At 43.2% G+C, this 72,089-nt stretch overlaps 1 long non-coding RNA gene across 1 annotated transcript; it reads right to left on the reverse strand.

Annotated features, from left to right (window-relative positions):
- Window positions 1-14,435: 14,435 nt before the first annotated feature.
- LOC132805811 (uncharacterized) lies at window positions 14,436-57,973 on the reverse strand. The gene is made up of 3 exons (XR_009640957.1): window positions 57,895-57,973; window positions 57,605-57,759; window positions 14,436-14,501 (listed from the first exon to the last, which is right to left on the reverse strand). It is a non-coding gene; the product is annotated as an uncharacterized LOC132805811 (long non-coding RNA).
- Window positions 57,974-72,089: the final 14,116 nt, after the last annotated feature.

Consider the following 72,089-nt stretch of genomic DNA (forward strand, 5'->3'; position numbering starts at 1 on the left):
GGAACTGTATTCCTTATTCTGTTACCGTACACTGGTTTCCTCTGAAGCTCTGTTATAATATTTATCCCTGCAAGCACAGGTTGGATCGCCAGAGGGGCTGCATGTTCCATGGCATCCACCGCTAGTCATTTGAACACCTCTGTTGCTATGAAAGAAGTTCAACAAATTCAGGAAATCATCATCAGTGAAGACTGACAAAGCTAGGCTCGTTCCCCCTTGCAGAAGAAAAGGTTGAGAGGAGATTTGATTGAGGTGTTCAATATCATGAAGGGTCTGGACAGAGTGGAGAAACTATTCCCATAGTTGGACAGTTTGACAACCAGAGGACGCTGCTTTAAGGTGATTGGAAAATGAAGCAATGGCAACACAAGGAAAGGCTTCTTTTTATGAAGTGGGTGGTTAGGATCTTGAGTTCTTGTCTTAGATAATTCTTTAAAGAGCAAAATAGTTTGAAATTCCACACTGTCTTCCTCAGAAGACAGAATTTTTCAAGTTTTGTGTCATTTGCAAACTTTGAAATTGTCCCCTGCACACCAAGCTCCAGACCCAGTATCGAGGTCTGGGGATCTCCACTACAAACTTTCCTCCAGCCCAAATAGTATCCATTGACCATTACACTCTGTTTCCTATCACTCAGTTAATTTTCCATCCATGTTGCTCCTGTCCCTTTAATAATTTTCCTCACAAGTCTGTTGTCTGGCACTCTATCAAACCACTTCTGGAAATCCACATCAATAGCATTACCCTTATCACCCTTTTCTGTTACCTCTTCAAAACATTTCTGGCAAATTAGTTAAACACAATTTTCCCTTTAGAATTCCATGCTGATTCTTCCTAATCAATTCACTTTCGTCCATGTGATTGCTAATTCTATCCCAAATAATTGCTTCTAGAAGTTTCACCACCACCAAAGTTAAACTGACTGGTCTGTAATTGCTGCAATTATCTTAACAATCTTTCTTGACCATGCCTGTAATGTTTACAATTCTCCAGTCTTCTGGCACCTCCCCTGAGACCAGGGAAGGCTGAAAGGTTATGGCCAGTGTCCTCACAATTTCTTCCCTCATTTTACACAAACTCTTGGATGCATCTCATCCGATCTCGATGCTTTGTCAACTGGAAGTGCCAACAATCTATCCAAGACTTCCTTCCTAATAAAGTTTGAATTTTCTCATGACAAGCTTCCTATTCTGTCTGTGTGGCCTTTTTAAAACAAATTATTCAGGGGTGAGAGCGTCACTGTCTAGGTCAGCATTTATTGCCCATCCCTAATTGCCCAGAGAGCAGTTAAGAGTCAATCACATAGCTATGGGTCTGGAGTCACATGTAGGCCCGACCAGGTAAGGATGGCAGTTTCCTTCCCTAACAGACATTAGTGAATCAGATGGGTTTTCCTCCAATCAACAATGAATTCATAATCATCATTGGACTCTTTATTTCCGGATCTTTACTGAATTCAAATTTCACCAACTGCTGTGGCAGGATTTGAACCCGAGTCCCCAGACATTACTTGGCTCTTTGGATATGCAGTCCGAGATAATACCACAAAGCTGTTGTCTAGGCAGCAGCCTCCTCTTTTGTAAAGATGGAAGCAAAGTATTAATTTAACACCTCAATCATGCCCTCTGCATCCACGTGGTCTGTGATCAGCCTTACTCCTCCTGTGACTGCTCTCTTACTGTTTAGATGTCTACAGAAGACTTTGGAATTTCCCTTTGTGTTTTCTGCTAGTCTTTCCTCATAGTTCCTCTTAGGTTCTCTTATTTGCATTTTCACCTCCTGCTAAATCTTTAGTATTAATGTTAATTCTCAGCATCAGCTGTGGCTCAAGTTGGTAGCTAATTTACAGTCAAGAGGCATACAGCATGGAAACAGACCCTTCAGTCTAACTAGTCCATGCCAACCATGTTCCCAAACTAAACTGGTCCCACCTGCCAGCATTTGGCCCATTTCCCTCCAAACTTTTCCCATTCATGTACTTATCCAAATGTCTTTTAAATATTCTAACTGTACCTGCATCCACCACTTTCTCTGGCAGTTCCTTCCACACACGAACCACTCTGTGTAAATAATGTTGTCTCTCATGTCCTTTTTTACAACTTTCTCCTCTCACCTTAAAAATATTTCCCCGAGTTTTGAAGTGACCCACCTGAGGGCAAAGATGCTTGCTATTCAACTTATCTTGATTTTGTAAGCTCTCACGATTTTATAAACTTCGAGAAGGTCACCCCCTCAACCTTGTGCGCTTCAGTGAAAGATGTCCCCGCCTATCTAACCAAGTTTTATATTTCAAGCCCTCCATTCCTGGCAATGTCCTGGTCAATCGTTTCTAAACCCTCACCAATTTAATAATATCCTTCCTATAGCAGGGTCAATCTTCTTTCAAGCTCTCTGATTTTACAAGATGGAAAATATAAATCATTGTGTACTGTGTATTCTTAGTCTTTTATATTATTATCCTTTGAGCGATTTTTTTTGTATTTTTTTACATGATAAACATCTCAAAATTATTTGGAAATGTATGACCACCAAACAAGGGGTTCCAGTTTGTAACTCTACATAAATGGGTTTTGAGTGAGTTAAAATCTCATCCTTTGTTGTAACCCATTTTAAAATAATACGGCCAATTTCTTTTGTTTATGAGACAAAAGGTCCTGAACGGTACATATTATTTGAAAACGTTGTGATGAATAAGAAGTGGAGTGTTCATTTCTGTTCATTAAACATTAGCACTGGGGCGGCCACAGTGGTGCGCAAGACTCCAAAAGTGTCAATGTGCTTCAACCTTTCATCTTCAAATTAAAGCCAGGCATTTCAAGATGATGTCAGAAAGGATTGTACATGGAAGGGAAGTGGAAGTCAGGAGCGTTTTCCTTCCAAAAAGCTGATGAGGCTGAAGGTCAATAGAAAATGAGATCAAGAGATTTTTGTTGAATAAAGGATTTCAGCGAAATGCAGTCAAGCCAGGTAGCTGGAGTTCAGATACTGATCAGCCATTGTCTCATTGAATGATGGAATCAGCTTGAAAGGTTTCCTCCTGTTCTTATGATTAGATGATCTGACAGAAAACTGCGCTCTTGCCCCCATTGCTGATGTATATTCTCCTTTTTCAATACATAATGTGCAGTCCAGTTGTGCAAGTTAAGAGGTCACATCTGGTCTTAAAATAAGTTTTTGTGCCAGATGTGCTTTGAGTGGGATTCTCTGTCTACTGCAGCAGGCACTCGCTAGATCTGGCATTGTAATAGTTCCAAAAGTGGGCATTGTAATAGTTCCAAAAGTGCACAGAAAATTGAGAATGCAATTACTCTTCTACCTTTGTGATCCCTCATTATTGGTCTCTTTGTCTTGCGGAGCGGTTAGCTGCACAAGTGGCATTATGCTAAACAACAATGTCTTTACATAACACCTTTAATATACTAACATGGACGAAACGGAAGGGGTTTCAGGGTGTAGAATTGAGAAGGTTCAATTCTTGCCCACAAAGTAAGTGATGCCAGATGAAGAGTTCTTACAGGAAACTGGTTTACAAGGATTATAGGACTTGGGTAGCAACCTCTAGAAGGGATTTGGAATGTGATAAATATGAATGTAGTTGGAACATATGGCCTTGAAGATAGATGAACATGCAGAAAACTGAGCTATTAGCTGAGGGACCATTAGGTAGCTGGTGTCTGTGGATCTCCAGTTCTGAAGGTGATTGCAGACCTCAATTATTCATGTTATTTATTAACGGCTTGAATAATGGTATAGAAAGTCATATAGTATATCCAAATTTGCTAATGACACAAAGTTAGTGACATCATAGACAGTGTAGATGATAGCATAAAATTACAAAATTACAAAGAGATATTCATGGACGAAATGAATGAGCAAAACTGTGACATATGGAATTCAATGTAAGCAAATGTGAGGTTATTCATTTTGGACCAAGAATGGACAGATTGGGGTACTTCTTAGATGGGCTGAAGTTAACTGACATGGATGTCCAAAGAGACTTGAGGTTCAGACACATAGATCTTTAAAAGGTCATGAACAAGTACAGAAAATAATCAAGAAAGCTATTGGCCTTTATATCGAGGGGGTGGAGTACATTATGCAGCAGATATACAAAACTCTGGTTAGACTTCACTTAGGCTACTGAGAGCAGATCTGAGCACCACACCTTTGAAAGGATATACTGGCTTTGGAGGGAGTACAACATAGGTTTACAAAAATGATACCTGACTTCAAATTATGAGGAGAGATAATACAAAGTAGATCTGTTTTCTCTAGAATTTAGAAGGTTATGGGGTGATCTGATCAAACTCTTTAAAATATTAATAGGAAAAGACGGGGTTATGAAAGATAAACTATTTCCACTGGTTGGGGATTCTAGCACTAAAGGGCCTACTCTGAGATTAAGCAAAGCTATGAAAGGTTAGGCCACAGATCAACCATGACCTCACTGAATGATAGAGCAGGCTTGTGGGGCTGAATGGCCAACTCCTGTTCCTATGTTAGAAACTTGTGATTTTCCATCATGGTTGCGAACCCATTTCCTTAGGAGTCTTATTATAAGTTGAACCCGGAGGGACCTTTATGTCTCGGCACAATGGCAAACTGGTGTCAAACAATGTGGACAGATGGTCACTGTTCCATTTGGAATTTCCACAAACTCTGCATTAAAGTAGGTAATGCATCTCAGCCAGCTGACCTCGTCTTTCCTTTTGTCTAAGTCTGTTTAGCCATATAGCCTTGTAAAGGCTTTATTGTAGTACAAGGCCATTATTCCAAATGTGGTCTTTTACTAAAGTATATGAATGTGTAAAAGATTAGGCATTCACTGTATTTTGCTGCCTCTGAATGAAATTAGGCAGCAGTTTGACAGCACTTGGTGTGCTGTGCAGTGAAAACCATTAACTTGAAATGATTTATGCCTGAGTCAGGAATAGCATGGTTACAGGAATTCTATATAATGAGGAAGTACACGATGAGCGAGGGAAGGTTTTATACATGCATTCACTGTGCTTGCACAAGATGTTCATTTATTCAGAATTTATAGCAGACAATGATGCAATACTATTGAAATATTTTTCATTGTTTTGATTCAGACCATCTCCTAGCTCTATTTGTGTTCACCAGTAGATTACAGTTTAATAATTCACTTTCCCCACAATTTACGATTTAAAGCATGGTTGAGCTTGTGTAGCATGCTCAGGGTTTGCAATATACCTTGTATTATTTTATTTTGCACCATGGGGGTAATTTTAACCTAACTCACTTGATTCGAAATTCACAGGAGTATGTGGAACACCACATTTACACTCCACACAATATGACCCTTTAAATTATTTGTGATGCAGAATGAAGCCTTGCATTTATCAAACTCATATTCCTTAAGTTTGGGACCAAAATAATACAACATCTCCTTGATGTAAAAACATTAAGATTGATGTATAACTTTAAGTTGAATTTAGACTTTATATTTTGCATGTTAAGAAGGGGAAGACGTGCAGTTTCGTTCTGTGAGTGGTGCCTGCTTTATGAGGTTTTACGACCTAGAAGTGATGAGCTGAGTTTGAATAGTTCTGCAGAGTATTAAACAAACTTTTGTTTTGTCTTGTGTAATATAGTTCATCTTCTTCTGATTTAATAAGCATTTTATGCTTTGTGCTCAAAGTACATTGGCAGCCTCTTGTGAATATGTTCAGTAACTGACCTCCATACCAAAAAAAAAATTTATTATCTAACAAGCCAGGTGGGCGGCACGGTGGCACAGTGATTAGCACTGCTGCCTCACAGCGCCTGAGACCCGGGTTCAGTTCCCGACTCAGGCGACTGACTGTGTGGAGTTTGCACGTTCTCCCCGTGTCTGCGTGGGTTTCCTCCGGGTGCTCCGGTTTCCTCCCACAGTCCATAGATGTGCGGGTCAGGTGAATTGGCCATGCTAAATTGCCCATAGTGTTAGGTAAGGGGTAAATGTAGGGGTATGGGTGGGTTGCGCTTCAGCGGGTCAGTGTGGACTTGTTGGGCCGAAGGGCCTGTTTCCACACTGTAAGTAATCTAATCTAATCTAATTTCACTCTGGGATCTGATGTGTCCAATATTAACATCAGCTGGGATCATAACAACAGAAAATATTGGAAACACTCTGAACAGGTCAGGTTGCATTGGTGGCAAGAGAAAAGTTAACATTTCAAGTTGATGACAAGTACAGAGGCAGGGAACGCGAAGGGACAGGATAAGGTGGAAAGCAGGAGAGAATAAATGACACATGAGTTGATAGCTATCTGTTATATTTGTGACTTATTCCAGCTTTATCAAGAAAAACTAAAACCAAGTGGGTTGTAAAAGCAGCATTGTCTCTGATTACATCACTATCCCAATGAATAGGTTTGGTTAAAATTGCCTGCAATGTGTCGAAGTGCCCTTATTTTAGAGGAACACAGTCGATGGCTTACACCAAGGATTCTCACCATTGGTTATACTCTTCAGGGTAGCCAATGTGACATGGGATAAATGAACGGTATGACATATCTATTGTAAGGAATCAGATATCTGTTTTTGCCTTGAATAAAAATGTGAGACAGAACCTTGTTGAGTCAGTCATAGCTCTCAAGGGTGGTGCGCTGTAAATTAAGCCCCACTGTTCCTGGAGTTGTCACAAAAGTTAAGGATTTTAAACTACATAGAATTCCCCAATCTAGTTGTCTTTCAGATCCAAGTTGACAGAAAGCACAGACCAGGTTACTGTACCTAACAAGAATGAGTATTTATTACTAGTAAATAGACTCTGGTGAAACAATTATGAACCGTTGACATTTAAGTCCATTGGTTAGAACTCTAATGCCCTTGTAAGCTCCCTGTCACCACATGCAGGGGAAAAAGAAGGATGTTATGGGTAGAGGTAAATCTGGGAAAGCTGTTCAGCAGTCCCCATTCACAGGATCTGCTGAGATAATTCTTGTCCTAAGAAGAATGCTGTTTCTCAGTCTTCCTTCTCTGGATGCTTCCACTAGTTTACAGGATTCACAGAATGACTGGTTCATTGATAATAAGTCAGAGACTCTTTTAACTAAAAGCCACTACTTGCAGCAACTACTGAAGGAAAAATAAACTGATTTCTTCAGGTTCAAAGTGACTTTTTCTGTGGAGAACAACAATAGCTCCTGAGCTTGCATAGCTCCGATCTAGTTCACAGTCCCAGGCTGTTCAACTACCTGAGAACCTAATAGATTAGTTGTTGGCAGGTGGAGGGCCTTTGTCGTCAATAACTGGTCACTAGTCCACGAACTAATCAGCTACTAGTTGGAGGCTACATCTCCATTTATGCAAAGTCAGTAGTCACACAACACCAGGTTATTGTCCAACAAGTTTATTTGAAATCGCAAGCTTTCAGCGCGCTGCTCCTTTGTCACCTGTGCAAACTCCAGGCAGACAGTTGTCCAAGGCTGGAATTGTGTCTGGGTCCCTTGGCCCTGTGAGGCAGTATTACTAACCACTGAGCCACCGTGCTGCCCAGAGAAATAAAAAGACATGGTCGTTATGGTGTCAGAGGTCTTGTTTGCCAACTGGAGAGCTAGTGAGCGACCCCTTACCACCTTTTCCAGGGAAGGTCCATCTGGGCCTGCCCTGTGAGAGCTGCTGACATCTGACAAGAACTGTGCTCAACAGCGCCACTGAGGCTGCTGCTGGAAGAGCCACTCCAGAAGGACCAAGATTCTGAAGGGTCCAAGACAAAGGTAAATGATGGAGCATCGTGATTCTTATGTCAGGGATTGCAGGGGAATGTGGGGTAGGGGATGATTCACAGAGGGGAACCGCTGACTGAAGTCCAGTTTCTCGTTCAGGCACTGGTCGTATTTGTTTGAGCAAGCACCCTTCCTCCCCGAGTCTGCAAGGTCGCAGCTATTGTGAATGAAGCATGTCAACAGGCTTATTTGTAGCTGGATTAATTCCAGTGGTGGCAGGGGGCTGAGACCCTTAAACTAAGAGAGGTAGTGGTAATGTCACTGAACTGATAATCCAGAACCTCCAAGCTAATTTTCTGGGAACAGAATCTCATCCTGGCAGATGGTGAAATCTGATTTCAATAAAATCTGGAATTAAAGACGAGGCTAATGATGAATGTCTAGCCAGAATTAGAATCTCTATAGTGTGGAAACAGGCCCTTCATCCCAACAAGTCAATATTGACCCTCCGAAGAGTAACCCACCCAGACCCATATCCACCCCTGACTAATGCACCTAACGTACACATCCCTGAACACTGTGGGCAATCCACCCTAACCTGCACACCTTTGAGTTGTGGGGGGAAACCAGAGCACCCAGAGCAAACCCATGCAGACACAGGGAGAACCTGCAAGCTCCACACAGACAGTTACCCGAGGCTGGAATCAAACCCAGGTCCCTGGCACTGTGAAGCAGCAGTGCTAACCACTGAATCACCATGCTGCCCATAACAGGAGGTCTTGCTAGTTATAACTGCATCATAGAATCCCTACAGTGTGGAAACAGGCCATTTGGCCCATCAAGTCCATACGAACCTCCGAAGAGTAACCCACCCAGACCCATTTCCCTACCCTATTGCTTTACATTTCCTCTGATTAACACACCCAACCTACACATCCCTGAACACTATGGGCAATTCACCTGACCTGCACATCTTTGGAATGTGGGAGGAAACCGCAGCACCCAGAGGAAACCCACACAGACACGGGGAGAATGTGCAAACTCCACACAGACAGTCACCCGAGGCTGGGATCGAATCCAGGTCCCTGGTGCTGTGAGGTAGCAGTGCTAACCACTGAGCCTCCATGCCATCCCATTGTCATGTATTGTATAAAAAAATCTTCCATTTCACTCTGATCCACTCCAGACCGATGGAAATGCAACATTGTGGCCAGGCCCTCTGTAATGGTCTAATAAGCTTCTCAGTTCTATCAAACTGCTACAAGGCCTCGAGAAAGGAATGGGGAGCCCAACAATGCAAAAGATAAGGCTGAAGCATTTTCATCCATCTTCAAGCAGAAGTACCAAGTAGATGATCCATCTCAGCCATCTCCTGGTCACAGATGCCAATATTCAAGCAATTTGATTCACTCTGTGTGATATCAAGAAATGGCTGATGAGGCTGCACAGGCTACAGGCCCTGACAATGTTCCAGACATAATACTGAAGACATGTGCTCCAGAACATGCTGCATCTCCAGTTCCAGTACAGTTGCAACATTGACAATTTTCCATATTGTCAAGTAGATGCCAATGGCACCCTATTTGAAGATAGCATCCCTTCCTTCCCCTGCCCCTGCTCTGAAAAATACCCTTTGCTAAGTTTTCCAAATCCTCCTAAACCCAAAACCCCAGACATACCTCCCAGCAGAATCCATGCTCTCTATTCCTGAGATGCTGCCTAACCTGCTGTGCTTTGACCAGCAACACATTTGCAGCTGTCTTATTTTGTGGGCCTGCCTGCAGTACCAGCAGCGCCTGGTACCAAGTTCTGGTGTTGCTGGAGCTGCCAATCAATCAGGGTGGGATCACCTCCCCAGGGAGGAGTGAAGTTCTCTGATTGGGGAATTTAGCCTGCCCTTTTGCGCACTATGGCTGTGGGGTAGGCCTCTTTCGTGTCCATTAGCCTGCTGGACTCTTTCTTTCTGGGCTGGGGGGGGGGGGGGGGGGTATGAGGCAATTGGATGGGTATATGAATAGGAAGGGTTTGGAGGGATATGGGCCGGGTGCTGGCAGGTGGGACTAGATTGGGTTGGCATATCTGGTTGGCATGGACGGATTGGACCGAAGGGTCTGTTTCCATGCTGTACATCTCTATGACTCTATGAACAGCCCTTTCCCCTGAAAAAGACTCCTTTGGCTTCCCCAACACTGCATTTTAGCTGTTGCTTCGGCAATCACTTAAGAATTATAACTGTTTTACAGCCTGTAATTCTATATGGCTTGTGTAGCACAGTGGTAGTGTCCCCACCCCTGAGCCAGGAAGCTTCGGTTCAAGTCTCGCCTGTTGCAGAGGTGTATCGGTGTACTCCTGAACAGGTTGATTTTAAAAAAAACCTATAAAAATATCACCTGATGGTGTAGGTTTTTCACTCTCTGTTGATATGCACTCTTCAAAAAGGCAAGGCCTTCCATGCTGGACCATACCCAGTGTTTCACCCTGAAGCTTATACTTCTCTTACTTCATGCTGGGAATGTGGGATGTGGGCATTGCCAGCAAGGATAGTCTCTGGTGCCCCTCCTGATGCTCATTGAAAAGATGGTGATGGGCTTCGTTCTGCACTGAGGCTCAAGTGCCCAGCTGTTGGCAGAAATATTCAGAGTCTTCTCTTGCTGCCCCTGGTTCTGTGGATTATAAATGGTTTGGGTACCATGGCAACCATCAGTCCCAGTGCATGACAGCGTGCTTTCGCATGAAATGCTTCTGCAATATAAAGGAGTCACTGACACACTGACAAGAACACTGCGGTAACATTATTGAGTCCATTCAGGCCTAATCAGGGAAATAATGGAACAATTAAATGCTAGAAGGCACAGTTTCTCTCCTATGAATGAGTCATGAATTGTGGGAAATGATGCTTAGTCAGTGGCTAAACCGTAGCTTTAAAATGCGATCAGTCTTTAAAAAGGCACTGTGTTTGTAATTTTGAGATATTGCAAGTCAGTATTCCAACGTGCCTTGTGCCTGTATGAATGTCTGTGATTATTTAATCAGGTTATTTTTGTTGTGTTGGTCTTTTCATGTATTTATTGTAATCCAGTCACTGAAGTGGCACCAGCCAACTCAGATATTATACAAGAATCAATGGTCAGGTGAGTGTTGAATATGGGAATTAGTCCCATGCAAGCAGTATTCAATTTTTTTGTTTGGTTGTTACAGAATTGTTCAGATAGGGCAAATGAAAAAGTTCCTTTACCATTTAGAGTCATTGAAAAAATGTGATTGACGTATACGTTACGAGCTTGACATTTTGGGGCCTTCAGCTCCAGGCGGTACCTGATAAATGGGTGCTGTGCAACATTTGAATGTACAACACAGGTTTTCTGGCTGTTGTATGGGCACCTGAGGCCTCAAAATGATGACTCACCAGTGCATGCATATGACAAGCCATTAGGAGAATAGTCAGAAATTCTTTACCCACACTTCGGATTGTTTGCATTAGGTGTGGGGCCGAAAGCCTTCTGGAGTCGTTTCTCCAAGATTAGCTAACTCATAGAAAACCAATCTGACAAATTGGTTACAACAAAGATGCTAAGTTACTTATCTCTCCACATGATGCTGGAGTGCTCCTTCTCCACATTGAAGTATCCTCCCAATTGCCACCACTTCCAGGTCAAACCCTTTGGCTGGGTTAATAGCTTGTGGTGGGTTTATTATTTGTAACAATAGCAGGGGAGTTCATCCTGGTGTCTTGGCTAAAATGTATTCATCAATCTGCATCATGAAACCATTACTTGGTTAACTCATCCTCTGTTGTTGGTAGGCCCTTGTAAAATGTCCACCTTGCCAGCTTAATGGGACTGCTCATGGGTGGCCAGATATGACACGTTTTAATATGTAATTTGGCATCCTCTTACATCCAATAGGACCCCAGTTGCCATTTTAGGGTTTTGCAGGGCTGAATGTGCAAGCTCTCACTGTGGAGGCACCAACCAGTAAGTTTGTGCAAGGCTGGGAAGAACAGAAGTAAAACCATCCCAGACCGCTGCTATTTTGTGTTGGCCCATCTCATCCCTATGGAACAACTCATTTCCAGCCTGGAGGCTGGTTAGGCTGCTTGATATTGTGGCAACCCAGAGGCGGTTGACTTCACCCTGGGTGTATGCATTTCCCACGTGGAGTTAGCCCCACCCCAGGGCCTTTGAAACTGACTGGGTATCCTGCTAGGATTATTAGGTGCCCTCCACTTGGAGACAAGTGATTTTCATTTTATTGTCACGTTTATTTAACAGGAAGGATACAGTGAAAAGCTTTCATTTGTCAACTCAAAACGGCACCATTTTGAATAATTTAAGAATAAGGAGAAAAACAAAATATAGCTTGAAGAGAGTCCATCAGTCTTCAAGTGGTGGTTGAGCAGAAACATTTAATGTTTCTGCTCAATCTCAATGGCTACTTCAGTTTTCCAAAGCATCTATACATTGGTGTGTGCAGAACGACGCAGTGTCAAAATGAGCAAGTGCTATATCGAGGACGGGAAAAGCATATCCCATGTCAGGTGGGAAGTAATTTATTGCAACAGAGATCATTTCCATTTTAAAATTTACCCAAGTAATTTCTGCAGTATCTAAATACGTGGCCTCATTGAACTCATCCTCTCCAGTGAAGAGGGAAGGAAAAGAACTCTATGGGCCAAAGATGTGGCGCAGCTGTTGAAGAGGGACTGAAAGTACCAAGAGATGCTAGATGGGGTGGAATAAGCCACGAATGTGGTTTGGATGTTCATCGGCTGGAATGGATTAAAAGATTGACTTATAGCTAGAGAGTTCAAAAATGTGTTTTCAAGGTTACAATTAGAATTGACTGAGATGCTGCAATGTGGAGATATTGTGAGACAAAAGGGCTTTTATTCTGTTTAAATGTCTTGGGAAATGACTATGAATAGGAAAGGCTTTGGTATTTGGAATTTTATAGTAATACAGATTAATTATGGTAATAAATAGGCTCTGTTTTCTATGCTAATTTGAACTGGGAGGTGAAATACTGTATTTATTAGATAATAATGAGTGACGTAGCTAGTCGGCTGGAGAAACCTTGTAAACTAGAAGTCAAGAGAGCTGATAATTTGCCATGAATTAACTTCAATTCCTTTCTGTTAAATAGTGTGAAAACCAAAATGTAATATCTGTAAACTGTAAATATCGGAATAAATTGTCATGCCTTCACAGACAAATTGGAACGTTCCCTCTCTGCATAGAACCCATGTGGTTTTATGTGGTAACCTCAACAATAAAGCAATGTAAAGCACTCAACATTTCCTTCACTGCTCCATTATCTCTGATGCAGCACACATTTTGTGAAAGTGTTGGGTGCAAGTCGGAAAATAATACGACATGTATTCAGCTTATATACTGGTGTAAGTGGAATGCTTTTTGGGGGCTCTGTTGATGGCAGTCCAAACAAAAAGTGGATCTTCCCTGAAGATTGGATCTAGTGAATTCAACCTCCACTATCTTACTACTACAAAGAAAACCTCCTGCCCTGGAAGCCAGCAGTGGCTCTTCCCCAGTGCTGATACACAAGGGCTTATTTTGAAACGTATAATGTTAAAACATCTGAAAATACTTCATAAACAGCATCAAAAACAATGCAAGGATTACTTGGGGTTTTTGCATCTTCTCCCAGTAGCACACACACATCAGGGTTTAACGTGGTTTTTAACCCTTATTCTTGTCTATTCTTGAAAGGGGAAAACACAAACATGTCTTCCACCCAGACTGCTCTCTTTGCTCTCATGTTATGTTTGGGTCTATTTGACCCTATTGAAAGTCATTCTCTTTCCTTGACACCTGTCAGGTGTGACATTCCAGTGTCTCCCATGAGGCTGAGGATACTCCACACAGGCCTTCCAGACAGTCATTGAATTACATTGCTCATAATTTACATTATCAGTCATTCTTTTTAGCTGTAGGTCTCCTTTTGACAAAACACATTGTCCTTAAAAGTTCAACATGCTCATAGGTGATCCAGGGTTGTGATCCTTCATCATAATGTAGGCTGTCTTAGTGATGTAGGCTGTCTTAGTGATGTAGGCTGTCTTAGTGATGAGCCAAAATTCATCGAGAGGTCAAGTATGTCACCAAAATTGTGGAATTTGGTTTCAGATTGTGGCAGGGATAGAGTAAGTAGCTAGGGAGTGTAATTTGGAGCAGGTACAGAAAAGAATGACAGCCTTTCAGTTATTCACTGAAGATAAAAACAATGACAGCAGATGCTGGAAACCAGAGTTTAGATTAGAGTGGTGTTGGAAAAGCACAGCAGTTCCTCGGATGCTGCCTGAACTGCAGTTATTCACTGAAGTTTGCTTTGAGTGTAGTGTGACATAACCAAATGTAGTTAAAGTTTGTATAAGTATTTTAACATTTAATTGTTGACTACATTACAACAGTGACTACATTTTTCAAGTATTTCAATGATTGCAAAGCACTTTGGGTTATATCTGGTGGTGAAAGGCACCTATATAAATACAAAGTATCTTTTCAGAATTGTGTTGCAAGGTGGCATCAAGTCTCTTCTAGCCAATGACAACATAACACCTCAACTGACGTGGAGAGGAATTACTTTCATCACTGGGTTTCAAACAGCATTCCCTCTAAGCTGCACTCTGAGGGTCCGCACGTGGCATGTGAAGTGCCAACGCCAATTGAGGTGGTGACTTTCAGTCCTGGACTTCACTGCCATGCAGGGACCTTGGAGTTCCATGTAGCTGTAAACAAAGTTAGAGGCCATGTTGGTTTTGATGTCACCAGCTGCTCTCACACCAATTTCTTCACCCAGAGGATGGGCAACCTGTGGGATTTGTGATAACAGAAGGAGGCCGGGTCACCAACTATATTCAAAAAAGACATTGATAATATTTTAGATACCACAGGCACAAGGCATCTGGAGAGAAATTGGGAGTATGATGCTGAGTTGGATGATCAGCTGTGATGGCGGAACAAGATTGAAGGGCCAAATGGTCTCCTCCTGCTCCTATTTTCTATTTTTCTATCACCTTGTTTAGAAGTCATCACTGTTATACAAATGCAATATTAATAGGCACAATAAGACAGCGGCAGTAGTTTCTTTGCCAAGAAGATGCTGCCAGGTTTCCGCTTCATAACCTTTGAAATTTTGATATTGTCCAATGATGAAGATGTTTTCACATTCAGGATTTACTTGCTTTGCTGAATCCCCCTCGGTTGAAAGGAGGTAGCGTTTAATTATTAAAGGCTTTTCAGGAAGCAGCAGCTGATGCGGTGCACCTCTGCTTCATTCATATTCATGAGTTTGCCTTAATTCCTGCCTCACATGCAAATGTTAAGCAATGCGGCAGCCTGAATCCAATTCCTACTTCAATGTTGCCTTAACCCTGACTGACTTCGTACAGGAGTCGATCTCACTCCACCCTGTCCCCAGTATTATTACCAAACTTGCACGAGCTCGCTGGTGATTTATTACAGAAATCAGCCGAAAACAGTGAGAAAAGAGTAACTTCAAATCTTGCTGTGTTTCAAACGCATTAGCTTTCATCGGAGGGTTCGAATAGAATTGGTCAATTGTAATGGACTAATGCTTTTAATTGTAAAGATTCTGTTCTCCAGCAATTCTGAATAACCAACAGAGGAGGAGTGCAGGGAGTGTGCAAATAATTCAAAGCAACATTCTCAATTCACCATTGGAACATTAATTGAGGCAATTATTAATCAATTAAAGTTCCTTCTAATTAAAAGTAGTTTTTTTTTTCTTGTCTCTGTATGTCTAATAAAAACAACATCCAGGTAATAATGAGCATTTATTTATACAGTGTAGTGTATGAGACAGCGTGCGTAATTACACATGTCCAGCAAGGATACCAAGCCCTGGAGGTATCGTCAGGATGATGTCAAATTATGTGGACCCTGGGTCTGATGGGTTCTGGAGATGTCCTGCCTTACCATCTTCTGTACGTAGTTTTACTTAATAAAGGTTGTTGATGTTCAGAAGTGGAGGCAAGCCCAAAGAGGAGCCCAACAGTGACAGGAAGCTGTGGGTGAAGCAGGAACCCCAACAAACTGGAAAGATCAATTGCCCACAGTGAATAAGAGATTACTGCAATTTTAAAGTCTTTCAGGAAATGGCAAATATAAAGGCACACGTAAAGTCCAACAGCAAAGTTTTGGAAGAAACAAGGTGTGGTTGATGCCTTCAAGGGACCCCCATCAGCGAGAGCTCTGCCCAGCCAGTATAACAGAGGGTCAGGAGTGCCAAGAGAGATCATGAGATGGATCAGCAACACAAAAAGTTAAAAACAGACCACAACAATTTGTATGTGTCTGTGCATTAGAGGATAATGAGGAACAGGAAGCGTTCTCGCTGGGGCGTATAACAGGCTGACCGTAGGATTTCAAGTCCCCTGATTGTACAGACCCAAAAGGTGAATTCTGATGTGCAAGTATCATAGTTAATGGCTAGAAAACTAATTTTAAATTGGATCCAGTGTCAAGTGTTGTCAGAATTAGCAATGCAGACTCCTTTAAGGTTGAAACAGGTTAGCATTTTCCACAGTTGATTGAGAATAGGTAGTGCTCATTGGACTTCAGCATCTCTGGATATAAGAAATAAAGAGAGAAAATAAAGAACTTAAAAAAATCAAAAGAGGAAGGGCTCTTGTGGTGTAGCGGTCATGTCCCTAGCTGTGACCCAGGACGCTCGGGTTCAAGTCCCACCCGTCCCGAGGTGTGTAGTAACATCTCTGAATAGTTTTTTTAAAAGACAAATGGATATAAGAAACATAAAGAGTACAAGGAGAGCAAAAATAAAGTTAAAAAGGGAAGGGGTTCTTATGTAGTGGTAGTGTCCCTACTTCAGAGCCAAGAGACCTAGGGTCAGGGAAAAAAAAAGTGATGGGTTATTCTCACATCCTGAATCACCCCATGATTATGCCTGCTTTGTCCTGCCGTCTGGCATGGTTCATGTTTCACCAGATTGGGTTGGGATATCCGGTTGGCGTGGACAGGTTGGACCGAAGGGTCTGTTTCCGTGCTGTACATCTCTATGACTATGACTCTATGACTTGGGTGAGGGAAGTGAATGGGCTATTGCCAAGTTTGCAGATGTCACACAATGTAAATGAGAAGTCAGTGATAATGATGATACAGAATCTCCAGAGAGATACAGACAGGTTAAGTGAGTGGGCAAAATCTTGGCAGCTGGAATATAATGTGGGAAAATGTGAGGTGATGCATTTGGCAGAAGAATAGAGGAACTGAATGCAATTTAAACTGAGAAGGATTGTAGGAAGTTGCAGCAGAGAGGGTTTCGGGGCTTCCTTTGCATGCATCACAGATATCTAGCAGGTAATAGGGAAGACAAATGTACTGTTCGCCTTTCTCAAAAAGGGAATGGAGTATAAAAATAGTGACGTCTTGCTAAAAGTATACAAGGCTCCAGTTAAGCCATTCTGAGAATATTGTGAATTGGATTTGCTCCCCTTATCTAAGAAAAGATAAACTGACACTGGAGGCAGTCCGGAGAATGTTCACTCGGCTGCCCCTGGGTGCGCAGGGGAAGTTGAGTAGAATGAGAGGCAATCTTGTTCGACATATAAGCTTGTTAGGAGGCTTGAGTAGGTAGATGCTAAAAGGCTGTTTCCCTTGTGGGAGCATCGAGAACCAAAGGGCATAATTTCCAAGTAAGGGCTCCCTCAGTTAAGGCAGTGATGACGAATTTATTCTCCCAGAGTGTAGTGAATCTGTGGAATTCCTTACCAAAGAAGATTGTCAAGACTGCGTCATTAGGAATATTTAAGGCTGAGATAGATTCAAGGGAATCAAGAGTTATGGGGGAAAGGTGGGAAAGTGGAGTTGAGGATTATCAGATCAGCCACAATGATTCAATGAACTGAATGGTTTTCTTTGACTCCTATGCCTTATGTTCAAGGTAGATAGTGTTACCCATCTCATTAGCAGAAATCAACTGTATGCAGCATAATCTTTGCACATTGTTGCATGTATATCAAGATGAGGTAGCCCACCAAAATATATTTCAACAATTGCAAGCAACCAATGAATATCTATCCATGGAAAGTAAAATGCTGAAGTCCAAATTGGATTGAGGCAATATTGAATGTTCAAAGATTGTTAATCGGCATAAGTGACAGCTGAAGTCTGCAACTGAATCTCATCAATACCCTGTGGGAGTACTCCAGTTTTCTTTGACTGAAACAGCAAAGGTACAAACTCGAACTTCTCGAGTTGAAGAAAACTTTTGGGAAGCTTAAAGCTGAGTGTCAATTGGAGCTTGAACTTATTAAAATTACAGAAGTCTCAATACTTAAAAGAGCTGCTGAACTAAAAGTCTAGGTCTTAACAGTCACACAGGAAGCCATGCAGAGAGATTTACAGATTAGAAATGGTCTCACAAATGGAAGTACTCCTGTTGCAGTATTAGACTGCACAAAAACCATCCTGCGTTAAAGAGATTCCAAGAGCATCAGATGGAATTGTTGGCTATGCAGCAACTCTCTGAAGACATTCTGCCTCCAGCTACCCTTCAAATTGCTGGTGAGGCTTTTGTGAAGGAAATACATGACCCTTATGTTGAACTATTGTTTAGGTCTGCAGATCAGAATATTTTGCAGGAATATCCTATGGATACAAGCCACCATGTATGTGTCCAAGAGCATCAATTACTTTTAATCTTCAAATTCATTCTATTATTAATGATGGTGCGCTCCTACTTTCTGATGATGATGATCCCAAGATGTCATTGTCTACAGAGGAGCAAGTTTGGAAGAGATATCACCACCTGTGGGTAGAGAATTTCCTGCCTCCTCAGGGAGGGAAATCCTTATTTTCTTGTCTCCCGAATTGTCTTCACAATCATCTTTGCTGCCTTGGAAGACTCAATTATGAAATTCTTTACTGGAGCTAGAAGTGCATCATGGTTTTCCCAGTGTGTATCTCAGAAGAAGTGTGAGAATTTCAGTGTGAGGCCTTCCTAGACAAGGGGTTGTGACATTGGTATGGACTAGCTTCTGTTAACATCCCAGACCTTATCTTGCTACAATATGGTTGTTGCTGGTTTATGCTTTCAGTGTCAGAATAATTGAATTAGAAAGGAAAATCGAATCAATAAAAGGAATTTAAAAATAAAGTGAAGTATTTGCACTAATGTATTAAAGAACCTGAAGAATAACGTATTGGTGAGAGACAGCAGGAAATATCCTTCAGACAAGTGAACCTAATGTCAGTCTTAAAATGAAATTGAGGCATAAAAGTGAAAGGGAAACTTTTTAAAATCTATTCAAAGATTTTGCGATCTTGTTGGGAAGCCCAGCATTTATAAGCCTTCTCTAATTGATCTGAAGCAAATGCCAACTGAGAGAGAGTCATCCTACCCAGCTGGTTAACCAGTACAGGTGGGCTGTCAGTTGTTCTTGGAGGTGAGGGGCATGTTTCTCAGTCTACACTAATCCAAGCGCGACCAAGGGACTGGCCATACAGCACGGAGTTGCTCACTGAAGTCAATACCCAGCCAGTTCCTGATCAAGTGCCTACATTATGATCCACTGAGGTAGTGATAGTAGAAATCAAGTCCCACTATTCCTGGAGTTGTGACAAATGTGAAGATTTAATGGAACTACTGGAAATTCCAATTTACCTGTGACTGACAGCTACCCAGGAGAAAGCAAATCTCACCAGGTTACTTCAGTACCAAAAAAAACCCCTCCATTTATTTTAATACTCTTAACTTTAATAATAAAAGTAAATGGGCATTGTTTTGAATTTATATAACTTAAACTTTACCCCATTTAAGAAACCCACACGTGCACACACATATGCACAAAAACATAAACGAAAAGTGAAGGGATAAAATTAATCAAAGGAACATGATTCTACTTCATTTGTCCAAAATCACAAAGCCAGATGGATTTATAAGCCTCCATTTTTTGATGTTGCCTTCTGTTGTCTGCACTGCAAATTTCGGTCTTTAATTCACTGGCTGCTTTGTTGGACCAGGCTTGCTCTTGTCATCATTCCGCATGTCCAAATCTGCTTTTCCCAAGCTGCAAGCACTACGTACATTCTCCCCTTTTGCAAGCAGTGTCTATTTTCTCAGATTCAGTCAATAGTCTGGGGGGAAAAAAGGTCTCTAAGACAATTGCTAGAAGATCTAAGGTTGAGGTGGTTGGGGTTTACCTCCTCCAAACTCTTCCACTGACAACAACTAGATACTGCCCCAAGCGTCAAATGCAAAACCTGGAACTGACATGGCATTAAAGTGTCAAATACAAAATATGGACAAGATAGACACCTCAGATGTAGATTTGAACACTTTACAATGGCAAAAGAGCAAATTATAATTGATGTCAGGCAGATAAGATTTCTGTCCTTCACCTCAGGGTTGAGGTAACTGAAGAGCCAATAGCCTTTTCGTCTTGTTTGGAGGATAAATGTCAGGTCAGTGCCATATTTTGAAATTTCTGCCTATGCATTTATGGGAGTTTAACCTGATTAAAACTGCTTGTATTGAGAAAAACCTAGCTGTCAAAGGGTTAAATACATCGTATACCAGGGCTGTCACATATATATTAGTTTTCAAATGCAGTATCTAAATCACTGACCTGGAGACACGTATGGACACATTGACATCCCAGTGACTGTTTAATCTCATTGCTGCTGTAACAATCCTGTTCATTTGAAGTCAGCAATGTCAAGTTAGGCTGGCAAATTCTATTCTGGGAGAAGGTAGTTAGTTTTGACTAATAGCTGACACTAGAGTTCGAGAAAGACAAATGAGCTGTGAAAGTGGTAGTCAGTCAGGCAGGAGAGTGCTATAAGAAGGTAAAAGAAAGCCAAAAGTCTGTGGAAGAAAGATTCTCAACCATGCAAAGGATTTATACAACATACAGCTAGTAACATTGAGATGGAGCAGAGTTGCATTTTGACAACTTTTAAATATAATTTCATGGAGTTGATTATTTTTTTCTGCGAATACTGCCTGACTTTCTGAGTATTTCCAGCATATATTGTTTTTGTTGTCTATAATTCATATGGAGTGACAGAGTCATACAGCATAGAAACAAAACCTTTGGTCTAACCAGTCCATGCCACCCATAATCCCAAACTAAACTAGTCCCACTTGTCTGCACTTGGCCCATATCCCTCCAAACATTTCTGATTCATGTACTTATCCAAATGTCTGTTAAATGTTGTAACTGCACCCACATCCATTACTTCCTCTGGACATTCCACACATGAACCACTCTCTGTTAAAAAAAGAAGTCTGGGTCTGAACATCAATAAAAATGCTGAATACCAGAGGTGAGGTGAGAGTGACTACCCTTAACATCAAGACCGCATTTGACCAAGCCTGGCAAAACTGGAATAAATAGATGTCAGTGGATGGAGGTTCTCCTCTGCTTGGAGTCATATGTAGTGAAAGGAAAATGGTAGTGGCTGTTGGAGGCCAGTCATCTCAGCTCCAGGACATCTCCACAGGAGTTTCTCAGGATAGTGTCCGAGGCCCAACCACATTCAACTGCTTCGTCAATAACCATACTTCCATCATAAGCTTTGAAGTGGGGATGTTTGCTGATGATTGCATAATGTTCAACACCATTCGCAACTCCTCAGACATGAATCAGTCTGTGCCCACATGCAGCAAGGCCTGGATACCATCCCAGGCTTGGCCTGATGAGTGGCAAGCAACATTTGCACCACACAAGTGCCAGACAATGACCATATCCAACATGTGACAATCTAACCACCGCCTCTTGGTATCCTAGTTACAGAATTCCCCATGGCCAACATCCTGGGATTACCACTGATCAGAAACTGAGTTACACCAGCCATTTAATTACTGTAGTTACAAGGGCAAGTCGAAGGTAAGGAATCCTGCAACAAGCAACTCACCTCCTATCTCCCTAAAATGTGTCCATTACCTGCAAGGCACAAGTCGGGACTGTGAAAGAATACTCCCGACTTGCCTGGATGGGTGCAGCTCCAACAACACTCCTGAAGCTTGACCCGATCCAAGACAAAACAACCTGCTTGATTAGTACCTAGCGCCTTCCAAACACACAGCCAGTACCACCAAGAAGGATAAGAGCAGCAGATACTTGGGACTATCACCCACACACTATTTGGAAATATCTCGCTGTTTCTTCAGTGTCACTGGATTAAAACTCTGGAACTCCTTTCCTAATAACAATGCGGATGCACCCACACCACACAGATAGCAGCAGTTCAACAAGGCAACTCATCCCACAACCTTCTCCAGGGCAATTTGGGAAAATAATAGACGCTGGCCTAGCCAAGGATACCCACATCCCATAAATGAATTAGAAATAAAATCAGGCAGCATTAATATCTATTTGCTTTGTAGATTCCAAACCAGTTTCATTAGGTTCAGAAGCTCGAAACCATTTTCAGTCGTGAAGGAACTTTGACCAGACCAATCACCATGCAACATTTACGGAAGAATTTGAACATTTGACAGCAGAAGCTTTGTCCTGGATGGTGTCAAGCTTCTTAAGTGTTGTTGGAGCTGCATCCATCCAGGCAAGTGAGGAGTATTCCATTGCACTCCTGTATTATGCCTTGTAGATGGTGAACAGGCTTTGGGGAGTCAGGAGGTGAGTTATTCACCACAGTATTCCCAGCGTCTGACCCTGCTCTTGGAGCCACTGTGTTTATGTGGTGAGTCCAGTTCAGTTTCTGGTCAGTGGTAATCCTCAGGATGTTCGTAGTGGGGGATTCAGTGATGGTAGCACAATTGAATGTCATGGGACGGTGGTTAGAGTGTCTCTTATTGGAGATTGTCATAGCCTGGCATTTGTGTGGTGTGAATGTTACTTGTCACTTGACAGCCCAAGCTTAGACACTGTCCAGATCTTGTTGCATTTGAACATGGACTGCTTCGGTATCTGAGGAGTCACAAATGGTGCTGAACATTGTGCAATTGTCGGTGAACATCCCCACATCTGACCTTATGATGGAGGGGAAAAATCATTGATGGAGCTGAAGATGGTTGGGGCGTGGACACTATCCTGAGGAACTCCAGAAAAGATGTCCTGGAGCTGAGATGACTGACCTTCAGCAACCACATCCATCTTCCAACATGCCAGGTATGACTCCAGCCAGCAGCAAGTTTACCTCCAATATCCACTGATTCCAGTTTGCCAGGGCTCCTTGATGCTATACTCAGTCGAATACAGCCTTGATGTTAAGGGCTGTCCCTCTCCCCTACCCTCTGGAATTCAGCTCTTTTGTCCATGTTTGAACCAAGGCTGTAATGAGGTCAGGAGCTGGGTGACCCCGGTGGAACCCAAACTGGGTGTCACTGAGCAGGTTATTGCTGAGCAGGTGCTGCTTGATAGCACAGTGGATGGCACCTTCCATCACTTTACTGATGATCGATGCAGATTGATGGGGCAGTAATTAATTAAATATATCCAGGCTATTTTTTTATATATAGAACATGCCTGGGCAATTTCCCCCATTGTAGGTTGGATGTCAGTGTTGTAACTGTACTGGACCAGCTTGGCTAGGGGAGCGGCAAGGTGGGGAGCACAAGCCTTCAGTACACCTGCTGGAATGTTGTCAGGGCCCGTAGCCTTTGCAATATCCAGAACCTTCAGTTGTTTCTTGATATCATGTGAGGTGAATTGAATCGATTGAAAACTGGTATCTGTAATGCTGGGGACCAGGAGTAGACTGAGATGGATCATCTATTCGGCAGTTCTCACTGAAGATAGATGCAAGTATTTAAGCGTGTGTTTTTATCAAGAATGTAGTGCACTCCCCATTCACTGAGGATGAGAATATTTGTGGAGTCTCCTCCTTCAGTGAGCTATTTAATTGTGTTCACCACCATTCATGACTGGATGTGGCAGGATGGCAGAGCTTAGATCCAATACATTGGTTGTGGAATCTGTTGGCTCTGTCTATCAATTGCTGATTGTGCTGTTTGGTACAAGCAGTCCTGTATTGTCGCTTCACAAGGTTAACTTCTCATTTTTAGGTATGTCTGTTGCTGCTCCTAGTATCAACTTGGAAAAAGGGAGCACTGCAGATGCTGGAGATCAGAGTCGAGAGTGCGGTGCTGGAAAAACACAGCAGGTCAGGTAGCATCCGAGGAGCAGGAGAATCGATGTTTCGGGCATAAGCCCTTCCGATGAACATCGATTCTCCTGCTCCTCGGATGCTACCTGACCTGCTGTGCTTTTCCAGCACCACACTCTCGATGCTGCTCCTGGTATGCCCTCTTGCACTCTCCATCGAACCAGAGTCGATCTCCTGGCTTGATGTTAATAGTAAAGAGGAAGATATACTGGGCCATGACATTACAGCCTGTGATTGAATACAATTCTACTGTTGCTGATGGCCCACAGTGACTCATGGATCTCCAGTTTTGAGTTGATAGAGGTGTTCATAGTCTGCACCATTTAGCACTGTGGAGTGCCATCCAACACAATGGAAACTCTCCTCAGTGTGAAGGTGTGACTTCATCTTCACAAGGCTTATGCAATGGTCACTCTTACCAATGCGGTCATGGATGGATATACATGTGACAGGTAGATTGGTGGTGATGAGTCAGAGTATATTTTTCCCCTCTAGTTGGTTCCCTTACCAATTGCCACAGACCCAGTCTAGCACCTATGTCCTTTCGGACCCAACCAGCTCGATCTGTAGTGGTGCTATCAAGCTACATTTGGAGTGGACATTGAAATCTCCCACCCAGAATACATCCTTTGCCCTGGCCACCCTCAATGCTTGCTCCAAATGATGTTAAACATGGAAGAGTACTGATTCATCAGGCAATGCTGGGGGTGGTGGGGGACAGTATGTGAGGGAGAGGGAGCTTTCCTTGCCCACGTTTGACCTGAGGCCAAGAGATTTTATGGGATGTATTGCCAATCTTCCCAGCCCCTGGAGGACGTGGACATTGGTGAGAACGTTGGGAGAATTGTGTGGGATCAGCTGTAAGGAGCTTCCTACCACCAACAGCAAAAAGTCACATTTTCCAAAGGAGCGTTGAACAGTGAGATGAGATTCTCATTAGTGAGTGGCGAGAGGCTGATTTACATGGATCAGCATATATTAACATCTCATAGTGACATCACCTGACCTCACTGATATTCCCATTCTCCCATCCTAAGGATAGAAAGTAGACAGAGACAATTCCCGACATGAAAGTCAGATCAGTAACCTTGTGACTCCAAAGCACTGCCTGTTCGTCTGGACCTTGTCAGTTACCAACATCTCAAGGCACACTCCATGGACAATGACTGCACATTCTCCCCCCACCTCCCAATCCACCAGGACCTCCAGGTCCCTGTCAGTAAAGTAGGGTGACAATTACCCTCTGAGGCAACTGACAGGAACTATGAAGGGCAGCTGCAGAGTGCCTGACCCAGTGTACAGCTTGGTTTTAAAGGTGGTGCAGATGGCAGAAATCCAGGGAGGTCCCAGCAGCGGCCTGTGTCGAGTGGGAGAATACAATGGGGTTGGGGGCTTGACACATAGGTACTGAGGTGGATTTGGGAAGATAGCATCAGAAAACTCACTAGGGCTGACAAAGAGACACCCCCCCACAAAACACCCCAAAATTGACACTTAGCTAATTTTCTGGTAAAGTCAGCCCAACGTTGAGGACTCCCAGGGCAATTCCTTCCCAACTGTATTCCACAGTGCTGCCAAAGGGCAGGATTGACCCAAAGATGGCGATGGTGATGTCTGAGACATTGTTTGTAAGGTATGATTCCATGAGTTTGACTATGATGTCTAAGTCAGGCAGCTGCTTGACTAATACATGGGACATCTCTCCCAATTTTGGCACTAGATCAGCTGATGAATGAAGAATGATGGGGGTGTGATCTTACAGAAACATATAAAATGATGAAGGGAATAGACAAGATAGAAGCAGGGAGGTTATTTCCACTGGTGGGCGAAGCTAGATCTAGGGGGCATAACGTCAAAGGGGACCAGATTTCGGACTGAGTTGAGGAGGAACTTCTTCACCCAAAGGGTTGTGAATCTGTGGAGTCCCCTGCCCAGTGAAGTAGTTCAGGCTGCCTCACTGAATGCTTTTAAGGCACAGATAGATATTTGAGCAGTAAAGGAATTAAGGGTTATGGTGAGAGGGCGGGTTAGTGGAACTGAGTCCTCAAATGGATCAGCCATGCTCTTGGTGAATGGTGGAGCAGGCTGGAGGGGTCAGGTAGGCCACTCCTGCTCCTGTTTCTTATGCCCGTATGATGGCAAGGAGGACTTTGCAAGTTTAACCAGGCTATGTTTGCCATTGTTGTTTCCGATGCCAGGTGTCCATCTGGTCTGTCTTGACTCAAAGTGCTTGATTACCATTGGGTATTTAATGATCGGCTATGTCCTGTTATCTTAAGCAATTGAATGATGACTAGGTGGGGAGGCTGGATAATATTTTAATAAGCTTCATAATACAAGAGCTATATCTGAGAACTAGAAAGCTGCATGAGAAGCTGTAATATCCAAAAAAAAAACCCCAGATTCTAGCCTTAAGCAACTGACACCTGTTTTTTAAAAAAAAAGCTATAGGGTATTTTACACAATACTATTGACATAGATCTGAAGCACGTTAAGTTCATGGGGAAAAGGCAGGATGGTTTTAACAGACACGTATCATCCTTCACAAATGCAGTGGGCTTCTTTAAGAAGGTGACTATGTTAGTGGGTGAGAAAGATCCATTGAATGGAATTATTTGGATTTTCAGCAGGCATTTGATGAGGCTCCACAAATGAGACTTGAGAGAAGATCAATTCTCATTGTATCATTGATGTAATAGCTGCACAGATAGCAAGATAGCTGGCAATAGAAAGCCAGTGATCGTAACAAATGGAGATTCTCTGTCCAGGACAGTTTGGAGTTAGCTTTGGGTTCCTTTTCTTTACATTGTTGCTGCTATTAATAATAATGTTATAAAATGTGCTTGTGACACCAAATTGCAGTGTCTAATTTACAGTGTAAAGGTTTGCAGGAATCTCTCCAGAATCTAAGGAATTTTGGAAGAGAACAAATAATGCATACACTATCTCTTTAACAACTTTATTTAAGACCCTGGAATTCAAGTCATCAGCTCTGGGGACTTGTCAGTTTTTTTTGTCCATTAGTTTTCCCAGCACTTTTTCCTCAAGTGACTGCGATGTTCCTCCCTTTTGCCTCTTAATTGTCTAATATTCTTGAGATGCCTTATTGTCCATTCTACTATGGAGCTCGAATCAAAATACTTGTTCAAAGTCTCTGCCATTTTTTTGTTTCCCATTATTAACTCCCCAGTCTTGCCCTCCAAGGGACCAATGCAGGGTCTTCAAATGATCAAGATTATACACAATCGATGAAAAGGAGTTATGATGACAATGTGGACAGTGACCATGACCAGGAGTGGCATGGTGGCTCAGTGGTTAGCACTGCTGCATCACAGCTCCGGGGACCTGGGTTTGATTTGGGTGACTGTCTGAGTGGAGTTTGTACATTCTCCACATGTCTGTATTGGTTTCCTCCCACAGTCCAAAGATCTGCAGGTTCGGTGGAATAGCCACAAGAAATGCAGGGATACAGGGATATGGAAAGGAGGTGGGGGTCTCTTCAGAGGGTTGGTATGGACTCGATGGGCTGAATGGCCTGCTTCCACACTGAAGGGATTCTATGTTGGAAGAGCAGATGGTGGATTCAGTGTATAGGGAGGAACTGAGAGAACAAAAATGTGAAGCATTCTGTGCATAATTGTGATTGATGGCCTGATATTTGATATTGAAGTCAAAAATGATTTCTGACTTACTTCCACATGCCCCAGGCCTATGTTCAGTGCTAGCAGCTTTTGGGGTCTGTGTTAGCTTTTTAAAGACTGCATCATTTTATTTTCTGTATTTTTGAATGTGGACTAAAATGGGGAAAAAGAAAGGACTGTGGGAGGAATTGTTGCACTTCTAAAGGTGAGTTACTGAAACTCACGGTGTGTGCTGTTTACACTGCTGCTTTGGTCAAGTAATGTGGGAAGCTGTTTGTAGATGGCACAGTATCAGGAGTGTGCGCAGACTGAAATTTGGCCAACAACATGTAGCTGATTGGTTTGTGCAATTGTGACCAATCATTGATGCCCTCTCCCTTCCCCTCCCTCACTTTGATCATTTGTATTGCCCTTCATGGGCTTTGCATGTAAACTTCTAATTGTTTACCACAGGTGGTTTACTGGTGGTGGTTAATAGTTAAAAAACAAAAACAAAGTCACAGTGATTTGGTATGGGGGGGGAAAGAAACATTTGCTTATGTAGGATTGCACTCCTAGATTTAAAATAAAATGCAGACCCAGAGAATCTTGTGGTCCCGTGGTAATAATCTCTTGGCCAGCAGACCTGGGTTTAAGTGCCACTTGCTCCACAGGAATGTAATGGTATCTCTGAGGAGGTTAATTAGAAAATATAGTGGAAAGCAAACTCCATTAGCAGGCAGCCCATTGGCTAGATAGCTCAGATGGTAGTGGCGTGGTGCTCAAAACACCAAGGTTAAGACATTCAATCTCGATACTGGCCAATTCTGCTGGCTTCTAACTGCAACTTTAATACATCGCATTTTTCCAAAGGACTATTTTGCTGTAATGGTAATGTCTACCTCTGAGTCAGGAGGCCCAGGTTCAAGTCCTGTCTGCTGCACAGGTGTGCAATAACAGCTCCAAAAAGGTTGATTTAAAACAGTCTGTCTGACTTGCCCAAGGAGCATGTTCTCAGATCACATGAAGTGGGAACTCACGACGAGTTTTAGATATACCTCTGAGCCAGGAGGCCCAGGTTCCAGTCCTGCCAACTCCAGAGGTGTGTAATAGACATATAGACATCTTTGAACAGGCTGATTAGAAACTATCCAAAAAGCAGGCCCAGGAGCCCCTTCCTGCTCCGCCTACATCTCCCTCACATTTGGAGGTTTGTCCCTCATGGGTTTTGTATGTAAATTATTTAATTGGAAAGATGGGTGATTTATCACTGGTGGTTAATAGAAATAAAAACCCATGGATGATTTGGTGATGGGGAAAAAATAAACTTTTAGTTCTGTGTAAGAGTACTTCTGGGTATAAAAGGAGGCAATTGCCTAGAGGTATTATCACGGGACTATTAGTCCAGAGACCCAGGCAATGTTCTGGGGATCTGGGTTCAAATTTTACCACAGCAGATATGGTGGAACTTGAATTCGATATAGAATTTGGAATTAAAGGTCAAATGATGACCAAGAATCCCATTGCCAATTGTCAGAAAACCTAATTTGGTTCATTGATGTCCTTTAGGGAAGGAATCTGCATCCTTACATGGTCTGGCCTACATGTGATTCCAGATGTTGACTCTTAACCAATTAGGGATAGGGAATAAATGTTGGACAGGCCAGGAGATGCCCATATTCTGTGAGCGAATTTAAAACATTAAGAAAATAAAGCAGACCCAGGAATGGATCTGCAGATCTGTTTGTCCCAGGCTGGGTCTCGCCTATAGACACCGTGAGTGGAAGCTCTATTTTGATGTTCAACAACAAATGATGTTCTTTTTGATTGGACTTCCTGAGTTTATTACAGTCTGTATGAGTGATTGTAAAAGGGGTTTAGAGTTTTATTTAGTAGAGCCATTTGTTGAGAGATCATAGCTGCACTTTGATTAAATGATTAACTTTGCCAGGGTTGGAGGATTTGAGCTACAGGGAGAGGCTGAACAGGCTGGGGCTGTTTTCCCTGGAGCGTCGGAGGCTGAGGGGTGACCTTATAGAGGTTTATAAAATAATGAAGGGCATAGATAAGATAAATAGACAAAGTCTTTTCCCTGGGATCGGGGAGTCCAGAACTAGATTTAGGAATAGGATTAGGGTGAGAGGGGAAAGATATGAAAGAGACCTAAGGGGCAACCTTTCACGCAGAGGGTGGTACGTGTATGGAATGAGCTACCATAGGATGTGGTGGAGGCTGGTACAATTGCAACATTAAGAGGCATCTGGATGAGTGTATGAATAGGAAGGGGTTGGAGGGCTATGGGCCGGGTGCTGGCAGGTGAGGTTGGGATATCTGGTCGGCATGGGCGGGTTGGACCGAAGGGTCTGTTTCCGTGCTGTATATCTCTATGACTCTATGACTCCAGGAATAGTGGGCCTTGGGAATTAGTGAAATTTCCTGAATGGGTTGGAACAGTTTGTTTTGAAATTTTTATCAGCTTCTGCTTTTTGACATTCATGTATTACAACAACCTTTATTTTTAGAATGCCTTTAACATCGGAAAAGTCCCAAAGCGCTTTGTGGAAGCGATTGCCAGACAAAATTTGACACCGAGCCATAACTGGAGCTATTGAGATCGGTGACCAAAAACAGAGATATGTTTTAAGGATCATCTTTAAAGAGGACCAAAAGATAGTCAAGAGGTTTAATGTTGGGATTAGTAAAGAAAAGTACTGTACTAGAAATGTCTTCAGTAGTGCAAAATAGCTCTAAATACATCTTGAGTTAATCAATCAACTTTTTACTCCATCTCTACATGATTTAACAATTTATTTTATATGAAGAGGCATAGGATTCTCAGCAGCCAGTGACATAGTTGGTGCCTCTGTACTGTTAGGATTTCCTGCTATGTCTTAATAACTGAAAGTTTAGATAATAGGCAGGCATCTCGATTTAGGCTCAAGCCAATAGTGATTCATTAATGCCAGCTCTTCAGCAGTGTAAAGCCTTCAAATTAAGTCACCTCTGCTTCACTATTCGATAGGGTCCTGATGGATACTCTTTGGCTGAAGTCATTTTAATCTTGAATGCAGGGAAAACCTCCCATGCCATTGTTTCTCATAACATCTGTCAGCTCTCATTTGAAACAGGATGGTTTAATTGGGAGGATTTACTATTGCTGAAACATTGAAACAACGACCTCACCACACCTCAAGAAGGAGGTGGCATTGGTCAAAATGAATCTCTCTGTAAATAAAGCTTCTCTCCAAATATGATGCGTTGCTTATGAATGATGACTAAAAGTGTTGGGGTGGAAATTCACGAGTGAACCTAACACTTTCATGCAGCACAACCATTCATACTATGGACCGACAAAGGATATCTGAGCATCAGATCTACCTCAAGATGATAATGTTAAAAAAAATGCTTTCTCTGCACAGCAACAATAGTTATTTTCAGACTCAATCAGCTCAGGGAGACTTGCCTGCTTGTGCAAGATTGGAAAGCGATAGGTGTTTACTACTCTGACATTTGGTAATTATTGGTAATAGGTGATTAACAGGGAGAGAGAGAGAGAGAGAGAGAGAGAGAGAGAGAGACCACCTGCCCTTTCAACAGTTCAAAGACTTCTCACTGTATCATCCATGACTGGTCACAAATGCACAAACCGATCAGCTACATTTTGCCAACCACCTCTGACTATTGGCAGTGGGTGATTGGCTGTAGAATAAGTAACTCAGTAGAATTCTTGCAGTTCAGTTTGAACTGGGTGCTGAGTCAAACTTTCTGAGTTTATGTCAGTGAAAGCACAGATTGTAAAGGTGGGAATGCAAGGTGTATGTAAAGACCAAGGATGAGAAAACAGTCTCATTCAACACATTCTCTATGATCGAAGGGTATTTTCACTTCCTTTGCAGTATTTGTTTGTCATTTTACTGCATCGCTTTAAATAGTTTAACATTATGTTTCTGATTAAATTATTTGGATGCACTGCAGTACATGTGGGAAGTTGCTCCTAATAACCAGTGTGCTCACAGAAGGAATGAAATATTGCATTGTTATTTAATATGGGGCTATAGACAGTTTTGTGCTTTGAATTTGTATGCAGCGAGAGCTGGGCTGAGATTATCCAAACTCTTTATGTACAGGATGTAGGTTTGCTCACTGAGCTGGAAGGTTCATTTCCAGACATCTTCAGTGAGCCTCCGGATGAAGCACTGTTGATGGTTCCTGCTTTCTATTTATGTGTTTGGGTTTCTTTGATGTTGTTTCCTATGGTGATGTCATTTCCTGTTCTTTTTCTCAGGGGTGGTAAATCGGGTCCAGGTCAATGTGTTTGTTGAGTGTGTTCCGGTTGGAATGCCATGCTTCTAGGAATTCTCGTGCACATATCTGTTTGGCTTGTCCTAGGATGGATGTGTTGCCCCAGTCGAAGTGGTGTCCTTCCTCATCTGTATGTAAGGAGACTAGTGAGAGTGGGTCATGTTGTTTTGTGGCTAGTTGGTGTTCATGTATCCTGGTGGCTAGTTTTCTGTCTGTTTGTCTAATGTTTGTTGCAGTTCTTGCATGGTATTTTGTAAATAGCATTAGTTTTGCTTGTTGTTTCTATAGGGTCTTTCAAGTTCATTAGCTGCTGTGTGGGTGTTAGCTGATGATGGGCTTGTGGGCTGAAGATGTTACCTAGTATGGTGCCAAAACGTGGGAAAATGAATCTTCCAGCTCAGTGAGCAAACCTACATCCAGAACCTCAACCTGAGCTATAAACCTTCTCAAAACTCTTTATGCATAGTTGTTGGAGATGGAGCATTCATTCCATTGGACCCTGTTGTTCCAGAATTATCAATATGGGTGAAATTGTATGCAATCTGGGTTTAAAAAAAACTCGACTAAGCAAAAAACAGTCAAGCTACTGTACATGGTTTTAAGATATTCTTTATAGTTAATTTACTATGGGTGGATAGTGGTTTTTAATCTCCATTCTTGTTGATGATACAGTCACCCTCCTCTTGGCATGGTGACTCAGTGGTTAGCACTACTACCTCACAGCACGAAGGACTCGGGTTCGATTCCAGCCTCGGGCAGCTGTCTGCGAGGAGTTTGCACGTTCTCTCTGTGTCTGTTTGAGTTTCCTCCAGGTGCTCCGGTTTCTTCCCATGTTGGCTTAGCCATGCTAAATTGTCCATAGTGTCATGGATGTGCAGGAAATGCAAGATTATGTGATGGGTCTGGGTGGGATGCTCTATGGAGGGTTGCTGTGGACTCAATGGGCTGAATAGCCTGCTTCCACACTGTAGGGATTCTATGCTTCTGTCTTTCAATGTTTGACTGAACAGAGTGGATAGCACTGAGCTATAACAAAATTCTGGATAAACACTTCCTTTTGGTTGGGGGGGGAAGATTCTGTGTTTCACTGCCTGTGGAGATAGACTCCCAACATTTTAGTTTGAATTTGCCAATCCACATGAGAATGTAAAAACTTTCCAGGATCCCGGGATCAATTAACTGTTTGTTATGAGCAGTGCAAATGCCTTTCTGAAGATTTCTTCTATCTAATACTTCTAATAAAATAGTGGACTCAATAAATTTCAAAGCAATTTACATGTTGCTGGCCATACTAATCAGAAGACGGTTTCCATTGTCTTCACGTTTAGTGAATGGAGTATCTCCCAACCCAGTGTGATTAAAGCCCTTACGCAAGAAAATCAAAACAGACCATTTCATTTCTTTAGTTTGTTCAGTCATTGACATGACCAGGTTGATAAGAAAATATTTTGTTCTGCCATTTCGTGAGATATACATGGTCGCCCCATGTCATTCAATATGGTTAACAAAAATCTTCACTCTCAGTTTTAAAATGAACAATTAATCAATTTACTTTTGAGGAAAGAAAATCCATCATTTTTGAGTAGATTTGTCTCCTAATTTCACTCCTGAAAGACCTGACTTTATACACGCTGGCTCCTGGTCCTAGACACCCCAACCAGCTACAATAGTTTCCCTGGATACAACTATTCCTTTTTCAGATAAGGTGTTTGACAGACTTGTTCTGTGTCAAAATCCCAATACATTGTAAGGCAATCAGCTTGTTAACAGCTGACCAGTGAGCTTTTGACCTAATGCAAGCCTTAGCAGTGGCATCCCAGCTCAACAGAGGCTAACGGCCAATCAGATGTCAGCAGCATCTGGATCCTAAAGAGCATGGTCAAGGCCTACTCTTCAGGGGATTCAATAGCATAAAGGTTGGTCTCTTCCTTTTGCTTCTCATGGAGAGAAAGGAGGTTAAGGGAACAGAAGCATTGCCTATCCCCTTGACCCCATCTGCAACTCCAATTGCTCCCAGATTGGGGCAATTGAAGGCCCCTATCCAGCCTGGCAGGCAGGTTGCCCTGGTTACCCAGTTGGAAACAAGCCACTTTGCTCACCTGCCAAGGAAGGCTGGAAAACGGGGAGGTGGTGAGTTTAATTGGACATTTAAAGGCCTTAATTGCTGCTGAGTCAAGAAAACCAATTAACTGGTCTTGTGGCTCAATGACAGTGTTGGGTGGGGAAGGGGTGGGGAAGTGGTGTTGGGGTTATCAGACATCCATGTCTGTCATTTATCATCTCCATTCATCACTCCAACCTCTGGTTGAAGGTTTGAAGAAAAGGAAAGCCCCCCCTACAGATATCTCTGCACAGCAAACAGTTGGTAAGGTGGCAAGGATCTCTTCACAGTCAACTCGCTTAATTATTTACCCTTTTCGCTATCTTCAGTGAGGGAAAGTTGCATCCTTTCTATCTATCTTATCTGATCCTGTTAATGTCTTGACAACTCAATCAAATCACTTTCTCGTCTTCTAAATTTCAGGAGTGTAACTCGAGTTTGTACAATCACTCCACGTACTTTAAGTGTTTGAATCCAGGTATCAACCTGGTAGGTCGGACTGCACTCCCTTCAAGACCAATACGTTCTTTAATTTACCCTTCAAACTTTCATCTCTGCTCCCCTTTCCACAACTCTAAGTATTCCTGTGACTAGCCTATGTTTACAGTATGAAAGAAAATGACAGCGCTGTATAAACACTCCAACTGATGCAATACACCAACAATCCATGTGCATTCCCTTTTCCTGGTGGAGGTTGACATTATATACAAAGAAATATTTAGCTCAAGTGCACTTGCCATACAGTTCATCAGTTAATAACGGAGTATGTTTCGATCAAAAGCACTCTGCTGTAAACATGGAGCGAGCCCACCGAGTTAATTACAGAGAAATCATTGTAGAATATTATTTTCTTAAGTGTTTATTTTAGAAACATGTTCTGAAAATTCATGTATATTATGAACAACGAAATGAAGGAGGAAAAACATCCACATATTTCAATTAAGGTGGCTAAGTGTAGTCACGCAGTACAATGTATCGCAACCCCAGACAGGAGAATATGCCTCTTTCTCATGGTAATGAGCACATTAAAACTTTGTTCACAATTAAATAGGGAAGTTAGAATGGGGAGCAAAGAGATACCAATTAAATACATATTTTGGCCCTATCTTCACAAAGGAGAATACAAATAACATGCCAAAAAAATACTCAGGGCCAAGGGTCTGGTGAGAGAGAGAGGAAGTGAAGGCAGTCAGTATTAGTAGGAAAAAGGCGTGAGCGAAATTGATAGAATTGAAGGCTGATAAATCCCAGAGCATGTTAATTTACATCGCAGAGTACTGAAGGAAGTGGCCCTAGAAATAGTGGATACTTTGGTGGTCATCTTTCAATATTCCATAGATTCTGAAACAGTTTCTTGGATTGGAAGGTTGCTGGTGTATCCCCACTTTACAAAAAAAAAAGTGTGGAGAGAAAACTGGCAATTGTAGACTGGTTAACCTGACAATGATTGTGGGAAAAAATGCTGACGTCCATTGTAAAAGATTTAATAGCAGAACACCTGGAAAACAGTGACAGGATCAGACAGAGTCAGCATGGATTTACAAAGGGGAAATAAATCATGCTTGTCAGATGACTGGAATTCCTCGAGGATGTAACTAGTGGAGCTGATAGGTGGAGCCAGTGAATGCGGCATAGTTGGACTTTCAGAAGGCTTTTGCTAAGGTCCCACATTGGAGATTAGTGTGGAAAATTAGAGTGCATGGGATTGGGGGTGATGTGCTGACATGGATAGAGGAGTGGTTAGCAGACAGGATGCAGAGAGTAGGAATGAGCGGGTCTTTTTCTGAGTGTCAGGCGGTGACTAGTGGGATGCTGCAGGGATCATGTGAAGACACCAGTTATTCACGATATATATTAATGATTTAGACGAGGGAATTAAATCTTATATCTTCAAGTTTGCAGACAACACAAAGCTGAGTGGGAGGGTGAGCTGTGAGGGGGCTATAGAAATGCTTCATTGTGATTTGGACAAGTTGGGTGAACGGACATATGCAGGCAGGTGAAATCTGATGTGGATAAATGTGAAGTTATCCACTTTGGTATGAAAACAGGAAGAGAGATAATGTGGCCAGCAATAGGTTGGGATGTAACCAGACCTGGGTGTCCTTGTACACCAGAAAGTAAGGCAGTGAAGAAGGCAAATGGTCTTCATAGTGAGAGGATTCGAGTACAGGAGCAGGGATATCTTGCTGCAGTTGTACAGGGCCTTGGTGAGTCCATGCCTGGAGTACTGTGTGCAGTTTGGGTCTCCTTATCTGAGGAAGGATGGTCTGGTGATGGAGGGAGTGTAGCGAAGGTTTATCAGACTGATTCCTGAGATGGCAGGGCTCACATACGAAGACCGATTGGACCCATTCAGATTATATTCACTGAAGTTGAGAAGAATGAGGGGGAATCTCATAGAAACCTGTGAAATTCTAACAGGATTAGACAGAATAAACACAGGAAGGATGTTCCTGATGACCAGGGAGTCCAGAACCAGGGGGTCACAGTCTAAGGATAAAGGGTAGGCCATTTCAGACTGAGATGAGCAGAAATGTCTTCACCCAGAGAGTGGGGCCTGTGGAATTCTTTGTCACAGAAAGTGGCTGAAGCCAAAACATTGAGTGATCTCAAGAAGGAGTTAGCTATAATTCTTAGGGCTAAACCAATCAAAGGGTATGGGAGAGAAATCGGGAACAGGGGACTGAGTGAGATGACCAGTCAACCATGATCATACTGAAATGGTGGAGCAGGCTTGAAGGGCCAAGTGGCCTCCCCCTGCTCCTATATTCTATGTTTTAATCAAAATGTACCAAATTCAACTAGTGGGGAGCGGTCTGGCAAATTGTGATGGGGAAAGTGACTGCAGACAGATGTGGACAGATGAACAGAGTGGAAAGATTCAGTTCAATGTTGAAAAATGGGACATTATATGTTTTGGAAGTAAGAATGGATGAAAGAGATAGCAAGGTTTAAAATTAAGTAGAAAAACAAGAGATTTTACAGTACTGATGCATAGTTCATTCAAGGTGGCAGCCAAAGTGGGGAAAGCTATAAAAGCTCAACTGAATACATGAAGGGGCACAGAATACAAAGGCATGATGTAATTGGACCTCGTACCAATCTATACCTTGACCACAGTTTGTGTTATGTACACTTTTGGGCACCCCATTATAGATAAGACATAAAACTCAATGGAAAATATACAGTGAAGATATTACCAGGTGTGAAGACTTATGGTACGGAAGAGAGATTTGAGAAATTAGGGCCTTTTTCACTGCAATTGAGAAGGTAAAATGAGTAATCAGGTTGGGATCTTTAAGATTATGAAAGTTACACAAAAGTAAATAGTGCAACCTTGTTTCCACTGGTCAGCAAGATGATAACTAGAAGGTTAAAGCCGAAGGTAATCACAAAAATAATTAATGGACAGATGCTAAAACAATTCTTACATTGTAGGTGGCGCAATAGCTCATTAAATCCTCTCAGTGATCTAACAGAAACCTCAGAATGTGCGCATTACATTGGTGTGAAAGGAAGGAAGAAATCAGTATGACACCTTATATTAATAGTATGGAGGAATTAAAAGAGTCTGAGAATGCGGTTTTTTGAGAAGAGTTGCAGCTCAGGTTGAGGTTCAGGTTGTAAGTTTGCTCACTGAGCTGGTGGGTTTGTTCTCAGACATTTTGTCACCATGCTAGATAACATCATCAGTGAGCCTCTGTGAAGTGCTGGTGTTCTGTTCTGTTTTCTATTTACCTGTCTAGATCTGTTAGGGTGGGTGACATCACTTCCGGTTTGTTTTCTGAGAGGTTGGTAAATGGGTCCAAATCAATGCATTTGTTGATGGAGTACTGGTTTGAATGCCAGGCTTCTAGGAATTCCCGTGCATGTCTCTGTTTAGCCTGTCCCAGGGTGGATGCGCTGTGCCAGTCGAAGTGGTGTCCATCATCATCTGTGTGTAAGGATAGTAGTGGTAGCGGGTCATGTATTTTGGTGGCTGGTTGTTCTCTTCCTCTTTGGTGAAGTTTATACCAGTTAGGATGTTGTTTATGTGTTTGTGGGTTTCTTCTAATTTGTTCCGTTTTGTGATGACAAAGGTGTCATTTACATATTCAAACCGGAACTCCATCAACAAACACATTGACTTGGACCCCATTTACCAGCTTCTGAGAAAAAGAACAGGGGTGGGGATCACCCACCCGAACAGACCAAGACACACCAGTAGCAAGCAGGACAGAACGCCAGTGCTTCAACAGAGGCTCACTGATGATGTTACCCAGCATGGTGACGAAACGTCTGAGAGCAAACCTTCCAGCTCAGCGAGCAAACTTACAACCTCGAGTCGGAGAATTTCTCAATGAACTATCTTGACAGCTATCAAGTACATGTTAGCTTGTCTTTCTCAGAACTATGCAGCAGCCTTGGTTCTGAAAGTATTGTTTGCTTTTTTTTTGTAAACACATAGGAACATGGGAAATAGGAGGAGGAGTTGGCCATTCAGCCCTTCAAGCCTGCTCCACTATTCATTATGATCATCCCACTCAATATTCTCTTCTCACTGTACCCCCATACCCTTTGATCCCTTTAGCCCCAAGTGTGATGTCTAACTCTTCTTGAAATGATACAATGTTTTGACCTTGCCTGCTTTCTACAGGAGTGAACTCACAAGCTTACTACACTCTGGGTGAAGACATTTCTCCTCATCTCAGTCCTAACTGGCCTACCTTAGACTGTGACCCTGTGATTCTGGCCTCCCCGGTCATCAGGAACATCTTTTCTGCATTTACCGTATCTCGTCCTGTTAGAATGCTACATTCTTCTGAACTTGAGGGAATGTAATAATAACCAATTCAACCTCTCCTCATACGTCAGTCCTGCTGTCCCAGGAATCAGTCTGGTAAAGCAACGCTGCACTCTTGCTATAGCAAGAATATCCTTCCTCAGATAAGGACACCACAGCTGTGCACAGTACTCCAGGCGTGGTCTCACTAAGACCCTGTACAATTGCAGCAAGACATCCCTTTTCCCCAGCTGGCGAAGAGAACACTTTCCACTTGAGGCTTCTAGAGTGGAGAGTTTTTAATCAACTTGTTCACATGTTGCAACACATCTTTGGAACTGACAGGGCTTGAAACCAGGCCTTCCTGGCTCTGAGGTGGAGACATGAACATAGCATCAGAAGAGTCCTCAAAATTCAGGCCGCACTGATTGCTTGTTACTGGTATAATTATTCTCATCAACCTGATTGGATATCTTATGATACACACCCAGGGCAGGTGGATCTGAACCTTCTGGCCCAGAGGTAGGAGCACTACCACAAGACCCAATGCACATTGATAGATGGAGCTGGCAGCAATGTCAGCCCTGCATGCTCTGAAATTGCCCATTTATCCAAACACCCTGACTAATTGCACCACAGAGACTGATTTTTAAGTGGGAAATGTGTGTTTGGGAGGTAAAGAAGCTGAAACTGATGGATAAAGTTTGTGAAGGGAGAATGGTGAGGGCTGGGGTGGAGTTAGACGTGCATCAGGATGTAGTTGAATGTGCCATGCCATTCACCTTCCCTGCATTGTCTACTCCCATTTGAACCTTTTCAATCATGACACCTTGTTCTCGAGGGCAAGCTTCTTCCTCCTGTTAGCAGTGAATGGAACTTCCAAGTGGGCCCTTGAGGCAGGGAGGCGTAAGTGAAGCGAGGTGCTACCTTGTAACATTGTGAATCCATTGCCACAGTTTCTTGGTCTGTTGAAACTCCTGGCCAATCCTTCATCTTTCAACCTAGCAGGATCCCTTTCGATACTTGAGCTCAAATAGACTTATGTGGGTCATTATCAGGTTCGCTCATGCTAATTGTGCAGGAAGTCCTGAAGTCAGATACTAATGCAGTGACTGTGATTGAAGAAAAAGCCACAATCAAACATGTTACCCTTACTTCTGGCTCCTCCACCCACTGCTGCTCCCCAACCCCCTCCCTGCTGCTGTCAGTGCATTGAAAAGTTGAAATCCAGCCTCCAGTGTCAGCATCAAGCATTTACAGATTGGGTGGAATTGGATGCAGTGCACAGATTTTTCCTGCTCTGCCCAACAATATGCTTCAGTCCTATCTCTCATGAGCAACGTTCCCAAATGCACCAATTTAACAGGTTCTGTTTGTCGGCAAAAACAAAATCACAGCCCTCTGCGGCTTGATTAGGTTTACCAATTTAAACCAGAGTACAAGGTGGTACTCTGACCCTCTGCTCAGTCGAAACTGGATTGAGACTTTAATTCAGATGGTACAATGAGAGCCAGCAGTGAGAGATAATTTAATCCTTTCAGTCAAGGCTGAATTTGAATTCAGGTCTAAGGAGTCAAAGGCCAGCACTCATCCGCATCATGTCTGAATGGATAACTGCAGTGAGCAAATAAAGCCGAGCTAGAAAATAAAGGACCACTGATACTTTAAATGTGAAAAGAAAACAATATTTTTCTTCCCCTGCCTTCATTCTCATAGATTTTGTTCTATGCTGCAAGTGACAATTATTTGAAGAATTAGATTGCGATTTGTCATGACATCTGAGTTAATAGTGTGTTCTTTCCCCTGCTCCCTTTTGATACACAATGGTGCATTTACAAACACACACAAACATGTTTTTTCTCTCTCTCTGTAGCCTCCTTTCCAAATATACAGACATACAAGTATGCACACACAGCCATTTCAGTTACACACGTACATGTACACTGAAATATATATGGACATAGAAATACCTATGAACATAGAAATGCAGACATATATGAGTGTGCACATACAAATATATAAACACAGACACGTAAACCCCATCATTCCATAAATCTTGAGATAAACTCTTAACAATCAAGATGTCTGACTTAAGAGCCATGAATCTATATTTTTCAAGCACAAACTGATCTAGATTGACAGCTGGTTTATAAACCTTGGACAGGATTTTATGGATTGCTAGGAATCCCTCATGCCCTCAGCAAAGAGCCCAAGTGCCAGCCTCCCTTGCTCCAAAGGGTTACTCACAGCGTTTTGACACTTGGAGGAATTGGCTCAGGACAAGACTTCCACCACCAACTGGAGACGCCTTGCCTCTGAGAGCTTTTGGTCAGTCCACTGGCTGGCGACTTTGTGGTCCCAGCAATATCATGGGAGCTGTTGGGACTACATGCAGTGCCCAGTAAAGTTCATCACTGGAGCCAGATGGAAAGATAAGGGAGCGGTGGGGGGAAGAGAGGTCTTGTTGGGGCCAGGCTCAGAGATCCCAACCTCCAAGGATCCTGGCCCATCTGCATCCAGATCTCGATGGGGGCAAAGGGATGACTCAGATGAGCCAGGAGGCCCCCTAAAGGATAAACTTTCCTTTTCTCAACAGTAGCCTGAGAGTGGGACCTGATGGCCTCTGAACCTAGTTCCCTTCTCTATTGGCCAGGAAAAATTACGTTGGGGAGGTTGGCAGAGGAAAAGCCTATAAGTAATCTGCAGTTGACCATAAGAACCTCTATTGTCCAAAGGGTGGGTAGACTGCCCAATGGCTCCCAACCAAGTGTAAAATCAGGCAGGATTGAGGGTGGGGAAGTAGCGTCAAGAAAGCTACCCATGTCATCACATCTAATTTTACACCCTGCACCCACCTGCCAGGGTTGAACTCGAGTAGATCTATTACCATCCTAAATTAGACCAGTTATCAGTCTGAGGATTGAACTTGTTTCCTTCCTGATGTGCATTGTGACATTGGAGTTCTCTTATCTGTAGTGACTGAATAATGCACGAGTCTAATTGCCAACTTCGATTTGATCACTCACCAGACAATGCTTCCCCTCCTTAACAATGCCCTCCTTAAGGCAGATTACTCAAATGAAAAATAAGCAGTTTATTGATAATTTACCTGCATTTATCAATGTTGAGATCAGCGAGGGAGGCTGAAGTAAATTCTTGAAAAGTGGTAGCCTTTGTTAAATGGTCTGCTTGCTCTTCAGGGTTTTAAACTACACAGTCCAAAATCTCTTATAATGCATTATCTTTGTCGAGTGGAAGATTATAATCTAACACCTGGGTCTTGCTTACAACCGCAGAATTAGGAGTTGTCCATTTTTAGCTTCCTTTCTTATCTCCTCTGTGCATTTGGGATTTCTTTTATATTTTTCTCTGACAGGTATATTACCTGCATTAACTTCTCATGATAGATGCATCGTGCTAGCAAAGACTAAGGAAATTACACTGCAGGAACATTGGAAATAATGCTTCACGACAGTAATGGGTGTTCATTCAACTGCATCCAAGAAACTGTCATAAAGGGATTTCAAATAATCTTTTGGGGCTTTTAAAGTTGCAAAGTACAGATAAGTACTGTTTCTAATATTTCCCATTTATTTTTATTTATATTTCATTTTAACTCCAATTTTCTTTTAATTTATAAAACCATATTGCCCTTAATTCTTTAAGAAAACAAAATGAAATAATTTGCGAGATTAATTATCTTTAATTTCTATTTAAAGCTTGGTTTTTCAGGAGCAGATTTGGGTACTAGTCTTAGAGTTCCTTTAACATATCACGTTTGATTAATAATCTCATGTTTGTCTGTTCTCCTTGGCTTGGGAGATCAAGTGAGAAAGAAAGAAGCCAGGATTCCCTGCTTTTGTCAACTCTCCAGTCACTTGTTCTGGAAAGTGCTCATAGATAGACATCCGCTAAGGATCAGTCTACACCCTGATGCTCTTCCATATGGTTAAATAGTCTGTTACCATAAAGTCATAGAGATGTGCAGCACGAAAACAGACCCTTCGGTCCAACTCATCCATGCCGACCAGATATCCCAACCCAAGTAATCATACCAGTAATCGTTTATACAAAAAATATTCACTTGGTTGAGACACCACAGGATAAATGATTTGGATGTTAATATAGAAGGTGGGGGTTAATAAGTTTGCAGATTACACCTGAAATGGTGGTGCAGTGGACAGCAAAGAAGGTTATCTCAGAGTACAATGGGACCTTGATCAGATGGGCAAATGGGCAGAGGAGTGGCAGATGAAGTTTAATTTAGATTAACGTGAGGTGCTGCATTTTGGGAGGGCACATCAGGGCAGGACTTTTACACTTAATGGTAAGGCCCTAGGGAGTGTTGCTGAACAAAGAGAGTGGATTCATATTCCTCGAAAATGGAGTTGCAGGTAGACAGGGGAGTGAAGAAGGTGTTTGGTCCACTTGCCTTTATTGATCAGTGCATTGAATATCGGAGTTGGGACGTCATGTTTCCTCTGTACAGGACATGGGGTTAGCCAGTTTTGGAATACTGCATTCAATCTGGTCTCCCTGCTGTAGGAAAGATGTGCAACTTGGAAGAGTTCAGAAAAGGTTTACAAGGATATTGCTGGGTTGGAGGGTTTGAGCCATAGGTTTATAAAATCATGAGGGGCATGGATAGGGTGAATAGCCATTTCCCCAGGTTAGGGGAGTCCAGAACTAGACGGCATAGGTTTAGGGTGAGAAGGAAAACATTTAAAAAGGACTTAAGGGGTAACTTTTTCACACAATGGATGGTGCATGTATGGAATGAGCTGCCAGAGGAAGTGGTGGAGGCTGGTACAATTGCAACATTTAAAAGGCATCTGGATGGGTATATGAATAGGAAGGGTTTGGAGGAATATGGGCCAAATGCCCTCGTGCTTAATGGAACAGAGTCCCACAGGCAACAAATGGAGAAATAAAACTACCGGACAAAAATAAAATTCATCTTCCTAATCAAATTGGAACAGAATATGAAAACATTTTAGCTTGCATTTTCAAACCCTGAGTTGGCAGCGCAGATTCAGGTAAGTTCCCAGATCTGAAAACCCAATCTGGGAGAAAGTACCCCAGAGATTTCGGTTTTTGTTTGGGTGGGCAGGGGTTAGTAGGAATCAGATCACACTCCCCTCCCCAAAAGGAGCAGCCAGATCAGCTGCCACCTGTGAGGGCTGGCTGTGGGAACGGCCATCTTGGCGCTCTTGTCCCAGTTTTGGAAAAGAAAACAACAAAAACAGCTCTCCAAATTTCCATGTCTACCCATGCCACCTCATTCCCTTCTACCCAACCCTCTTATCTCTTCATGCTTTCTGTGCCAACCTCTGCCATTCCACTCATCCCAATGGTCCTTTGTAGGTCCTGTGCCAGCTTAGAGTCAAAAAGAGTGGCACTGGAAAAGCACAGCCAGTCAGGCAGCATCTGAGGAGCAGGAGGATCGACGTTTTGGGCATGAGCCCTTCATCAGGAAGTACCAGTTGAGTACCAACTCATGCTAATCATTGGCCCACCCACCAACCTTTGCCCTCCTTGCCAACTCACCCAATATCAGCCATGGGCAGACCCCAGGACCTGTGCTGAGATGAAACAAGATAATGGTCCAAGTGTTTATTGATGGATTCACTGCATTAAAATAAAATGCACTCTCATCGACAAGATCCCAGTCACTACATTTAATACCCTTCAACCACTCAATCCCCTCTCAGAAAAATATTTGTATTCATAGCCCAGTTCAAAAAGCTCATAAGCATTGGAAGCTGTCACTCAAACTGTGAACCAATCGACATACCACTGTGAAATCAGTCTCGCAGCACAAATCCTTTAATGATTGCCCTAACCTTTATGTCAACGGATAGCATGAAGTAAAAAGCACTGATATATATTTTCACTGTTATTTTCAAAAATTTAAAGACTAGGACATTTAAATGCCTTGACAGCTTAACAGTGCTAATGAACTTGACTGTTCTGATGCTTTTATACTTTTAACAAATCCAAAGGATACTTGACCTCTCCCAAATGGCAATCTCCTTTTCTTATAGGTGTCCCTGGACCTATCCAAGAGGTTCCCTACGTCTTCAAAGGACTCTACAAACTTTAGACTTTCTCATGAAAGGTCGAAAGGATGCGAGTAATGTTTAGGACATCCCATTAGGTTGGATTGGACTGAAGGCAGCTGTACTTTAACGTGTGCAATTGCTTCCCTAAACTGCAAAGCAGTTTTGTGGAAGGGTCACTCAACCTGAAACATTAACTCTGATTTCTCTCCACAGTTGCTGCCAGACCTGCTGAGCTTTTCCAGCCATTTCTGTTTTTCTTTGTACAAAATGCAACCTATCCTCCTTCCCTGCCCCGGTGAAAATGGTAGGTCCAAGTGTGGGACTTCCAGATTCAGGTCACTTTGGCTCAGCCAGGAGCCATCCTTGATGCGATGCACATTCACGCCTTGAAAAACCTTCTTTTACTCTGCATTTGGATGATTGCTATTCAGCTACTTAGACCTCACCTGGACACTTCTTTTTGGTTTGTCACATCATTTCCACTCCCCTCGGCTTTTGCAACATGAACTGTTGTGTGACTGAATCTCAGCGATGGAGTCACGGAGTCATACAGCACGGAAACAGACCCTTCGGTCCAACCCGTCCAGGCCGACCCTAATCCCAAACTAAACTCGTCCCACTGCCTGCTCCCTCGAAACCCTTCCTATTCATGTACTGATCTAAATATCTTTTGAATGTTGTAATTGTGCCCACATCTACTACTTCCTCAGGAAGTTCATTCCACACGTGAACCAGCCTCTGTGTAAAACGTTTGCCTCTTATCTTTTTTCAATCTCTCTCCTCTCACCTTGAAACGTAAGCCTGACTGTGACAAACTCAGGGAAGGTTACTCAGACTATTACTGATAAAGATCTGTATTGTTCTCAGACTGAATCATATCGGGGTAGTGCAATGGATATTCTACAAAGCATGAATAATTCAGATGATCTTAGGATATTATTGGCATTGAGGATGCAATAAAAAACAACAATGATATTGAGTCCCGGGAATCTAAGTTGGGAGAAACGGTAGGGATACTGGGCATGTTCACACTGAAATATCCCTTTGTAGCAAATTTAATTGGATAATCACTTATGAAGTGCCTTAAAGTGATTTATTTTGTGAAAGGTGCTACATAAAGGAAAGTTATGGTTATTAGAAAAAAGTGACTTTGAGGTAACCTTGCGGAAGTTTCCAAAAGTCTGAAGGAGCATAATAAATTCTTGACATTGAGTTTCAAGCATAATGGATATAGAGACGAATGGTTTCAGATGGGGCCAGACCTTGCCGATGGAAGCGAATGTGGCACATTAATGATCCTTCTGAGGTCTGCCTTCAGATATTTATAGTGAGATAGAAGCATGACCATATAAACTCTCTCCTTTAATGTAGCATGTGAACCAATCACTACCATCCGTAACTAAAGTCCACTGGGTGTAAATTTGCACCAGAGCCGAATAATCAAAATACATCCAATGTGTATCTATGTCAATATTCCCTTTTTATTCTTCATCCCAAAGGCAGCATTTGGCAATTCAGACAGGAATGATGTTTGTCCCTTCCATTAACCATTGATGCAAATACAGCAAACTGTACTGTCAAAACAAGGTAAATATTTTGTGTTGTTTAAACACCAAATTAACCACTTTAGTAGAATATTCATAGCATGAAATTAGAGCAGCGTTTGAAAAGAGTAGAGGGAAATGATCGAGAGAAGGCTGGCTGAAATGCAACAGTCAATTCTGCAAAATGCTTTGTTTTATGAGGAAATGCTTCTGACTTGAAGTCAGTGGCCACTATCCAAGAGGTTTCCTAAGCTGCATCTGTTCCATGAGGCACTGAACTGACAAACCCAGCTTTGTCCTCCAAGTCAGCATCAAATGAACAATGCAAATTGGCAAAGAAATAATGCACATGGTTTTGCTTGCCAGTTTACTCCCCTTCCTCTTGAAGGCTCTGACCCTTACTGGAGAACAGTTCCACAGACACCAGCGATCTTCTCCTTACCCAACTTCATATTTGCCTTGGGATGTTTAGTACAGATGGTGTATTCACAAGAGCCCTGGGGCTTGAGTCTACCCAAAAGACCACGAGGTGAAGCATTTAACATTTTATCACTTGATCCTATTGACATACATTGTGAAAGTTTTATTAGCTCTCTGTTTTCTGATAGCGAATGGTCAAACTGTGTGGGGAAGGGGGCGGGGTGGGAGGGTTGATCCCTCCCAACAAACAGGGAGGGGAATTTCCTGCTGGCTGAACATTGACAGGAGACACTAAATATTGACAGGATGAATGCTTTAAAAGGCAGAGACATAACCCCCTTGAACCTTTTTTCTCATGTAGGGAGGTGCAGTTCTTAGGAAAGAAGTGGGCCTCAGTAGCCTTATGCAAGCAGCTAATCTTTCAGTAATACTAGTACTGTCTAGGAGACTATTGCAATAGAGCCATCATGTTTACCCACATATCTGCTTCCAGCAGGAGTCAACAAGATACTGAGTAGCTGTGTGATCCTGATAATTGCTTCCTATTCCGAACTACAAATGTTCATTTCAGCTCAGTAACTCAACTGAAACAAGGGATCAAAACCTGATGAATCATTTATGGATTAAGACAGAAGAGACAAGGTTTTGAAAGTTGAACAAAGTAGAATGGCAGAACATAAAGTGTGTTTTAATGTTTGCATGATCCAAGTGCAAGAGTTTTAAAAAATCCCATTCTTACTAATTTTCTCCTGAGGCTTCTGATACTTGTTTGCCCAGATGCCAGCTTCTGGGAGTTCTGTGGTTGGCAATAGCTCACTGTTCCTGGTGGTGAGCAGCCTAATTAGAGTCATAGAGGCGTACAGCATGGAAACTGACCCTTCGGTCCGACTCGTCCATGCCGACCAGATATCTCAACCCAATATAGTCCCATTTGCTAGCACTTGGCCCATATCCCTCTGAACTCTTCCTAATCATGTACCCATTCAGATCCCTTTTAAATGCTGCAATTGTACCAGCCTCCACCACTTCCTCTGGCAGCTCATTCCATACACGTACCACCCTCTGCGTGAAAATTGACTATAATGGGATCATCACAGCTGAGCCTAGTCCTGTCTGTCTCTGAAAGTCATGGAAGTAGGGGGCCTCTGGTGGTGCAGTGGTAGTGCCCCTACTCCTGAACAGAGAGGTCTGGATTCAAGTGCCACTTGCTCCAGAGGTACATAATAACATCTCTGTGCAGGTCGATTAGAAAAATAGGTTAGTTTTAAGAAAAGGATCACTGTGGGTCTTGTGTAATGCAATGGTAATGTCCCGATCTCTGAGCAAGGAGGTTCAAGTCCCAAAAAAAGAATTATGTGAACACATTGGCCGAACCCAGGAACACTGAAAGTTAATTATACTGGCCTGTTGTCAACCTGACTCAGACCCATTAACTCAGGACAGACTCAGTAACCGAACCTGCAAGTTTCTAAAGCTGTGTAAAATGTTAAAGCTGATATCAGGAGGTTTAAATGCTGCATAGGGTTAGGGACTGTAAAGGTTCCATTAGCCATTAGCTGTGGCAACAACAGTAAACAGAACTATTTACATCAGTGCAGTCTTCTGAAGATTAAAGCTGCATGTGTCCTGTCTCTCTCTCTCTCTCTCGCTGCCACTCTCTCTCTCCTGCTAATCACTAAGAAATGGCATCTTTTGCTGTTAGAGGTCTTCTCTGAAGAGTATAACTGAAGCTTTGGCTTGGCAGGTTGTCTGAAAGCTGGTACAAATATGACATTAAGGCCAAATACTGTTTTCTATAGTCAACAACTTTGCACCTTCTGTCAGGCACGTAATATTTAATGGCCACCAATGATTGTTGCTTAAGAGGGCTTTGTTTTCATGGAGAAAAGGTGTGTGTGAGAGAAGGGAAGGAACTGGATAACCTCTTAAGTCACAATGAAATAACTGGCGAGCGAATTTCAATATGATTTACATCATCACATCAATTGTTAGCAAAACAAATAAGAAAACGGGCTTTACTAAGGTTCTTCGATGCTGAACACTTTCATTCACATTATTGGAATTTCCTCAGCCTCGTGGCCATGGTTTCCATTGTCAGCAGGGGCAGGGGAGTCATGCAAATTGCCACCGGATTGGAATCCTGTACCATCGTGCTTGTGTCTGGTTTTCCCTGGTGTCAGATTGGAGGCGAGTGGGAAACGGCTGGATCTGTTGGATAAGTAAATCAGCAGTCATTGAGGCCAATTAAGGCAATTATGAGTTGTTTTCACCACAAATCCTGGATTTGAATGCTCTTGTGGCACAGTGATGGTTTCCCTACCCAGGAGGCCTGGGTTCAAGTCCCCCCTGTTCCATAGGTGTGCCAGAACATCTCTGAACAGGTTGATTAGAAAATATCCACATCCTATATTTCCCAGCCAGGGGCCATGTTTTCTGACCTGATACCAGGGTCACTGAGAGAAGTGCACAGCATGGAGAGCTTCTTCAGTGGAACTGGGAAAGCTTTGATAGGTGATACTGAAGGGCACCAGAAATGACCACCTATTCAAACTGCTCCTTCTCTCAAACAGACTCTATGCTTGGCAGACAGTTGCCAACGTTTTGAAAGGTGCTTCACCTGTCTAGCACTTCACTCACGTACAGCTGTGACTCCTTGTTGCGTGCCATCACTGCAGCATGGTAGCAGCTCCACTTCCCACCTCTGCTGAGGGGCCTGAACAAAAGCGAAATCACCATGACCTGTTCTAACAGCAGCAGGAGGAACTCCAGTAGCAATACAAGCTGCCTTTCCTCAGATGCATGTTCCTGCCCAGGGCAGAGGGTATGGATACTGAGATTCAGCTCAAAGAAGGTGAAATCCTCAACACAGAGGCTACAGGTAGGGGATCAGCTCTCTTGAATTGTCTGCAATACCACTGCCTCAGAAGCCTCAGGCTATCAATGCACGTTACTGCTGATATGTGCAGTCTCCTAGAAGTAGATCGCTTTTCCAGTGGACCAAGGAGGCATGCTTTGCCAGGGAATGTCAACATCAGGAAACCTGGAGGCAGGATGCCAATTAGTTTGGTCTGGTAAAGAACGGAGCGTACAATTCAGTGCATTAGGTTCCACATCCAAATGTGGTCCCATTATTCCAAGAGGGACTACGGTGGGAAAATTTCATCCATTGAGTTTGTTTTATTGAAAAGCTGTTCTGTGCCCCTTGTAAAACTGAACAAAGCAAAGAAATGCTGTACATGATCGGGCAATTTGTGATGGAACTGGGTAGGCTGTCAAATTAAAATTCTTTAGTTACATCCCCTAATTTAGCACATCACCTGCCTTCAAATACACCACATCTGAGGACAGAATTCACTCTAGACTTCAAACCAAAGTAAATAAAGTCTAACAGCACAGAAAGGAGAGAGGGCTGCATTAACTATGTCAGGCAGCCATTACTTGACGCCAAACCAAGAATAGAAATGTTTAAATTATTCAGCAGATCAGGCAGCAACTGTGGAGAGAGAAATTGAGTTAATGATTTCATTGAATCATTGAATTAAAACATTGGGTGGGATTTTCAAAGGGCTGTGGGGTCAGGGATTGATGCATATGCGATTTGGATAATGCAAATTGCAATCTTGAATATCACATCTGAATCTTAACACCTTTGGAACAGTTTGTAATTTTCAGAACTGGAAAACAGGAACAGGTGGGAAACTGGCTAGCTGCCAATTAATGTGCCCTTTAAGCTCCTTAAAGGGCCTATCTGTAGTAAGATCCGGCCTATATACTCACGTGAGTGAATATTAACAGGTTTTATTGAATATAACTGTATACAAGTGATGGTGTGCAAGAGAGGACATCTCTGCTACCCTATAGACCCAAGGCCCAGCTTCAAGGGATCTGATGTCACAATGACATAGCTATCGCAGTAAAGGTTTAATTAACCCTTTATGTCACACTATCCAATTCAGAGTTCAATTTTGAACTTTATTTCTGCTAAACTGAACAGTATGGTACACAAAAATGCACAGTTGTCAGTTTGCCGTGCAGTCAAATAATGTTTATTTATCTTTGTCTTGAAACTTTTTTTTAATTGCCTACTTGAGCTGGTGAGAGGTCTGAGCTTTCAGTTTTTTTGCACAGCTCCTTCCAGCCCTGCTAACCTTGCTGACTCTCTGACCAGCTGCCTGCACTGTTTGGCATGATAGCAGCTCCCAACATGGCTACCACCATCATGCAGGCAGCTGGTAATGACACCTCCCATCACTTTACGGATGGTGTGCCGACTGATAGGCTGGTAATTAGTCAGATTGGATTAGTCCTGCTTTTTGTGTACAGGACATATCAGGTAGATGCCAGTGTTGTAGCTGTACGGAAGCAGCCTAGGGACATGGCTCATTGTGGAGCACAAGTCTTCAGCATTGTTGCTGGAATGTTGTTGAGCCCATAGCTTTTGTAGTGTCCAGAGTTTTCAGCTATTTCTTGATATCTTGTGGAATGACTTGAATCGGCTGAAGACTTGGATCTTAAATGCTGGGGATCTCTGGAGGAGGCCGGGATGGATCATCTACTTGGGACTTCTGGGTGAACGGATGCAAATAATTTAGCCTGGTCTTTTCCACAGATGCTTTGGGCTCCCCAATCATTGGGGATTCAGATGTGTATGAAGCCTCCTCCTCTCCCCTCTCCTATTAATTGTTTTAATTATCCACCACCATTCAGGATTGATTGTCAGCTTGGATCTGATCCATTGGTTGTGGGATTGCTTAGCCCTGCCTATCACTTGCTACTTATGCTGTTTGCCATGCAGATAGTCCTGTTTGGTAACTTCACCAGGTTGATATCTTATCTTCAGGTATTCCTGGTGCTGCTCCTGTCATGCCCTCCCGCACTCTCCATTGTACCAGGGTTGACCCCCTGGCTTGATGGTAATGAGTGAGTGGGTAATATGCCAGGCCATGAGGTTACAGGTTGTGCTGGTGTACAGTTCTGCTGCTCTTAATGGCCCGCAGTGCCTCATGGATGCCCAGTCTTCAGTTCCTGTTCAAAGATCGTTTCATTTAGCAGATGATAGTGTCACACAGTATGATGGAAGGAATCCTCAATGTGAAGGCAGGACTTGGTCTCCACAAGGACTGTGCAGTGGTCCCTCTTGCTGATACTGTCATGGATAGATGGATCTGCAGCAGATAAATTAGTCAAGATGAGGTAAAATAATCTTTTCCTTCTTGGCTCTCACCACCTGCCCCAGACCCAGTGTGGCAGATATATCCCTTCAGAGTCAACCACCTCGGTCAGTAATGTTGCTGCCAGCCACTCTTGGTGTTGGATATTGAAGTTCCCCACCCAGAGAATATTTTGCACCCTTGCCACTCTCAGTGCTTCCTCCAAGCACTGTGCAACACAGAGGAGAATGGATTCATCAGCTGAGGGAGCTGTGGGATGTGATAATCAGCAAGAGGTTTCCTTGTCATGAGACTTCATGGGGTCCAAAATCAATGTTGAGGACTTAGTGGGCAACTCGCTCCCGAGTGTGTACCATTGTGCGACAGGACATATCCAGGGATGGTGATGGTGGTGCCTGGGGCATGTTCTGTGGAGGTGTTATTTTCTGAGTATGACAACATCAGGCTGTTGCTTGACTCATCTGTAAGACAACTCTTCCAATTGTGACACAAGCCCTCAGATGTTGGTGAGGAGGACTTTGCAGGACTGGTCATTGTTGTTAGGTTGAGGTAGGGTGGTCAATCCAGATTTGTTCCTTTTTTTAAGCCTTTGGAATAGTTTGGTACAACTGAGTGATTTTTTTAGGTAACTTTAGAGGGCAGTTAAGAGTCAACCATATTTCTGGAGTTGCATTTAGGTAGGGACACCAGATTTCCTTTCCGAAAGGATTGAACTCTCTCCCGAAGGGCATGGTGGGCCTATCTATAGCATATTGGCTGCAGTAGTTCAATTAGGGAACTCACTACCACAAGGGGATGGGCAATAAATCCTGGCCAGCCAGCACTGCCCAGATCTCATGAATCAATTAAACAAAAGTGAATCAGATGGGGTTTTATCACCATTAACAGTGATACATAGTACCATTATGTCAGCTTTTAATTCCAGTCTTTATTCTTTTTAAACGTCGCCACCTTCATCAATGGCATTTGGAATCACACCTCAGAATACCAGTCTGGGGCTTTAGTTGACCAGTCCAGTGACATTACCACTACACCTGTGTTTTGTGGATGAGCAGGGGAGTTATCCCCTGTCACAAATATTTAGTCCTCAACAAACCGTTAAAAAAATGCTCTGATTATCATCATATTATGGAAATTTGCTGTGTATTTTCAGGGCCACATTTCCTATTTAATAACAGTGGCCTCATTTCCGATACCAGTCATTGGCTGCAAAGTGATTCGGAATATCCTGAGGTAGTGATATGTGCTATAGAGGTGTTGCCCTTTGAAGTTTTTTTAAATTAATAACCTTTACACTGGGTGACTAACTGGTGCATAAATCATACCCAGAGTCCTGGAAAATCCTGGGTCCAGGAGTAACTAGGAGTCTGATTCAACAACAATAGTTTCACACAGTTTGTGTAATGTCGTCCTGATAGAATACACAATTTTGTCAAGATGTCTGATGCTGAAATTTAAGGGTTTCTGTAAACTGCAGATGAGCAGAATCAATTTGTAAATCTTCCTATGACAGCCCATTTAAATCTCTTGTTCAGGAACTCAGTATGAAGAAACCACTTAACAGAAGCCCTATGTAAATCTGGTGACTTGTGAATGGCCTCACATTCTTGAAATTTACAGCAGTCAGTCCCATGCTAGTGTGCTTAGCTGAGCTTTTATTGAGTCCAAAAGTGTGGGAGGTCAGGCAGCATCCGAGGAGCAGGACAATCGACGTTTTCAGCATAATCCCTTCATCAGGAATGTTGTGGAGGGTGGGGAGGTGGAGGGGGCTGAGAGGTAAGTAGGAGGGAGGGTGAGGGAGCTGGTTAGGTGTTGGTAGATGCAGGTGGGGGAGTGATGTTGATAGGTTGGAGGGGAGGGTGGAGCAGGTAGGTGGGAAGTAAGATGGACAGGTAAGACAGTTCAAGAGGGCGGTGCTAAGTTAGAGGGTTGGATCTGGGATGAGGTGGTGGGGGGGGGGGGGGAAGAGGGAAGATGAGGAAACTGGTGAAATCCACATTGATCCCATATGGTTGCAGGGTCCCAAGGCGGAAGATGAGGCGTTATTCCTCCAGGTGTAGGGTGGCTAGGATTTAGCGGTGGAGGAGGCCCAGGACCTGCAGGTCCTTGGTGGAGTGGAAGGGGGAGTTGAAGTGGTCAGCCACAGGGCAGTGGGGTTGTTGGGTCCGTGTGTCCCAGAGACGTTCCCTGAAACATTCCGCGAGTTGGTGTCCTGTCTCCCCAATGTAGAGGAGACCACATCGAGAGCAACGGGCACAGTAGATGAAGTGTTTGGATGTGCAGGAAAATCACTGCCAAATGTGGAAGGATCCTTTAGGGCCTTGGACAGAGGTGAGGGGGGAGGTGTGGGCGCAGGTTTCACATCTCCCACGGCAGCAAGGGAAGGCTCTGGGAATGGAGGGTGGGTTGGTTGGGGGTGTGGATCTGAAGAGGGAGTCGCGGAGGGAATGGTGTTTGTGGACTGCCAATGGAGTGGGGAGGGAAACATATCTCTGGTGGTGGGGGTCTGATTGTAGGTGATGGAAATGGCAAAGGATAATGCACTAGTGGGGGAGGTGGGGTTCTAATCTTGTTGCAGTCGGAGGGGTGGGATTCAAGGGCAGAGGTGTGGGAAGTGGAGGACATTGTTGACCATGTGGGAGGGGAAAGTGAGATCCTTGAAATAGGAGGCCATCTTTAATTGAATCCACAGGCTGGGGGCATGGTGGAATAGACAGAGAGTCTGTCAAAGGTCAGGACTCTCCTGGCATAACCACCAGTATGTACTTGCCTGGAACTTGCACCACTAACCACAGCTTAGTTCCTGCAATCAGAGGGAGTTTACCAATCTAGTACCAAGGAGATGGCTCCACACGCGAACTGCTGACTTTTGGTACACATTGAAAGCTCTTGCTTCTGGGAGGGGTGGGAGAGCACGTCCAGGATTCACTGAGAAAGAGTCTAACAACTCCTCTTCCCCCGTGACCCCTTTTACAAGGGGATTGTTTTTAAAATATTTTTTAAAATGACATTTGCCTTTCTTTCCAATGGAGGTCTGAGTGCTGATTTTCAGTCCAGATCCTTTGGGGGAAACAGAGAAGCCAGTAGATGAAGACAGACCAAGGTCCACTTGGTTTGTGTTCTTCAATCCTGACACAATAGTAACGGAGTTATTGAATAACCAACAATAGCTTATATTTGTATAGTACCTTTAGCATACTTAAACATGCCAAGGTTCCTCACAGGAATGTTAACAAATTGTACGACACAAGAATATACTGGAAAAGGTGACCAAAATCTTGGTCAAATTGGTAAGGTTAAAAGAAAGTGCAAAAGGAGGAAAGTAAGGTAACGAAGTGATGAGGTGTAGGGAGGGTATTCCAGACCATAGAGGCAAGGCAATGTCACTAATACTCAAACAGGCAGAATGAGAGGAACACAGATATCAATCTCTCATCAATTCTACATCGACTGAAATTTGATAAGAAAAACCTGAGAGGTGGAGCACTTTGGGAATGATAGATGCAAAGCCACATGTTAGTCCAAAGCATACTACACTTACTGCAGGTAGTGTCCAAGTAACTCATAGCCTGTATGCCAAAGTGTGAGGCCTGCTTCTGTTTGGAAACAGTTGTACCAATCACAGTCCCATCAATGTTGGGCAAAGAACAGGAACATTTATACACAGTCTTTTCACATCTTGGACCTTGGTTCAAATCCAGTTTGGACTGCTGGGTTTAAGATATTTCAAAACAATCAAGAGGAAATGTAAGCTCAGTGTGGGCAGTCTCTGCAGTTCCAAGTGCAACAAAAGAACCCTTAGTTCAGCAATAATCTTACAAAGTCCACGGATTAATCTCTGGGATGAGGGGGTTGTCCTAGGATAAGAGGCTGACTAAATGGGGTCTATATTCTGTTTAACGAGGGGTGATCTCACCGAAACAGGTAGGATTCTGAAGAGATTTGCCTGGATAGGTACTGAGAGGTTGTTTTCTCCAGCTGGGATATTGAGAACATGGCAATGTAGCTTCAATCATTTTGGGCTGAGATGAAGAGAGAGTTCTTCACTCAAAAGGGTTGTGAACCTTTGGAATTCTGTGGCTCAGAGGCTAGTGGATGCTCCATTGTCAAACATATTTCTGGCTGGGGATAGATTTGTGGTTTCTCAGGGAATCACGTGCAGGGGATATTTGGAGTGAAGCCCAGGATTGTTTTGAATGGGGGAGCAGGCACACGGGCTGAATGGTCTGCTCCTGCTCCTATATCTTGAGTTCTTCTGGAAAGCTGAGTTGAGGGCAGCCATGGGAAAATGAGTGAGACATAATGCTGACCTGCAAGGTCAAGCCCATCACCTATAGCTTGTGTGATAAGAGGTGCTTGATCTGAAGTCAAATGAGCAGGCCCAGATTTTCATTGCTAATGATGCTACACCCATTGACTCCATCTATACTTCTCATTGCCTCGGAAAAGCAAAACCAAAGACCCCTCCCACCCCGGTTATACTCTCTTCTATCGGGCAGAAGATGTACAAGTGATAGAATCATAGAATCCCTAAGGCCATTCAGACCATCGAGTCCACATGGACCTTTAAAAGAGCATCCCACCCAGATCCATCCCTATCAACCATGCTTTAACCATGGCTAATCCACCTAGCTGCACATCCCTGGAGACTACAGGGTGATTTAGCATGGCCAATCCACCTAACCTGGAGACCTTTGGACTGTGGGAGGAAACTGGAGCACGCAGAGGAAACCTACGCAGACACGGGGAGAACGTGCAAACTCCACACAGACAGTCACCCGAGACTGGAATCAAACCCAGGTCCCTGGTGCTGTGAGGAACCACTGAGGGACCATGCCACCTGAAGTTTGAATAGATTCAAGAACAGCTTCTTCCCCGCTGTTATCAGTCTTTTGAACAGACGTCTCAAATGTTAATTCTGATCTGTCTCTCTGCACCTTCTCTATGGCTGTAACACTATATCCTGAACTGTGTTCTGCTACTCTGATGCACTTTGTATGGTCCAATCTACTTGCGTAGCATGCAAAACAACACGTTTCACTGTATCTGGGTATATATGACAACAGATTTGTTCCCCGCATGTTTATACTTGCACATTCAGTTGGAGAGAGAGAGAAAACAAGCACACATCAGCTAGTACCTAGATTCATCAAAGTTAACAAGAGAAAGTGGAAATGTAACAGTGATTAGTGCAAGTGAAGGTGGGAAAGCCAGTGAAAGCGACACACATGGGAAGAACAAGTTGTTATGTAGCATTTTTAAAGAAGACCAATAAAGAGAACAACAAAGAAAATCTCTGGGGAAGGCTTAAGCTCTTCAATTGAAGAGGTGCCATGGAGACAACTGATCAGTAATATTTGTCCACTTCGATGTGAAAGGTAGACGTCCAGAAACTAGATGAAAGAGGTCCAGGTTTTAGTGACATCCTCTTGTTTGTTGTTTCTAACTCTTTAGTATAGGTCACTGGCTTTCACAGACTATGAAGAGAACAGCAAAGTAAGAGAAGCTTGAGCAAGCGGTGCATGGCGGTGTGGATCTTCATTAAACCGGAAGACCAGTACCCCTGAGTAATGTATTGCAACACTAAGAATTGTAAGCTCCCTGTGCATGTACCTTAATTCCAGCATCAAAGAATGATCTGTGACTCTCCATTTCCCACTGATATTTTGACATGGGAGTTGGGCAAGTGTTTCTGTTCAGACGGTTGCTGCTATAACACTGGTTGCTGAAAAGGAAGGAAAGGGAAAAGCAAACCACACACACCAAGTCTTGTATTTCTCTTCCTGAATCCCTCTGACCCTCGCTCCTTCTAGACCCACCTGGAAATACCCAACACTTCGAATGTTGCAAGTGCCTTCATTTGCCAGGCCTTCCTCTGATCAACACTTGCCAGTTCTGGTTTCAAGTATTCCAGGAGTTCTCATCACATAATTTCCCATCTCCAACTGTTCCAGCCGGTCAAGCAATCCTACAGCTGGAAACAAAACAGAGAATAAACTGTTTCACAACTGGACAATTTCCCTCTTCGATTGAATGTCATGGGGCTCAGGAAATTGCTCATTAAATCCCAGAGAGGAATTTCTGGAGGATTGGCAACTTTGGCCCTCACCTCTGTTCTCCTTGGTGCTCACCAATCCATTCGGAAAGACATTTGGATGCGTGAAAGGCTCAAGACAGATGTAAGCTGTCGAACATGAGGTAGTTATTAAGTTGTGAAATATTCTCTGCATAAATTAGCACTGCAAGAACAACAAGTAATTGGAAAGATAACTGAACGCACATGCTTTTTCTCATACTGATTGGTACAGCGTGTAACCCTGTATGATGCCTAAATCAAAACAACAAAATATCAGTGGCAGAAGTTACCCAGCATGTGCTGAACACCAGTCTCCCTGGCTGCAGGCTCCCAAAATAAACAGCAAATCCATCCAGCTTGTGAGAAATTTGATCACAGCAAGAAACCTTCTTTGCCTGTGTCAATAGCTCTTCAACATTTTGAAAGTGGACAGCTTTTAAGTGAGAATTCATTATTCCACAAATGGGTTCGTACAGAGCTATTAACTACTTCAGTAATTTTGACGTTTACTTGAAGAATCTTTGAATCTAGCTACATGTTTAGGTAGGCTACAGATTGCATTCAGGTTTTCCTACTATTTCAAAGGACTCATCCTACTGTGAATCTTTGCATTTTTTAGTCATTTGGCATTATGACCAGAAACATTTGTAGACACATATGTCATACAAATCTGGCATTTATATTGTTAAACTATCTTTAGATGCTGACATATTTCATGTGCAATGCGCACTCATATTTTCAGTTAATATCAGGACCCTTTGACTGATATTTTGTCCTCTACTGCCATGCTCAGGGATACTGTGACCCAGGCCTACTAATTAAGGACAGTCCTTCTTGTATTCCACATAAGTTTGAAACAATGAGATTCATTAATGCCTCCCAAGGAAAAAGTGAACAAAAGGCATAACTGTTGGAGTAGGCCCTTCAGCTCTTTGAGCTTGCTCAGTCACTCAATGAGGTCAGAGTTGATCTTTTATTTCAACACCATTTTCCTGCAACTATTATTATCCCTTGATGTTTTTAATGCTTAGAAACCTATCGATCTGAGGCTTGAGTATACTCAATGACTGAGCCTCCACAGCCCTCAAGCAGCCAATTCCAGTGATTCACCAACGTTTCAGTGACAAAATTCCTCCTCTTTTCAGTGCGAACAGTCTGACCCCTATTCTGAGGCAGTTATCTGGTTCTACAACACTTCAATACAACACTTCCCAGCCTCTCACTATTTTCAAAATCCCCCACGTTTCTGTTTTTCCCCCCAAAAGTGGATAATTTCACATTTCTCCATATTGTCTTTCATCTACCAAATTTTTCCCGCTCATTTAACCTCTCCATATTCCCTTTGCATCATCCACACAACGCAAACTCCCACCTCAACTCATGTAATCTGTAAAGTTGCAGCCTACTGACCTGAACATGACCCATTTATCTCAATACTCCCTGTTTTCTGTCCATTAACCAGATTTTATCCATGCTAGTACATCTCCCTTAATTCTATGCATTATAATTTTGTTTACCAGCCATTAGTGTAGGAATTTATCAGCATGGAGGAGAATATAGCTGATAAATATTGCTCTTGCCAGTGACACCCTTGTCACATGATCAAATTTTAAAAAGAAGGAGCCCAGCCAGGGAAGCTTCTAGAACAGCAGCCATTTTGATTCATGGTTCAAACAGCTGGTGGAGTCATGCAGCATGGAAACAGGCCCTTTGGTCTAACTCATCCATGCCGACCAGGATTCCCAAACTGAACTAATCCCATTTGCCTGCATTTAGCTCATATCCCTCTAAACCTTTCCTATTCATGTACCTGTCCAAATATCTTTTAAATGTTGATGTCTAGGGAGCATCGAGAGGGTTAGAGATTTTACTTCATGTACAACTACGAATGAAAACAGTCTCAAAGCTTCCTTGGGGTTCTGCTAATTGCCACATTAACTTCAGTGTTAGACCAGCAGAGGACAGAGAGGAATACTTAAAGTTATAGTGAGAAACCAAGCGCGCACGCACACACTTTCAAGCCCATATTCTCCAAGAGCTGATAAAGAAAAGACCAAGGGATTAAGAGCGCTGTCTTTCTAAAATGAGAAATATGAGCAGTTTATCATTTTCTTTGTTATGAGGAGCATTATCAAACAAGTTAAAATTGACTCAAAATGCTTTGACCCTTCATATATGAATTGAATAAACTTGTAGATTTATAATTGGCTTCTTATCAGTATGGAATTCTATAATGTGGAATATGTAACAAAAAAAATGAAAAATTTCAGAATCCAGTTCACGTAATGTGGGATTTCTTAATTATGACCCTCAGATTGATCCAATTAGACATTGGCCAGCTCCTGATCATAGGGGACCATGGATTTACATGAAGGAGTTACTGTCAATGCTTTTAATCTGAGCAATTATCAATCTGTTGCAAACTCTTACAACTCAACAAAGAGAGGGTACTTTAACACAATTAGAAAGACATCAGGAGGAGCACTATTGCATATTGCAATCGTGTGTCAACAATGACCATCGACACAAGAAAAGCTGAACTATGGAATAAATGAAGACGGGGTTTTGGCAGCCTGAAAAGGGTTGTCAGAAGGCCAGAGGTAAAAAGATTGACACCAAAATATACAGCATGAATGAAAAATTATACAGCGATCTACCCGATGTTGTGAGTCTCTCCGAGACAGCAAAAATAAAAAAGTGTGAGAAACATGGTCAAATCAGTAAAAGAAGAACAGAGATGTTGGAGTGATGAAGGCGGCACGGTGGCACAGTGGTTAGCACTGCTGCTTCACAGCGCCTGAGACCCGGGTTCAATTCCCAACTCGGGCGACTGACTGTGTGGAGTTTGCACGTTGTCTGCGTGGGTTTCCTCCGGGTGCTTCGGTTTCCTCCCACAGTCACAAAGATGTGCGGGTCAGGTGAATTGGCTATGCTAAATTGCCCGTAGTGTTAGGTAAGGGGTAAATGTAGGCGTATGGGTGGGTTGCGCTTTGGTGGGTCGGTTTGGGCTGAAGGGCCTGTTTCCACACTGTAAGTAATCTAATCTAATTATTAACTGTGGCAGGCTCAAAAAGTTTTTAAAAAATAAACAAGCTGGAATTGAAGCTACTCAGGCATGGGATGGAGATAGAGCTGCAGGAAGATTCTCAGGCCAGTCTTAATGTAGGGACTACATTCCACTTTTAACTGGCTGCCTGTGGCACTCTAACTGAATAGTTTCATTTTCTTCAGGAGTGGGACTCAGTGATGGTTATGAGAGTTGCAGTTTGGTGGTGAAGGTTTCTGTCTTTAAATCAGAATTTCTGTTCATGCTTCATTGGGATCAACAGACATCTGTCAAGGCCCCAAAGTCTCTCCCTCAACCTCTCAGTCTCAGTTTTCTCTTTAAAGGTTCTCTTTTAAAATCTACTTTGACCAAACTTTTGGACTCCAGATCTAATAATTCCTGATGTGACTCCAGACCAAATTTTGTTTGATAATGTCTTCTATGAAGCATCTCGGGATTTGTTGCTAATTTAAAGGTGCTATACAAATGCAAGTTGTTATTGGTGCATCTCATTCACTGTTGGAGAAGAAAGCAAAAGAATAACCACATCAAGTTATTTTGAATCAAAATCGGTTTGGAGAGGGGTTCAAGATGACAGCTGCTGTGTAGCTCAGATTTAAAATACTCCAATTCTACAACTGAGCTTTCTTTCCCCTAACAGTCAACAAATTAAAATCTAGGAGGTTTCTGTGACAAAAATGAAGATTTCATCCATCGTGCTGTGCATTATTCTTTAATACTGTCATGTTAAAAGTTGCAGCTAACTTCACAATCAATTCCAAGTATGGTGGCTCAGTGGTTAGCACTGGTGCCTCACAGCGCCAGGGACCCGGGTTCGATTCCACCCCCGGGCAACTGTCTGTGTGGAGTTTGCACATTCTCCCAGTGTCTGCATGGGTTTCATCTGGTTTCCTCTCACAGTCCAAAGGCGTGTAGGTGAGGTGGATTGGCCATGCTAAATTGCCGATGGATGTGTGGGTTAGTCACGGGAAATGCAGGGTTGAGGGGATGGGTCTGGGTGACCCCTTTCAAGCATAGCCCTAAACCTATTCATTAAAGCTGACTCTACCTCAAACAGTCATACTATTGGAGGTTTGGAGGTTTGGTGTGGACTTGATGGGTCAAATGGCTTGCATACTGTAGGGATTCTATGGAACTCCTGGGGTACTTCACTGGCAAACTGTCATGGATTCTTTAGAAATAGTATGACTGAGTCAGCTTTAATGAATAGGTTTAGGGCTATGCTTGAAAGGGGTCTCCCAGACAAGAATAGTTATGTCAATGATGTTAAAATTGGCAATTGCTCAAGTGTCTGACCTAATTGTTGGATGCAAACAGCCCTGTCTCATTCTGAACCTGTACTGATTGGAACGAGGTGGACCTCGTTAAATATGATTGGCCCATGTTAACAATCTCAACCAGGAAAGCCTTGGCTGACCAATGTAACCAGGAGATTAGAATCTCCTCCGTTGAGGACTGACTCTGAGCTGGTTGGCCACAGGCAGTGTACTGTACACGAGTAAGTAAAGAGCGAATTAGTGACAGGACCTAGCTTCTGTGCAGTTATTTCAGACCCATTATAAATTGACCATTTTGAGTCGACATAAAATGACTTGAATGGATGTCAGATGGAAAATGTAACTATGATCCAAGGATTGTCCCACAATTTTCATTTTTTCCTGTAATCTGGTGACTCCACAGAGCAGAAGTGAAGTCTGCTCAATACTCCAGTACAACTGCTGACAAGTATCATGCCTTTGATTCTGCTTTTCTATATTATTTTATTGGTGATGTTAACTTTAGAATAGGGGTTTAGTTCATGTGAGGTGATGTGATGTGGTAATATCTTGCTTCAGCCAAGGTGCCATCCCACATATTCTCCAGTGAGGGAGCAAGCCTCCGAGATTCAATTTGATTGTTACATATTGCCTCTGCAGACATGGACTTAAGCCTCTGCTTAAGAAAACTGTTTACTTCAGGAACTTGAAAACATTTAACTGAAAAGAAATGCTGAGGGAAAAGCCCAAACTGCAACAGATGTTTTTAAACAATGAAGAAAACTATATTAAATTTGAGTCTTCAGATGTCTGAGCAGAAAGTGGAGGTCATTATTGTTACAAAGTGAGTCTTTGAAGAGGACGTTGTGTGTGTGTGTGTGTGTGTGCGCATCATTCTGTAATTCAGCTCTTCTCTGAGCAACACTTGACAAGCAGTTCGTGAATTATTTACAACGGGAATTACAGCGATCCCAGATACTCTGCTGCATGTGGCTCAGACCATGAGAATTCATACAAAGAGATGCACGTCTGACAAATTTAGAAGCCCTTTTCGAGACAAACAGATGATTTACTCATTGGGAATCAGCAGTGAATATCCCCCTGGGAGGAAATAAATAGCTTTGCAATTTGTTTTTGTCAGTGATTGAGGCTGAACATGTAATTGTGTAACTTCAATGCTATCTAGCTTTGCTTTAAACTAAAGTTGCCTTCTAGGCTGTGGAGTTCAACTGCTGTGATACAGCCCCAGCATGAGCTAAAGTTTAAAAACGTCTGAAATGAAAACAAATGCTGGAAATGCTCAGCAGGTCTAGCAGCAACTGTGGAAAAAGAGAAACAAAGGGTGGAACCTTCCATTAAATGTACACAGAGCACTGGATGTGTTTTACTGCACAATCATACACTTTTCAGCTTATCACTACATAGAGTGGTTTTCTGAGTTCAATGACAAATCAAATGGGTCTGGTGGGTAGGAGGTTCTTGCCTCCACAGAGATCCAATAGGTCAAAGCTTCAGTCACTAGGAAACCCTCTCATCAGACTCAGGTAGCCTGGACTGAGGTCAGAGTGCAAGTCAGTGCCACTGGCCCAGACAACAGAACCTGGATCCACTGTAGGAAGAGGTTGAGCACTTTGCGACACTCTGCCAGAATGAGTGGCACTGTCAAGTCAGTCTAACGGTGTCTCTGCCCAGGCAGCTCAGAGAGGGTGATCGTCTGCAAGTCTCAGCATGAGCAATGTCACTGAACAACTGACTGCCACCTCATGCTCGACCAGTTTCCAGACTAAATTAACTTAATAGTTTGTTTCCTAATCATTTACTGTGAAGGGCTCCGGACCTGGCTTAGCTATTCACGCTCATAAAATTGTATGAACTTGCCTTGCCATTGTTGACATACCAACAAGCAAATAGCCTTCCACACTGCCCCACCCTTCCCTATGTCAAGCAGGAGTGTTTAACTCTGCGCCAACAGGGCACTTTACAGATTGCATCGATCAACTTTCTTCCACACCTCAGACATTGTGAGATGTCAGTCAGCCCACATTGTACTGTTACTGTCATTTCACAGGATCTCAATGGAACATCATGCCATGAATTTTGGAGCTGGGTAATTAGAACTATTAGGATGCCTCTTCAGTTGGCCAAAGGTTTTCTGCTTAAACTCTGCCCACCTAAAAATAAACCTCCTCCCACTTTGCCATTTTGAAGGTGAAAGAGAGTTTGGATAAGAATGTCAAAATGGTGAGATTTACTTACAATTTTAGAACAAATATGTTCAACCTCCCTCTTGTGATCAACTAAGTTTTGATCATTCTTTACCTGCTCGAATTCTTTGCAACCCCAGTCAGCCTGGGACCTCCCCATTTTCCACCGATCCCATCCACCCTTTTAGGAAGTTCCCCACTTTGTTCCTGGAGTCTTAATGCACAATATTTCAATACCCCTCCTCACATCATCAAGACCACATGCAACATGGTCTCAAATGAAGCCCTGCATACTCCCCGATCATGACCTTGCTACTTCCACCCGACGAGACCTAACAACCCCAGTGATTGTGAACAGACCATCTCCAACCCCAGTACCACCAGACACCAGCTTACTGCAGCAAGGACCATGTCCTCGATAGCCACCTCCCTGTGACTCTCCTTTGACAACAAGTAGTCCAGTGCAGGACAGAAAGTGCTGCAATGTTCACCTTTCTACCACTGGACAGTCAGTTTCCTGCACTTTACCAGACAGTGCCTTAGCTGCTTTCACTCCAGCCTGTCCCACAGACATAGCCACCCATGGCTATGTCTTCACCATACTTGGAAAACATACACCACAAGTCAATGCACTTATCATTTAAAGCCCTGTTGCTCTCAGGACAAAGCAGCAAGTACCCCAAAGTCCAGAAATAAATGAAGATTGCCAGGTACATACCTGTGATGTGATTGGGTTCCACCAGGGCCACTCAGCTTCTGACCTTATTACAGTCTTAGTTGAAACGTCAGTTGGATTCCAGAGATGAGGCGAGAGCAACTGCCCTGGACATCAAGGTTGCATTTGATGGAGAATGGCCTCATGGAGCCCTAGTAAAACTGGAGTGAACAGAAATCAGGAGGAAAACTCTGCCTTTTGGAGTCATAACAGGCATAAAAAAGGATGGTTGTGGCTGTTGGAGGTCAGTCATTTTAGCTCCAGAACATCTCTGCAGGAGTCCCTCAGGGTAGTGTCCTCGGCCCAACCATCTTTAGCTACTTCATCAGTGACCTTCCCTCTATCCTAACGTCAGAACTGGTGTTGTTCACTAATGTTCAGATACTGAAGCAGTCCATGTTCACATGCAACAAAATTGGGACAATATCCAGACTTGGGTTGACAAGTAGCAAGTAACATTTGCACCACACCAGTGTCATGAAATGACAATCTTGAACAAAAGAAAATCTAACCATCGCCCCTTGACATTCAATAGTATTGCCATCTTGTAACCCCCACTGGTCAACATCTTGGGGCATACCATTGGCCAGAAGCTGAACTGGACAATGCCATATAAACACAGTGGCTACAAGAGCAGGGTCAGAGGCTAGGGATCCTGCAGCAAGTAACTCCCCAAAGCCTGTCCACCATCTGCAAGGCCCAAGTCAGGAGTGTGATGGAATACTCCCCACTTGTCTGGATGGGTGCAGCTCCAACAAGACTCAAGAAGTTTGACACCATCCAGGAGAAAGCAGCCCCCACTCGATTGGCACCACATCCACAAACATCCACACCCTTCACTACCAACACTCAATAGCAGCATTGTGTACTATCTACAAGATACACTGCAGAAATTCATCAATGTACCTTGGACAGCACCTTCCAAATCCACGACCACTTCCATCTAGAAGACAAGAGCAGCAGATACTTGGGAACACTACCCCCTGCAAGTCCCCGTCCAAGCCACTCACCATCCTGACTTGGAAATCTATCGCCATTCTTCCACTGTTGCTGAGTCAAAGTCCTGGAACTCCTTCCCTAACAATGCTATGAGTGTACCTGCACCAAATGGACCATGGCAGTTCAAGAAGGCAGCTCACCACCACCTTTGCCAGGGCATTTCGAGATGGATGATAAATGCTAGCCCAGTCAAAGATGCCCACATCCCATGAGTGAATAAAAGCAGAAGGTTTCTGGCATCTGAAGTGCATATAATCAATAAAAACAGATCACAAATTCGATCTTAACACATGATTGTGACAGATGATAAAGACAATTATTGCTTTGGGGACTTTTCGATTTCTGAGCAGCCACTTGGTTTTAAAGTACCTCAATTTCCTCCACACCCTTCTCAAATTCGGAGCCTCTATGTGCCTCAGTAATACATTAATGCATTATATCGTAGTCTCCAACTGTTTCATAGGGAGGGTCTCCTTTCAAGTTTTCTTGGACTCAAAAGACAGTGAGCACCTTCCAGAAAAGGCAAGGGTCAGAAATTTACAGGAGGACAGATCGCTCATCTACTCCAGAATGCAAGCTGGCAGCCAGCTAACAGACTTGTAACATGCCAGATGGGCAGCCATAATATGTTGCGGTGGTCTAAATTCGTGGACTGTGGGTCCTCTGCCCCTGAGTGGAAGTCCCACCAACTTAAGCTGCCAGCCAATCTGATTGGCCAGCAGTTCCAGCAGTCCCTGTGCTGCCAGTGCTCAATGATGGGCACTGCCAGGACTGCAAGCAATCCCAAGTCGAAGGTCCCGCACTCAGCTAAGTAAGGGGCATTGGGAGCAAGGGTTTGGAGGGATGGGTTTTGAGGGAGGAAACAAGGTGCAGGGGCAGGGATGCTATCTTCTCGTAAGGAGGGGTATCCCAACATACAAGGGCACCCCCTGAAGATGGTACTCCCCTTTTTTCCTGTGCACTTGAAACTGGGAAACAAAATGGACTTGTCACGCCTGCCCACCTGCCTGTGTCAACTGTATCATGGCACGGGGGAGCTAATACTGTAGACAACTGAGCTTTTAACATGCCCAATTCACCCTCAAGTCTTCATTTACACATGATAATCAGGCTGCTGACCTTGCTATCACTTCTGGGACTGCACACTTTGGACTAACCTGGGCAAAATGCAGGGGAAAATAAGGATTGCAAGCAAGCTGCATTTCAGCCTGATTGGTTTCCCTGCTGCTAGCCTGCCTTTTGGACAGTACCTGAGGATGCGGGGAGGCTGGGTGGGGAGAGGGTCTCCAAGTTTTAAATGTGGTATCAAGGTTACACAATGCTAACTTGGAGCCAGGAAAACCTGAAAGCACTGAACTAAAGAATTATTTGTAAATGAACATGGAAACTTTAGCTTAAGGCTGCATAAGTTCACGAGTTGTCATACCGGGGGAATGTAACGGATGCAGTTCTAATGAACACAGTCTCAACTGTTTAATTAACATATGAAATTGAGATGTGAGTTGCAATGAAAGCGTGTAGTAACTGCTTGGTTAAATGATTCAGCTTTGGGAATATGGGATAGAAATGCTGTGACCTCACTGGTCTGGAGAGGATATATTTAGGATGACGGCTTTTTGTGTGTAGAAGCGTCTGTCAGTTATTTTGGGGATAAAAGACTTTTGCTGTTATCCTATGTCTGTTGCCTTGTACCAATTAAAATACATGGTGTCCAGAGAATTAATGTTTTTCTTGTGGCGTTAAGTTTAATCGACAGTTGGTAGTTATTGAGGATATTGATGAATCCCTCCACTTATGTGAGCCCAAATGTTAGCACAAATACAGAATATATTCTTGCGACATGACTGCATTACTTTATAAATGAGTTGGTGAGAATGAAAATGGGGTTCTTGAAAACTAAAAGATAGCCCCCAAAAATAAAGTGTCCTTTGACACAATCTCAAGAAGAACCCGCCATAAAGAGAGATATATTGACACTGAACAAAAAAAAAATCCAGCACAGGAACAGGCCCTTCAGCCCCCCAAGCCTGTCCCTTGGACATTTTGCCCCCCCCATACTAAAACTGTCTTCACTTACAGGATCCGTATCCCTCAGATCCCTTCCTATTCATGTACTTGCTCGGGTGAATGCTGCTATTGTGTCTGCTCCCACCCCCTCCTCTGGCAGCGTGTTCCAGGCACACACCCCCCTTTTGTGTGAAAAACCTGCCTCGCACATCTCTTTTAAAAACTTACCCCCCACCCGCACCTTGAACCTGTGTTCCCTAGTAACGGACCCCTCCACCCTGGGGACAAAGCCTCATACTTCCCACTCCATCCACGCCTTTCACAATCTTATGAACGTCTGTCAGGTCGCCCCTCAACCTCCTGCGTTCCAGTGAAAACAAACCCAGTCTATCCAACTTTTCTTCATCGCTAAAATCCCCCCCCATACCAGGCAACATCCTGGTAAAACTGTTTGGTATATCATTTGCCTAAAATGTTAAACCCATGAGTTTCTAACTCGGAGGCAAAAGTGATAGGAGTTAAGGCTAACACCTTCAAAGTGAATTGAAAAAATATTTGGAAGCCTAAGAAAGAGCTTCTTCACTTGCTCAACATTTAGAATGATCTGGCTCACATAGAGGAGGCATTTGAGAGAGTTACAGTGTAGAACAGGGAGGGCGAAGGTGTTTTTCTCATTTTTGAGAGATGTGCCTCATTTATCATCAGCTAATTACCTTCTTGTGAATAACAGTCATAAAATGAGCTCTACATAGGTGTACAATATGACACTGTTTGGCCAAAATCTGCATGTTGTGAAAAGCCCATTTTGCAACTTAAGTTTGACATCAATCACGATGGAAATGCTGCATGATCTACTTCCCTGAAACATGGATTTTAATTTGCTTACACAAGAGATTATCAAACACATTAATGCTGAACAACAGTTGCCCTGATGCTAACTGGTGCTGTTCAAGAGCTCACTGAAAGTGAAAATTCCAGAGGACCACAGACAGCTTTCTTACTAGAAGGAGAAAACTGGAATTTAACCAGACAGTCACCATGCCTCAGGCAAGGGGCAAGATTCCTGATGAAGGGCTTTTGCCCGAAACGTCGATTCTGCTGCTCCTCAGATGCTGCCTGACCTTCTGTGCTTTTCTGCACCATAGAGTCATACAGTCATAGAGATGTACAGCATGGAAACAGACCTTTCAGTCCAACCCGTCCATGCTGACCAGTTATCCCAACCCAATACAGTCCCACCTGCCAGCACCCGGCCCATATCCCTCTAAACCCTTCCTATTCTATACCCATCCAAATGCCTCTTAAATGTTGCAATTGTACCAGCCTCCACCACTTCCTCTGGCAGCTCATTCCATACACGTACCACCCTCTGTGTAAAAATGTTGCCCCTTAGGTCCCTTTTATATCTTTCCCCTCTCACCCTAAACCTATGCCCTCTAGTTCTAGACTCCACCAAATTTGGGAAAAGACTTTGCCTATTTATCCTATCCATGCTCCTCATAATTTTGTAAGCCTCTATAAGGTCACCCCTCAGCCTCCGACACTCCAGGGAAAACAGCCCCAGCCTGATCAGCCTCTCCCTGTAGCTCAAACCCTATGGACTCGATGGGCCGAATGGCCTTACTTCCACTCCTATGTCTTATGGTCTTATGGACCCTGGCAACATCCTTGTAAATCTTTTCTGAGCCCTTTCAAGTTTTACAACATCTTTCTGATAGGAAGGAGACCAGAATCGCACACAATATAACAGTGGCCTAACCAATGTCCTGTACAGCTACAACATGACCTCCCAACTCCTATACTCAATACTCTGACCAATAAAGGAAAGCATACCAAACGCCTTCTTCACTATCCTATCTACCTGCGACTCCACTTTCAAGAAGCTATGAACCTGCACTCCAAGGTCTCTTTGTCCAGCAACACTCCCGAGGACCTTACCATTAAGTGTACAGGTCCTGCTAAGATTTGATTAGATTCCCTACAGTGTGGAAACATGCCTTTCGGCCCAACCAGTCCACACCGACCCTCTGAAGAGCAACCCTCCCAGACCCATGTCTCTCTGACTAATACACCTCGCCCTATGGGCAATTTAGCATGGCCAATTCACCTAATCTACACATCTTTGGATTGTGGGAGACACGGGGAGAATGTGCAAACTCCACACAGACGGTCGCCCAAGGCTGAAATCGAACCTGGGACCCCGGTGCTGTGAGGCAGCAGTGCTAACCACTGAGCCACCATGCTTTCCCAAAATTCAGCACTTTGCATTTATTTAAATTAAACTCCATCTGCCACTTTTCAGCCCATTGGCCCATCTGATCAAGATCCTGTTGTAATCTGAGGTAACCCTTTCTCTGTCCACTACACCCCCAATTTTGGCGTCATCTGCAAACTTACTAACTCGACCACACTCTCGACTCTGATCTCCAGCATCTGCAGTCCTCACTTTCACAAGGTTGTGAAGGCAGGTCTTCACGATGACCACAGATGGTATACAAATCGAACCCATCTCATGGACGTCAAACATTGCAAACAGCAGTCCAGCCAACTAAACTGCTGCTCGCTTGCAGAAAGTGCCACACAACACTCCCTGTTTGCTTGATAATGTTGTCAAAAACAGTCCACATTTCCTTCCTGTTCAAACACTCTCTCTGTCATTCTTTAAGGCCCTTCTTAAAAACCTACCTCTTTGGCCCAACCTTTGGTAACCTGGCCTAACCTCTACTTCCTTAGCTTGATGTCAAAGTTTGTTTGTTAATCACTCGAGAGGTAAACTGGGATATCTTACCAGTTCTTAAGAGAGCTATAACACCAACTTGCTTTTTTATCAGTTGTAAGATTCAATTGTTGGCTTGTGTCTGTCAGTCATTTAAAAAATTGGTTCAGTTTCTATGTTTATCGTTAACTTGTTTCCAATTCTTTTTCAATCATGCTTGCTGTTCAGACATTGCAGTGAAGATAATATTGTTCAGATACCATGCCCAGCAGAGATGGTCCCATGGGATCCTTTATGTCCACTTGAGAGAAAAGCCAACACTACTGTCTAATATTTCATTTGATAGATGGCACTGCAGCACTCCCACAGTACTGCGTTTGGATATTTATGCTCAAGCAGTGGAGCCTTGAACCCAGAACCTTCTTACTTGGAGAATGGATTGCTCCATTCTTGACCCCAGAACCTTCTTACTTGGAGCTACAGCCTGATGAAACAGGTTAGGTGAGGTAAGGATGCAATTTGACTTGGTCTTGATGTCTTCACTGCCATACCATACCATACCAATGCTGTCTGAGGCGTTTTGTGATTTAAAAAAAAATGTTAATGTGCATAATATCTACCACAAAGAAGGGGACTTATTGGCAGAGACCATCACCATGGCCTCCACAGGGGAAGTGTAGAGGAGCAGGGTGCCTCTGCTTTACCTCACCACTGCCTGACCCAGCTTTGTCAGTGATCTTCCCTTTGCCCCTACAGCACTCCTTGTACCCTCCTCAACAATCAAAGCACAGACCCCCAGAGCCCCATTCGCCCCAGATCTCTGACCATTAAGGTGCAATTGTCAGGGCTTCAGGAAGCAACATTCACTGTGGCGGGTCTCTACATCAGGAGATGGATAGTGGAGAGTCTGGGGGCTGCAGGGGAGAGACCTGTGACCTGATGGAGGCCAGTGCTGACAGTATCCACTGTGAGCTGTGCTCCTTGTCATTTCACATGTTATTCCTGAGCAGCGAAATGCAACTGGAAAATGGCTGGGGCCAGTGCCCAGGGTGGACAGAGTCAGTGTCTGTGTGATGGGTAAAAGTGTAAGACTCTTGTCCGCTCTGGATGAGAGGGCCTTGAGGATGCAAATACATTAAGCTAGAATTTACAAATTCCAGCTATATTTAATTTCCATCATTTCATCGCTCATTTGCAATGTATGCAGACCGGTACAGTTGAGAACAGAAGAGAGTCAAACAGTCAGGGCAGGCAGGGACAAAGC

This window comes from Hemiscyllium ocellatum, chromosome X (genome assembly GCF_020745735.1).
Source record: "Hemiscyllium ocellatum isolate sHemOce1 chromosome X, sHemOce1.pat.X.cur, whole genome shotgun sequence".
NCBI lineage: Eukaryota > Metazoa > Chordata > Chondrichthyes > Orectolobiformes > Hemiscylliidae > Hemiscyllium > Hemiscyllium ocellatum.